The sequence below is a fragment of the Aegilops tauschii genome, chromosome 7, assembly GCF_002575655.3.
Source record: "Aegilops tauschii subsp. strangulata cultivar AL8/78 chromosome 7, Aet v6.0, whole genome shotgun sequence".
In the NCBI taxonomy this organism is placed as follows: domain Eukaryota; kingdom Viridiplantae; phylum Streptophyta; class Magnoliopsida; order Poales; family Poaceae; genus Aegilops; species Aegilops tauschii.
Genome location: NC_053041.3, coordinates 649,780,093 through 649,852,181, shown reverse-complemented (window position 1 = coordinate 649,852,181; position 72,089 = coordinate 649,780,093). Strand labels below are relative to the sequence as shown.

Below are 72,089 nucleotides of genomic sequence, written 5' to 3'. Positions count from 1 at the left end.
GCTTCTGAACATCGTGCACACGCACTGGGCGCTTCATTCGGAGGATTGTGCCAATATTCTCTCGATTCGTGTCGATCCCTCATTCGGAAACGAGAAAACCGAGTAACTTTCCACCGGGGACTCCGAATGTGCATTTTGATGGATTGAGCTTGATATCATATCTTCTTAAATTGGCAAAGGTTTCAACGAGGTCAGTCAGCAGGTCAGAACCTTTGTGTGACTTAACCACTATGTCATCCATGTATGCTTCCACATTTCGACTGATTTGAGTGAGCAGGCACTTCTGAATCATACGCATGAATGTGGCACCAGCATTCTTGAAGCCAAAGGGCAAAGAAACATAGTAAAAACACCCGAACGGGGTGATGAAAGCTGTCTTTATCTCAACGGGTCCATACAGTCGGATCTGATGGTACCCGGAATAAGCGTCCAGAAAGGACAGTCGCTCACATCCCGCAGTTGAGTCGACTATCTGGTCGATGCAGGGCAGAGGAAAATGATCTTTCGGGCAGGCCCGATTGATGTGCTTGAAGTCAATACACATTCGAAGTGACTTATCTTTCTTGGGGACCATAACGACATTGGCGAGCCACTCGGAGTGGTATATCTCGCGGATGAACTCGGCAGCCAGAAGCCGAGCCACCTCCTCGCCAATTGACTTTCTTTTCTCCGCGGTGGACCGACGGAGATGCTCCTTAACAAGTTTTGCCTTTGGGTCGACTCGCAAACGGTGCTTAGCCAGTCCCCTGGGTACACCTAGCATGTCAGATGGCTTCCATGCAGAGATGTCCCAGTTCTCACGGAGGAACTGGATGAGCGCTTCTTCCTATTTGCTGTCGAGCGTCGTTGAGATATGGGTCGGAGCAGCATTGGGGTCGGTCGGGTGAATGTGGACTGGCTTGGTCTCACCGACCGACTGAAATGCGGACTCCGAGGCAGGCCTCTTGGCACGCAGCAAATCACTCGGATCTGCTGTCTTTTGGTACTCTTGAAACTCCACTGCTGCCATCTGCCCGTCCTGAAGACAATCTTCTGCTCTCTGCCGGTTACCGGTGACCGTGATCACGCCTTTGGGGCCAGGCATCTTCATCTTCAGGTACACATAACGCGGTCTAGCCATGAAGCTAGCATAGGCAGGTCTGCCTAGAATGGCATGATAGGCACTTTCGAAATCCACTACCTCAAACGTCAACTTTTCCTTGCGATAATTCTTCTCATCGCCGAAAACCAAGTCAAGAGTGATCTGACCGAGTGAGTCGGCTTTCTTTCTCGGATGACTCCATGGAATCGCATGTTGCTCTCGCTGAGCTTGGACATCGGGATGCCCATCCCTTTGAGGGCCTCAGAGTACAGGATATTCAGACCACTGCCACCATCCATCAAAACCTTGGTCAGTCAGGTGCCCCCAACGACTGGGTCCACCACCAACGCTTGCCGCCCAGGGGTAGCAACGCGTGGCGGATGTTCGGACTGGTTGAATGTAATAGGGGTTTTTGACCACTTCAAATACTTTGGTGTCGCCAGAGCAACCATGTTCATCTCTGTGTTAATGACTTTCAGTCGACTTTTGCTCTCGAGATCAGCAAAAATCACCAAGGTGGCATTTACATTGGGGTAACCACCATCATCGTCTTTGTCTTCCTCCTTATCGGACTCTTTGTCCTTTTCACTGGGTTGGCTTTCTCGGAAGCTCTGGATTAGGAATCGACATTGTCGAGTCGTATGCTTGGGGAGAAGCAGGTTCCCCTCCTCATCCTTTTTGGTGTGTATATGACACTGCAAATCCATCACATCATTTCCTGCTTGATCCTTCACTTTCTTAGGGATCCAAGGCCCTTTGGGCTTCCCCTTCAAACTTTCCTTGGTTCAACACTGCTGCCTTGGCAGGGCCTGCTGCCTCAGCCTTTCGCTTCTGCTTCCAACTGGAATTTCCTCCTCCGGTGTCCTGGGTGACTGGTCTGTTCTTGCCACTCCGGAGTCGGTCTTCTTCTTCGCCGTTAGCGTACTTGGTGGCAATCTCCATCATCCGAGCCAGAGACATATTTCGTGTTCGACCGAACTTCAGATTGAGCTCTCTGTAGCGAATGCCTTCTTTAAAGGCACAGACTGCTTGGTGATCTGATACATTCTCCACTGTGTGGTGCAAAGTGATCCATCTTTGGATATAGTATCTCAAGGTCTCATTCGGTTTCTGCACGCAATGCTGCAATTCGGGCAAACCAGCAGGTCTCTTGCAGGTGCCCTCAAATGTTCTGGTAAACACTTGGGCCAACTCATCCTAACTCAAAATGCTCCCAGGGGCCAGCTGATTCAGCCAGGCCCTGGCAGAACCTTCAAGCATCAGAGGGAGGTGCTTCATGGCCACCTCATCGCTGCCGGCACCAATGTGCACAGCCACTCGGTAGTCTTCAAGCCAAGTGTCGGGCTTTTATTCTCCTGTGAACTTACTGACGCCAGTCGCCTATCTGAAGTTGTGAGGGAGCTCAGCGGCTCTGATGGCTCTTCCGAAACACTCAGGGCCAGAAACGTGGACCCTGCTTCCGCTGGGCCTATCTCTATCCAGCCCCTCTCTGTATGCTCTATTCCGGTCGACCAAACCCTGAACAAGGACCAACCTTGCATCGAAACCAGGCTCTCTTGGGTCGACTGGAACACTACGGTCATTACCATACGGACGCCTGTCATCATACCACCGGGGCGCGAATGACCCATCCCTCGAAAGGGGCGAAGGCGCTCGACGGTGGTTGTCGCGAGCGTACTGACGATCATACTCTCCATGAGCTCTTCCCAGGTGCCGATCTCGGCGGTGATCACGATCTTCACGTCGCAAAGGCGACCCAGGACTGTGTGCCGACTGAACAGTATCTGCCCTTACCGATTTGATGTGGATCCTGTTCCGCGACTGAGAAATGGCGGAGTTCAGGTCTCCTGCTGCTCGGAGCAGCGCTCTGATCTGTTCCAAACCCCTTCCAGCTTCTGAACGGGACAGCTGAATAGACTCTGCGATACGAGTAGTAGTTGCAAGATTCTAGATCGGAGTGCGGAATACCTGAGTTTCCGGTGGAAACAATTGTCGTGGACGTCGACTGGATTCAGGGATCGGTCGACGGGCACGCTCGTCGACAGAATGTTGGAGATTCTCCAAACGAGTGCGCTCTGCCAGCGTGGCCAGGTGCACTGCCTCCAAGGCCCAAGCCTCGGCGGTCTCCCCTAAGATGGGGGTCTGGAGGGCCTCCATGTTGCGGCGGTGCAGCTCTTCCCTCTGCTGCGAGTTGAGAGGTTGGGGCTGATACTCCTCATGGCAGAATGACGGGCCATCGCCGCCACCATTGCCGCCGCCGCGACGGAAACCAGGTGGGCTGCGATGTGAGTCGACCATAAGGACTTCTGCCACGGGGTTACAGCTCCCGCTCTTGGAAAATGTGTCTGCAAAGTCAGTCGACAGGTCGACTGGACCGTAGTGAAATACGTCGGGCTCGATTGCCGCGACTTGGGGGGTGTCCGTCTGACGTGCCACCGCGTGCTTCACCCACCGTTGGAGCCGCGACCAACCAGATCGCTTGCGGCGGCGTCCAACGAAGTGAGAAGGCACTACGAGGACCGACCGATATGGGGTCGACGGCTGCCGAAGGAGGACGCCGCAGGCACTCGCGCGGAAGTGCGATGAACCACGGATCGGGAGAGCGTCGACGTCGAGGGGGGCTTCCTGGAGCCAGGCAGAGTCATCGACGACGAAAGTGAGCGTGCCGAGTCGGAACTCGCGGGCCATGATCAAACCGCCGCCGGAAAGCATGTTGATGAAGATCGGAGAAAATGCAACCTCGCCGGAAGTCGCTAAGACGCTTTGCCCCAAGGTGGGCGCCAACTGTCATGGTAACAGTAAGAATAGGGGGTACGTATGAGGAGGCGAGGCCCTAGCTACGGCAAGGTTGTACACACGAGTTTACGAGTTCAGGCCCCTCTCGGAGGAGGTAAAAGCCCTACGTCTCGGTGCCCTGAGGCGGTCGACTGGAATATGGGTGTGTGTGTGTGTTACAGGGGGTGCGAACCCTTATCCCAGAGGAGGGTGGTGGCTTATATAGAGTGCACCAGGACCCCAGCTCACCTCCGTTACAGGGGTTCAATGTACATTAAGATAGGGCGTTACTAATAACGCCAGCTATAAAGTGTATTTAATAACCTTTAAGACTACAGAGTGAACGCCAAACCGTTGCCATCCTGAGTGACTCCTGGTCTTCTGTACTTCGAGTGGTTTCTTGTATGGTCGAATGGCTTCGTCTTGGTCGAGTGAAAACTAAGAGGGGGGAGGTATCCAAGTGAGATGACTGGTCGAGTGGATTGCACTTGATGACTTCAATTGATACTCTCTTATGTACTTTGAATGTCTTTGCTTCTAGGGTAGTGACCTTGGGTAGGGCGTATAGGTCAGGCCTATGACCCTACCCTAGGTCTATGGCATCGTCAATCTTCACCTCGACTGGAAACACCACTAATTTCCCCTCAACCTACTGCACCTACTGAAAATGTTGAATATGAAATTCCTTCGGGTATGATAAAACAACTGCTAGCTAATCCGCATGCAGGAGATGGAACTAAACATCCTGATATGCACTCAATATATGTGGATGAAATTTGTGGATTATTTAAGCTTGCAGGTTTACCTGGAGATGAAGTAAAGAAGAATGTTTTCCCTTTATCTTTGAAGGGAAGAGCATTGCCATGGTATAGGCTATGCGATGATATTGGATCTTGGAATCGGAATCGCTTGAAGCTGGAGTTCCATCAAAAAAATTATCCTATGCATCTAGTTCATCGTGATCGGAATTTTATATATATATATATATATATAGGGAAAATCCATCCTACCACCTAGTGGTAGTTACCCCACATATCTCATATACTACCATGTGGTACTATATATACTATATTATTATTTTAAATATGTTCATATACTATATCTAAGATATTTCAAAGCAAGTTACATGAAAAATTGCATATGAGTCCATAGTTTTTGTTATATTTGTGAAATACGTACATATTTGTACATAAAAAAAGCATACTCAAAATATGGTACATACTACCCAAAAATTAGTATATATACTACATAATCACTGATATATACTACATACTACACGTACATACTCTTGGTTTCGACAGATACTACATACAACATACAAAACGCAAGTGGTGATAACTACCACTGCTTGTAGGAAACATTTGTCACATAATTTTTGGCCTCGTGAAGGAGAAAGTATCGCTCTAGCTTGGCGAGGCTTAAGTCAATGTTATATTCATGCCCCAATCATGAGCTCTCAAGAAAAATTATTATTCAGAACTTCTATGCCCGGCGTTCTCGTAATGATCAATCCATGCTCGATACTTCTTGTACTGGTTCTTTTATGAAGAAGACTATTGAATTCAGGTAGGATCTTTTAGAAAGAATTAAACACAACTGTGAATATTGGGAACTCGACGAAGGTAAAGAGTCAGGTACTAAGCTTAATTTTGACTATATTAAATCTTTTATGAATACCGATACTTTTCAAAAGTTCAGCACTAAATATGGACATGACTCCGAGATAGTAGCCTCTTTTTGTGAATCATTTGCTACTCATGTTGATCTCCCTAAAGAGAAGTGGTTTAAATATCATCCCCCTGTTACAGAAGAAACTAAAGAACCAGTAGTAGTTAAAGAAGAAACTATCTTTTACAATGTTGATCCAGTTGTGCCTACTGGTTATATTGAAAAAAAAGCTTACCCTGTTAGGATAAAGGAACATGTTAAGGCTTCAACTGTGCTTTGCAAAAGTAATATCAAAGCACCTAAACCCTCTAAGAAAATCAAAGTAGAACCTAGTGTTGTTATGGTTAAAGATCTCTTGGTCGATAATGTTGATGGTCATGTTATTTCCCTTATCGGTGAAGCCGCAAGAATTGCTAAACCAGATACAAAAGACAAACATAGACCTGTTATAGGCATGCCTGTTGTCTCAGTCAAAATAGGAGATCATTGTTATCATGGTTTATGTGATATAGGTGCTAGCGTAAGTGCTACCCCTTTTACTCTCTATCAAGAAATTATTAATGACATAGCACCCGCTGAAATAGAAGACATTGATGTTACTATTAAACTGGCTAATAGAGACACCATCACTCCACTTGGGATTGTTAGAGATGTTGAGGTCTTGTGCGGAAAATCAAAATATCCTACTGATTTCTTAGTCCTTGGTTCCCCACAAGATGACTTGTGTCCCATAATATTTGGTAGACCTTTCTTGAACACCGTCAATGCTACTATAGACTGTAGTAAACAAACGGTCGGTGTTGGTTTTGGTGGTGAGTCTCATGAGTTTAATTTTTCCAAGTTTAGTAGAAAACCTCATAAAAAAGAATTGCCTAGCGAAGATGAAATAATTGGTCTTGCTTCTATTGCTATACCTCCTACTAATCCTTTAGAAAAATATTTGCTAGACCATGAAAATGATATGCATATGCACGAAAGAAATGGAATAGATAAAATCTTCTTTGAACAACAACCTCTGCTTAAGCACAACTTGCCTATTGAAACTCTAGGAGGCCCTCCTCCACCTAAAGGTGATCCTGTGTTTGAACTAAAACAATTGCCTAATACTTTGAAATATGCTTATCTTGATGAGAAAAAGATATATCCTGTTATTATTGGTGCTAACCTTTTAGAACATGAAGAAGAAAGATTATTGAAAATTCAGAGGAAGCACCGAGCTGCTATTGGATATACTCTTGATGATCTTAAGGGCAGTCCCACTCTATGTTAGCACAAGATTAATATGGAACCTGATGCTAAGCCTGTTGTTAATCCCGAACGACGGTTAAATCCTAAGATGAAAGAAGTGGTAAGAACTGAAATATTAAAGCTTCTGGAAGCAGATATGATCTATCCCATAGCTAATAGTAGATGGGTAAGTCCTGTTCATTTTGTCCCTAAGAAAGAAGGTATTACTGTTGTTCCCAATGATAAAAATGAACTTATCCCGCAAAGAATTGTTACAGGCTATAGAATGGTAATTGATTTTAGAAAATTAAACAAAGCAACTAGAAAAGATCATTACCCTCTGCCTTTTATTGATCAAATGTTAGAGAGATTGTCTAAGCACACACACTTTTGCTTTCTCGATGGATATTCTGGTTTCTCTCAAATACCTGTCTCACAACCCGATCAAGAAAAAACCACTTTTACTTTTCCTTTTGGAACTTATGCCTATAGACATATGCCTTTTGGTTTATGCAATGCACCTGCTACCTTTCAGAGAAGTATGACTGCTATCTTCTCTGATTTTTTTGAAAAGATTGTTGAGGTTTTCATGGATGACTTTTCTGTTTATGGGAAGTCTCTTGATGATTGTTTAAGCAATCTTGATCAAGTTTTGCAGAGATGTGAGCAAACTAATCCTGTCTTGGATTGGGAGAAGTTCCACTTCATGGTTAACGAAGGTATTGTTTTGGGCCATAAAATTTCTGAAAGAGGTATTGAGGTGGATCAAGCTAAGTTTGATGCAATTGAGAAAATGCCATGTCCTAAAGATATTAAAGGTATCTGTAGTTTCCTTGGTCTTGCTGGTTTATTAAAGATTTCTCTAAAATTTCTAGGCCTCTTACAAATCTTTTACAAAAGGATGTTCCTTTTGTTTTTGATGATGATTGTGTAGAAGCTTTTGATACACTAAAGAAAGCCTTGATTACTTCACCTATCGTTCAACCACCTGAATGGAACTTGCCTTTTAAATTATGTGTGATGCTAGTGATTATGTTGTTGGTGTTGTTTCAGGACAAAGGGTTGATAAGAAAATAAATTTTATCCATTATCCAAGTAAAACTCTAGACAATGCCCAAAGAAATTATGCTACTACTGAAAAAGAATTTTTAGCAATTGTGTTTGCTTGTGATAAATTTAGATCTTACATTGTTGATTCCGAAGTAATTGTTCACACTGATCATGCTGCTATAAAATATCTTATGGAAAAGAAAGATGCTAAACCTAAACTCATTAGATGGGTTCTTTTGCTGCAAGAATTTGATTTACATATTAGAAAGGAGCTGAGAACCCCGTAGCGGATAACTTTTCTAGGATGGAAGATATTCTTAATGACCCGCTACCTATTGATGATAGTTTTCCTGATGAGCAACTAGCTGCAATAAATGTTTCTAATAGTACACCTTGGTATGCTGACTATGCTAATTATATTGTTGCTAAATACATACCCCTAGCTTCACATACCAACAAAAGAAAAAACTCTTCTGTGATTTAAGACATTACTTTTGGGATGAAACACATATTTATAAAGGAGTAGATGGTATTATTAGACATTGTGTACCTCAGCATGAACAGGAACAAATCCTACGGAAATGTCACTCTGAAGCTTATGGAGGGCATCGTGCGGGAGACCGAACTGCTCACAAGGTATTACAATCTGGTTTTTATTGGCCTACTCTTTTCAAGGATGCTCGTAAGTTTGTCCTATCTTGTGATGTATGTCAAAGAATAGGTAATATTGGTAAGCGTCAAGAAATGCATATGAATTATTCACTTGATTTTGAACCTTTTGATGTTTGGGGATTTGATTACATGGGACCTTTTCTTTCCTCTAATGGGTATACTCATATTTTGGTTGTTGTTGATTATATGTTACTAAGCGGGTAGAAGATATTCCAACTAGTAGTGCTAGTCAAATCACCTCTATTCAAATGCTTAAGGAAGTTATTTTCCCAAGATTTGGAGTCCCTAGGTACTTAATGACTGATGGTGGTTCACACTTTATTCATGGTGCTTTCCGTAAACTGCTTGCCAAGTATGATGTTAACCATAGAATTGCATCCCCTTATCATCCTCAATCTAGTGGTCAACTTGAACTTAGCAATAGAGAAATAAAATTAATATTGCAAAAGACTGTGAATAGATCCCGAATGAATTGGTACAAGAAATTGGATGATGCACTTTGGGCCTACAGAACAGCTTATAAAAATCACATGGGTATGTCTCCTTATAAAATGGTTTATGGAAAGGCTTGTCATTTACCTCTTGAGTTAGAACATAAAGCATATTGGGCTATTAAAAACTCAACTATGATTTCAAACTTGCCGGTGAAAAGAGGTTATTTGATATTAGCTCTTTAGATGAATGGAGAATCCAGGCTTATGAAAATGCCAAGATTTTCAAACAGAAAGTAAAAAGGTAGCATGATAAAAGAATCCAAAAGCGGGAATTCAAAGAGGGTGAATATGTTTGATACGTCTCCAACGTATTTACTTTTCCTAACGCTTTTGCTCTTGTTTTGGACTCTGATTTGCATGAGTTGAATGAAACTAACCCCGGACTGATGTTGTTTTCAGTAGAACTACCATGGTGCTGTTTTTGTGCAAAAATATAAGTTCTCGGAATGGAACGAAACTTTGCGAGGATTTTTTTTATCAATAAAAAGACTTTCTGGAGCCAAGAGCCACCTGAGGGGGGCACCTGGGTGGGCACAACCCACCAGGGTGCACCTGCCCCCCCCCCCCAGGTGCGCCCTGGTGGGTTGTCCCCACCTGGTGGCCCCGCTGACCCTGAAACCGACGCTATAAAATCACATTATTCTAGAAAAAAAAAGCATGGAGAAATATTTATCATGTTTCACGAGACGGAGCCGCCGCTGTCTCCTATTCTTCATCGGGAGGCCAGATCTGGAGTCTGTTTGGGGCTCCGGAGAGGGGGATCTTTGATCTTCGTCATCACCAACACATCTCCATTGCCAATTCCATGATGCTCCCCACCGGGAGTTAGTAATTCCTTCTTGGGCTCGCTGGTCGGTGAGGAGTTGGATGAGTCATGTAATCGAGTTAGTTTTGTTCGGGCCTGATCCCTAGTATCCACTATGTTTTGAGATTGATGTTGCTATGACTTTTGCCATGCTTAATGCTTGTCAATTTGGGCCCGGGTGCCATGATTTCAGATCTGAACCGTTTATGTTATCACCATTATATCCATGTTCTAGATCCGATCTTGCAAGTTATAGTTACCTACTACGTGTTATGATCCGGCAACCCCGGAGTGATAATAATCTGGACCACTCCCGGTGATAACTGTAGTTTGAGGAGTTCATGTATTCACCATGTGTTAATGCTTTGTTCTAGTTCTCTATTAAAAGGAGGCCTTAATATCCCTTAGTTTCCAATAGGACCCCCCTCCCACGAGAGGGTAGGACAAAAGATGTCATGCAAGTTCTTTCCATAAGCGCGTATGACTATTTACGGAATACATGCCTACAATATATTTATGCTGGAGCTAGTGTCGTATCGCCCTAGGTTATGACTGTCTCATGATAAATATCATCCAACGAGTCACCGATCCAATGCCTACGAATTTATCTTATATTGTTCTTGCTAAGTTACTACTGTTTCTACTGCTATCGTTACTGCTACAAAATCACTGCTATCATTGTTACCATTACCATTGCTACTGATGCTATCATCAAAATTATCATATTACTGTGCTACTAATCACCTTGCTGCAGATAATTAATCTCCAGGTGTGGTTGAATTGACAACTCACCTTACTAGAGCTGGTAAAATGACCCAGGAACCTTTGTATCCTAAGGGCCATCCCAAGAGAGTTGAGCAAGATTTTCAGAGAATTAATATTGATGCACCTAGTCCTTCTAACAAAAAGAAAAAGAGAATTGATAGGACTTTCCATGCTTCTAGTGAACCTGTTATTGACACAACTGAGAATCCCAATGATATTTCTATTTCTGATGCTGAGACACAATCTGGTGATGAACATGAACCTAGTGATAATGTTAATGATGATGTTCATGTTGATGCTGAACCTAGTAATGATAATGATGTAGAGATTGAACCTGCTGTTGATCTTGATAACCCACAATCAAAGAATCAACGTTATGATAAGAGAGATTTCGTTGCTGGAAGCACGGTAAAGAAAGAGAACCATGGGTTCAGAAACCCATGCCTTTTCCTCCTAAGCCATCGAAGAAAAAGGATGATGAGGATTTTGAGCGCTTTTTTGAAATGATTAGACCTATCTTTTTGCGTATGTGTTTGACTGATATGCTTAAAATGCCTCCTTATGCTAAGTATATGAAAGATATTGTTACAAATAAAAGAAAGATACCAGAAGTTGAAATTTCCACCATGCTTGCTAATTACACTTTTAAGGGTGGAATACCAAATAAACTAGGAGATCCAGGGATACCAACTATACCATGCTCCATTAAAAGAAACTATGTTAAAACTGCTTTATGTGATCTTGGAGCCAGTGTTAGTGTTATGCCTTTCTCTTTATATCGTAGACTTGAATTGAATAAGTTGACACCTAATAAAATCTCTTTGCAAATGGCTGACAAATCAACTGCTATACCCATCGGTATTGTGAGGATGTCCCTGTTGTGGTTGCAAACGTTACTATCTTAACGGACTTTGTTATTCCTGATATTCCCGAGGACGATAGTATGTCGATCATCCTAGGTAGACCCTTTTTGAATACTGCAGGGGCTGTTATTGATTGCAACAAAGGCAATGTCACTTTTCATGTTTAAGGTAATGAGCATACGGTACACTTTCCGAAGAAACAAACTCAAGTTCATAGTATCAATTCTATTGGAAAATTTTCAACTATTACTATTGGAGGTTTTGAATTCCCTCTTCCTACTGTCAAAAAGAAATATGATATTCTTATTGTTGGGGACATGCATATCCCCATTGAGGTAACCTAGTGTTATTCAAAAAATTCTCCGGATTCATGTTATTCGGAAGAAGTTTGTTAATAAGACTTGATTAACCTTGTTAACGGATTCCTTTTGATGAGCATGAGATTGATGAATTTAGAAAGCACAACTTTCTGTACCCACCTTTTACTTTCTGTTATTTAGATTAAATAAAGCAAGAATAGTATTATCTGTCTGTTTTCTGAATTATCCATGCAATAAAAACAAATATCCCGAAAATAAAAGTTCTCCAAATGCCCTGCAAATTTGGTATGATTTTTTATAAAATATTTGAGAATTTCTTGCACTGAGAACACACCAGGGGGCTGCACCAGTGGGCCACAAGGACGGAGGGCGCGCCCTACCCCCCTTGGGCATGCCACCCCGTCTTGCAGGCCCCACGTGGGTCCCCTCCACTTATTCCAGCACCCATCCACTTCGTCTTCCTCCAGAAAAAATCATCCCATAGCTCAAACCCATGTTCTTGCTCATTTTGCTGCCATTTTTTATCTCCTTTTGCAAAGCTTCATTTGCAAAACTGCTTTGGGCGATTGTTCTTCGGTACGTGACTCCTCCAATGGTCCAATTAGTTTTTGTTCTAGTGCTTTATTTATTGCAAATTTTTACTGCTGTGGTGACCCTGTTCTTGAGCTTGCATGTCAAATTTGTATGGTCCAAAGTAATTTTGATGCATGATATAGCCTCTAGGCACTTGTAGGAGTAGTTGCTATCAATATTGTTGAGTTTGGTTCACTTTTATTTTGAGTTACTAAAAATTTCAGAAAATTTTAGAGGAAGAAAATGATGAGGAGAATGTTGAGAGGCTCCTCGAGCTGGGGTGCGAAGGAAAAAGAAAATGAAGAGAAGGAAAAACCCAAGTACAACCTTCCTCGCACCGTGGAGGTTCGTCCGTGTGAATGGCCAAGTGATGCATTCTTGGAGGATGCCGGAATTTATGGGGATTTTTATTCTTTGGCTAAGAATGTAGGCATCGCCGACTTTCTCCACGATAAGTGTGATCAGTACCTCCTACTCACTAATACTTTTGTGCAAAATTTTCACTTTCATGCTAGGAGATCAACACCCACGGTAGAATTTTATTTATATGATGAGCATAAGGAAATGATGCTTTATGATTTTTGTGACGTTTGAAAATTACCTTTTGAGGGAAGCGTCGAGGAACCACGTCCTAGTGCTGTGGAAGATTTTATTAATGAAGTTACCGTAGGGGAAAGGAGAAAGGTGTCGGAAGCAAGAGTGTCTAGTTTACATTTTCCTGTTCTGCGCTACTACTCATTATTTGCTGGTAGATGCTTAATTGGTCGTGGAGACCGTGGAGGCCTTAGTGCTCCTGACCATGCCATATTGCACCATGCTTTACTTTATGATAGAACTTTCAGTTTAGGCATTGTGGTTGCTAAATGGTTAAGTTTAAACCGTACGAAGGGTCCTATTTTTGGAGGTATCTTCGCCTCCCGCCTTGCTAGACGCTTCGAGATACCCATTAGGAACTATGAAAAAAGAGAGAAATTGTTACCCACTATATACTTAGATTATGAGAGCATGGTAGCACATAAGTCTATTGTTATGATAAGGAAAAGAGACTCATATACAACCTGGTATTCAGCGAGGATACTTTTCAGATTATTACCTTGCCTGCACCTACCTTGTTCGATATTCATTCAGGCAGGTACTTCATTTTGCCAGCGGACATTCACGCATACTGGGAGGGGACACGATCCCCAGATCCTGAGCTAGAGCCATCACCTGATCCTTATCAGGAGTCTATTTATCAATGGGAGCCGCAGGAGCTCGCTAACCAGTGGAACCCCCAGGATCAGGTGACAAAAGCTAAACTTAGGCCAAAAAGATTTTAGTTACCCATGCCATGCTTAATTAGCTAGGATTTTATAATGGTTTACCTCTCCTATGTAATGACAATTAGAGATTATAGTTACCCATGCCATGCTTAATTAGCTAGGATTTTATAATGGTTTACCTTGCGTGCCAACATGCTATTAAAATGGTTGTGATGTAGTATGATAGGATGATATCCTCCTTTGAATGATTCTAGTGGCTTGACTTGGCACATGTTCACGCATGTAGTTGAAACAAAATCAACATAGTCCCCATGATATTTATGTTCATGGTGATTTATATCCTACTCATGCTTGCACTCAGTGTTGGTTAATCTTAATGCATGTTTATGACTGTTGTCGCTCTCTAGTTGGTCGCTCCTTAGTCTTTTTCTAGCCTCCACTTGTACTAAGCAGGAATACTACTTGTGCATCCACTTCCACAAACCCAAAGTTGTTCCATATGAGTCCACCATACCTACCTATATGCGGTATTTACCTGCCGTTCCAAGTAAATTTGCATGTGCAAAACTCTAAACCTTCAAATGAAATTCTGTTTTGTATGCTCGAATCGCTCATGTAGCAACTAGGGCTGTCTATATCTTTCATGTTAGGTGGGTTATTCTCACGATGAGTGGACTCCGCTCATCATTCACGAGAAAATGGCTGGTAACCGGGATGCCCAGTCCCATGCTCAAATCAAATCAAAATAATTGCAAACAAAACTCCGCTGGGATTGTTGTTAGTTGGACGGTACCTTTGTTTCGGACCAGCCGTGGAGTGTGCTTGTTGGTGGTGGGGAGTATAAACTTTACCATTCTGTTTGGGAACAACCTATAATGTATGTAGCATGGAAGATACCGAGATCTCTTAGTTGTTATGTTGACAATGAAAGCATACCGCTCAAAATATTATTTATCTCTGTTTTAAAAACCCGAGCTCTGGCACCTCTGCAAATCCCTGCTTCCCTCCGCGAAGGGAACATCTATTTACTTTTATGTTGAGTCATCATCCTCTTATTATAAAAAGCACCAGTTAGAGAGCACCACTGTCATTTGTATGCATTGCTATTAATTGATATTGAGTATGACTGTGACTGGATCTCTTTTACCCTGAATTACAACGTCTAGTCAGTCCTTGATCTTCAGGGGTGCTCTGCATTTATGTTTTGCGGTCTCAGAAAGGGCTAGCGAGATACTAGCTTGTTATATCATATCATGATTGTTTTGAAAAAGTGTTGTCATCCGAGATTTATTATTATTACTCGCTAGTTGATTATCACACTGATATGAGTAAATGTGAGACCTGGATGTTATTGTGAATATGGTTAGTTCATGATCTTTGCTGAAAACTTGAATGCTGGCTTTACATATTTGCAACAACAAGATCAAATAGAGTTTGTAAAAGTTTTTCTTTATCACTTTCAGTTTATCAACTGAATTGTGTGGGGACAAGCAATGGGTTAAGCTTGGGGGAGTAGATACGTCTCCATCGTATCCACTTTTCCAAACTCTTTTGCCCTTGGTTTGGACTCTAATTTGCATGATTTGAATGGAACTAACCGGGACTGACGTTGTTTTCAGCAGAATTGCCATGATGTTATTTTTGTGTAGAAATAAAAGTTCTCTGAATGACCTGAAACTTCACGGAGATCATTTTTGGAATAAATAAAAAATATTGGCGAAAGAATCAACCGACGGGGGCCCACACCCTGTCCACAAGGGTGGAGGGCGCTCCCACCCCCTGGGGCGCGCCCTCTGTCCTTGTGGTCCCCTTGGACCTCCACCGACCTCAACTCCAACTCCATATATTCATGTTCGGGAGGAAAAAAATCAGAGAGAAGGATTCATCGCGTTTTACGATACAGAGTCGCCGCCGCCGCCTGTTCTTCCTCAGGAGGGCAGATCTGGAGTCCGTTCGGGGCTCTGGAGAGGGGAAATCATCGCCCTCGTCATCATCAACCATACGTCATCACCAATTTCATGATGCTCACCGTCGTGCGTGAGTAATCCCATCGTAGGCTTGCTGTACGGTGATGGGTTGGAAGAGATCTATCATGTAATCGAGTTAGTTTTGTTAGGGTTTAATCCCTAGTATCCATTATGTTCTAAGATTGATGTTGCTATGACTTTACTATGCCTAATGCTTGTCACTAGGGCCCGAGTGCCATGAATTCAGATCTGAACCCTTTATGTTTCCTTGAATATATGTGTGTTCTTGATCCGATTTTGCAAGTTATAGTCAGCTACTACGTGTTATGATCCGGCAACCCGGAGTGACAATAGTCGGGACACTTCCCGGTGATGACCGTAGTTTGAGGAGTTCATGTATTCACTAAGTGTTAATGCTTTGGTCGGATACTCTATTAAAAGGAGGCCTTAATATCCCTTAGTTTTCAATAGGACCCCGCTGCCACGGGAGGGTAGGACAAAAGATGTCATGCAAGTTCTTTTCCATAAGCATGCATGACTATATTTGGAATACATGCCTACATTATATTGATCAACTGGAGCTAGTTCTGTGTCACTCTATGTTATAACTGTTGCATGATGAATGCCATCCGACATAATTATCCATCATTGATCCATTGCCTACGAGCTCGTTTCATATTGATCTTTGCTTAGTTACTTTTCCGTTGCCATTGTTATGATTGCTACAAAACTATTACTGTTACTTTTGCCACTGTTACCGTTACTTCCATACTACTTTGCTATTAAATACTGTGCTGCATATGTTAAGTCTTTCAGGTGTAGTTGAATTGACAACTCAACTGCTAATACTCAAGATATTCTTTGGCTCCCCTTGTGTCGAATCAATAAACTTGGGTTGAATACTCTACCCTCGAAAACTGTTGTGATCACCTATACTTGTGGGTTATCAGTTGGTTATACAAACTGGGACTAGAGGTCTACCTATAGTCCCGGTTTGTATCACAAACCGGGATTGAAGGTGCTCGTGGGGGATAGAGGGGGTATGAGCGTTAGTTTGTGACCACCTCCCCTTAACGTAATTTTTTTCTGTTTTCCTTTTTTTATTGACTCATTGGGCCTTTAACATAAAACAGCCACAATCCCATTAAAGGCGCCCCTGGTCATTCATTTTCTCCTTTGTTGAGGTTCATGCCCCCCCCCCCCCCCCCCCCCTCCCGCGTCTTTGGACACACACAACTGTTTCTGCCTACACGAACCAATTACGAGAAAAGAGAGGGAGAAATAGTAAAATAAGCAGCCAAAGGGAGGCTTCAAAAGCTGGGCCTCCTTTTAAATTATCTACTACTAGCTGTGCTAATAACGTTCACTTACATAGCGCGCGAATACTTAGGCTTTGTTTTGTCTCACCCAGTTCCATGCTGCAGGATGCTGTTTGTGCCTTCAAGGCTGCGACTCCACTGGCCGGCCACCAGCACGAGATCTAAAGCCAAGTACTGTTTTTATAGTGTTTCTCCATAGGATGCTATACCATAGCATCTCGTCATATATAATCTAAACTTTAACGTGAGCAGAAAATAACATTGGAAGGAGCTAATAATGTAAGTACAGAACATAATATAAACACTAGCAGACAGCTTCAATGGATGGAGTTAATTAGCTAGCTTCCAGGTTGAATTATTTAATTCAGTTTCCACGCCTATTTGTAGTGGATGCATCCACATCAAAGTTTTAAATAGCGCGCTAAGCCACTTAATTAGCGGTAGACCTCTTCTAAATACTATAGCGGTGCTATAGCGCGCTATTTAAAATGATTGTTCATGTGTTTGGTCAAAAGACCCTTAGCGCATGACCTTTTCTAAACGCTATAGCGTGCTATAGCTTAGCACGCTATTTAAAATCATGATCCACATGGATGCCTAGGGCACATGCAATTTTGAACAAATGACACAAGAGCTAATTGATCACTATTGAGTCTACTAGCTATGCAAATACTAAGAGGCGGTGATCTAACGATTGCTCCACTAAGTAGCTCTCTCTGTTTCATGGCCTCTACCTTCTAACAGAGATGACGATGGAGTTTTGACACTTGTCAAAATTAAGCTCCTATATTATTACCTACAAACAAGTTATCTTGCTATGCATGTGTTGAGCGCCTAGCTAGTTAGGATCAGCATGCGTGATTGATGTTCTCAGACGTACTAGGGATGCCAGTGTGTGTTTCAGACTTTAAGACCTTGTTGAACTTCTTTATTTATCTATGAATGTGGTTGTATGCATCGTTCTGATGCAGAGGCCGGGGAGTCTCCTTTTCGAAAAAAAAGAAAAAAAAAGGATGCCAGTGTGTAATAATCTATGTACATTGCCAAACCTGCAGTACTGATGCTGCCTGTCTCGCAGCGGCAGATCGGGACAGTTGTCGCCTGGCAACGCTGAGCCTTGAGCATTGGGCAGCCACTGGCCAGCGCGAGATCTGAAGCCAAGTTGCAAGTATTTTTATGGTGTTGTTTCATGGGGCAGCAATTAGTTTAGATTAGCAGAGAGATGGCGCATTGTTTTGTTTTGCCGACGTCTGAGATCGAAGGCTTTGTTTTGTTTCGCCGCCCAACGGGACGCTTTAGCGATGTCACGTGCTGTCTGTCATGCAGAGGTTGATGCGCACGCGGCTTGACGACCACGGCGTTAGATCTAAAGCCTTGTTGCTATAGTTTTGTTCCATGGGGCATGGATGCTTTACACTAGCAGGCATCTGCATTGGATGGAGCCAATTAACGAAGTTCGTCTGCACATATCGATAGTTGATCCATCCACATAAGTGCCCAGCCCATTCTATTTAACAAAGTACTCATGGGATGCTATGCATGGAGTGATTAGCTCAGCTATATATATGCATATATCGTTTGTTTGTTTAACTAATACTTCCTCCGTCTGGATATTTAATGGTGGGTCTCTCCTCTTTATCATGGCCTCTACTAATATTTCGAATGATTAATTAATTCCTAGTAGCAAGACATGAGGGCAGCGCGCATCCTTTTTTTTTGCGGGAAACTGTCCATATATTCATCTCCAATTATGGCAGTATAACGAACACGAGAAATAATGAAAATTACATCCAGATCCATAGACCATCTAACGACGACTACAAGCACTGAAGCTCCTTGACCTCGTGTTTGTCATAAGATATTAGGGCTGGGCGGCAGTGCACATGCATTTTGTAGTGATCTGTTCCATGATGGATTAGTTCATGGTCTCGATTAATGGTGCCCAAGATTAATTATTGAGGTCTACAACTATACCCTAAATGAGAAACTCCAATAACTCATAATCTTGCATGTTTAAAAACTGTTGTCTTTTTTTCAGAATTTAAAATTTGTTGGAATTAACAATTTTGATATTTCACTCATATGGAGCTAGCTCCGCTTCTAGGAATGTCATGTGTAGCACAGCATCAACGGTGATTAATTAGCAAAGGGTTGATACTGATTCGAGCCAAGACTTTGCCCCCGCGTCTTACGGATCTGGCCGGCCGGTAGGCCACTTGTTTGTGTCTAATTAATTAGCTTTTTCAACAGCGTAGCTCATGGGTGGATTTTTCCTTTAAGACTGCCATCTCTCTCCTGGTGCTTACCAGCTCCTGATCTCTAGCTACACCTACGACCACACAAGAAAGAAGAAACACCTACTACCCAAAGGAGAAGAAAGAGAGAGGTTTCCAAGCACCATGGCGGACCGACTGGCGGTTGGGTTGGCGAAATCGGTAGTGGTGGGGGCGATCACCAAGGTCCAGTCGGTGATCGAGGAGGACGCCAAGCTCCGGGAGAAGGTGAAGCGTGACCTCGTATCCATCACTTTGGAATTCGAGATGATGCAGTCCTTCCTGGACGACGCCAACGAGGAGATGAAGAGCAAAGTGGTGAGGACCTGGGTGAAGCATATTCGCCAGCTCGCCTACGATGTAGAAGACTGCGTCGAAAATGTTGTTCAGCTGGACGACAAGCCGGTCTTTTGGCGCAGATTGCTGCCATCTTGCATGGTAGAGCCATTGCAGCTTGACCAGGCGGTCGAGGAGATAGAGCAGCTCAAGGGCAGGGTGGAGGAGGTCAACAACTGCTACAGGCGCTACAACCTCATCAACGAGTCTGTAGGGTCGTCCAAGCCGGCGGTCGTCATACATCAGCCACAGCCGCCAGTGCCTGGAGCATCAGACATGCTCTGCAAGGCAAGAGACGCCACCCAGAGGCGGCAGGGCACCTTTGGTGATCTCACTCGGTTGATCAGCAAGGAAGACAACAAGCTTCAAGTGATCTCCCTGTGGGGGTCAGCCAGCGATCATGGGACAACATCCATCATCAGGGAGACCTTCACTCACTCTGAAATCTGTCAAGACTTCACTTACCGCGCCTGGGTGAAGTTGATGCATCCTTTCAGTCCCTACGGATTCATCCGGAGCTTGATGGCCCAGTTCTACGCAAACTCTTGCAAAGAAGAAAATGCTGCAACTGCAGGTATGCATGTCCTGATGAAGATGGAGGCTGCCCAGGCACATCTGTTCAATGAGTTTAAGCAGCTAATCTTGGAGAAGAAGTACTTAATCGTCCTGGAAGGCCTTTCTACCATGGTAGATTGGGATACTATCAGGACTTTCCTTCCTGACAAAAAGAATGGCAGTTGTATCATCTTGTCCACACAAGAACCCGAAATAGCAAGCTTGTGCGTCGGCCACTTTTATGATATATTGGAGTTCAAAAAATTCTCAGATGATCATTCTGTTTGTGTTCTCTTCAAGGTAAGCCTAAAACACCAATAAGTAATGCTCTTTTCCCTTTGTAAGTTTGTTTTACTTGTATTTTTAACTATCAATTACATGAATAATATATATGTTAATGGTTAATTATATGTGTAGTTGCAAACATTTTTTGTTGTGCTTTAATGGTACTGTTCTTTCACCTGCAAAAAAAAAATGGTACTGTTCTTTTGGCCATAGCTTAATAATGTGAAAAATGGTCTAAGCTAGTGGTCAATGTTGAACTACAAAATACATAGATACCTTCATACAGGGTGGAGTAAGACGAATATGGTGCATGCATGTTTATGTCAATTGTCTAGGATCCTACCAAGTATTTTTTTTTATTGTATGTCTTTCTCATATTTATTAGAAGCTCCTATTTCACTTTGAAAATGTGGAATTGATGTTATAATGTTCACATAACCTTAGCGCCCGCTCAGCCCGACTCCCCACTTCACTTGCTCGCTTAACATTTTTTCCGCTTCCTCTCCACAGCTATCTTATAAAAAAGCCGAGTGCCATTTTTTATTTAGAAAAATTATTTAAATCAAAATATGTTCATGGATTTAAAAATCTTGGATTGTAAAATGTTGCAAAGTAAAAAACTAGAAATTTTAAAAAATGTTCAAAAATTTAAAAACTTTCACAAATCTGAAATAATGTTCGCAAATTATGTTCACAAACATAAAAAATGTTCCTGAACTTTAACAATGTTAAGGAATTTAAACAATGTTCATGAATTTTAGAAAATATTCATAGATTTTAATAAAAGAGCAACAATTTTTAATAAATGTTCGTTTTTGAGAAAAGACTCAGCCGAGCCCGAGAAAAGCTCAAGCCTTGCCCGACTTTGAATTAACAAAGCCATAAACCGAAATTGATGTTCATGAATTAAAATGGGTAAAAGAAAAAAGAATAGAGAGGAAAAACCAAAAAAAAAGGGAAAAAACAAACATGAACATCAACCAACGTCAAACACCCTTACAGGCGAGGCCAGTAACCCCACAAAGATAATCGGCGACGTGGTAATTTTGTGCTGGAAGACACGTCCATGCCTCTCATTCCAAATAGTCCAATCAATGACCATGGTCAAAGATGGCCTCACTTTCCTGTTGGAAATGTTGTCGCCTCCGACATGTGGTCCCGGCCCCATATATCTTTAGCAATGTTTAGCTTCTGCTTGAACCAAAACCTCTAGCCTGAAGCATGTCCACAATGTGCCCTTTTGATGTTTCACAATGGGCTCTACTATCCCATGAGAAGGAATTTGAACTGTATCTACCTGTTGCATTCTTAAGCACAGGGGATGGGAGTATGTCGAGGAATGCACTGGAGAACCAAAAAGTGACATCTGACCACGGGAGCATTGGTGCCCTTTTTTTATGTTCAAAAAACAGGTTTTTACAGCTTGAAAATTTCTAAATTTCTGTGTACATGCATATATAGCAGTGCAGTATAATGGGTCAAAAATTCATCAATATATGTGCTTGTATGTGAGATAAAAAAAGGGAGAAATTTCATGTAAATTGGGGGTTTTTTTTGTTGATTTTGGGCCGAAATTTTATCTTTTTTTGCGCACCATTCAATACACCGTATTTTTTAGCGAAATTTCACAGGTGCTTAGACCACATGCATGCATACTCATGCGAGGAAAAACAATTCTTTTCAAACTTTTGAGCACTTGTTTTGGGGTGGTAAAAAAAGAGCTCAAATATCCCCGTGGTCCAAAAGTCTACTTTGACCATCAATTTGACCAAAATGTGGGTTATGTATCAGACATATTATACCATTCAACTCACGTTAAAATGTACTCCCTCCGTTCGGAAAAGCTTGTTCCAAGCTTGTTCCTCAAATGGATGTATCTAGCATTTAACTTGATGGTAGATACATCCATTTGAGGGACAAGTTTTTTCGGATGAAGGGAGTAGTTTCTAACAATAGAATTTTTATGACATATACTTCTTCACCGGCGATGGGCGCCATCTCCTTCTCCTCCCCCTCCTCCATCGTCTTATCCTCCTTGTCCTAGCTTGACTAAGGAGAGCTCGGAAGTTGTCCCGCCGAAATGCAGGCCACGCGCGGGGACTCCCATCTGTGCACCTTGGCCGTGAATTCGTGGCGTTACCGCGGCTCTAGGCTCTTTTCACCACGCACAGTTGGCCCCGGCTGTTTAAACGGTGGTCAACGGAGGAGGAAGGGATAGTGCGCCGGCGGCTTGGGCGGAGGGAGATGGGGCCCGGAGGGGTAGTGTCTTGTGTCTTCGCAGTTCGGATTTAAATAAAGGGCGCTCGGGCAGGAAAAGAGGTGGATTGAATGTGGGCGCCCATAGTTGGCTTCTCGCTCACATCGTCAATGTGAGTGCCAGGCAGGCGTACTACTGGTCAGCCAAATTGAATGTGGTAGGAAGCTTTCTCATACGGTCACGCCCACTCTGAAACAGGATGAACGCGGTACAGAGAGAGAGAGAGAGAGAGAGAGAGAGAGAGAGAGAGAGAGAGGACAAGGCGGGAGAGGCGGCTTGAATGCGGGTGCACGGAGTTGGCTTCTGATACGCCGTGCTAGCGTGAATGCCGGCTAGGCGGACTGTCGGTCAGCCAGGTTGAGTGTGGTAGGAATCCCTCCCGCCGTCCTATCCTGCCACGTCTGCTATGAATCGCCATGAATGCGGCACGGATGGCGAGCGGATGCGGAGAGAGGGGTGTTCGGGTGGGTCCATGCTGTCAGATGTGTGTGTAGCCGCCGTCCATACTCCTCCAAACCCCCAAAAAACCCCACACACAAAGAAACAAGTTTGGTTCTGGTTTGTGGGATTTCAGATGCCCAAACCAGAGTAGACAATTTTGATGTTTGCCGTAAGATAGCAAAAATGCTTGGATTGTCTGGTCCAGACATTTAGGGATGATTTGATAATATGCATTGGAGTTGCCCTTAATATCATAAACTAGCATCATATGCATATACTGATTTATCGGTGCTACCCACTATGAGAGATCCTGGTGCTTAACTGCCTAATGCCTTGTTTGGGCTACGGCTGCGGCAGAAACGGTTGCAGGTCGGATGTAGTGCAAAAGTTGATGTGTGGAGGAAGTGGTTGTTATGAAGGTTAGTTGCTTAGCAATGTGGCTGCAAATAAAAGCGATTGCGAGCCGGTGCAAAGTTTGAAATGTCCCTAACATGTAGAGATCATTGTAACTTGTCTATTCTTAGTTAATAGCATGTTTTAATAATATTATTACTTGGAGGAACGTTCTCATATATGATGCTTCTCTTCTCGCCACGTGCATACAGGAACCACCGGTGGATGAAGCCAGACAAAGTTCTCCATCTGGAAAGAAAATGAAAGATGCAGAACAGTGGATGGAGGATAATCTCCTTGTTGGACGCGAATCTCAAATAAATGAACTTCGTAGGTGTCTTGCTGGAGCACGTTTCCCAAACTCCCAAGTGGTGTCTGTCTGGGGAATGGCTGGCATTGGGAAATCACATCTGATCAGATACTTGTACTTCAATAGGATGTTCCACACCAAGCAATTTCAAAAGTACAGTTGGGTGGATGTACCACATCCATTCAATTTAAGGGGTTTCTCTCGAAGCTTACTTTTGGATTTATTTTCAGAAGAAGACCCCATTAAACAATGTCGCGAGCTCCTTGAACAATATCAATGTCTTGTTGTTATCGATAATCTCAGATCTAAAGAAGAATGGGACTTGATACAAGCTGCCTTGTTATCTAGACGTTCATCAAGCGTTATCATTGTGATTACAACTGAAGCAAGTATAGCTAGCTACTGCACAAATATTGAAGCAAACGTGAATGTTCGTTGTCTAGACGATGATGCAGCCTTTGATCTATTCAGGCAAGAGGTATGTTTACAAGTATCATTTGTTTAAGGGAGTTTCTCACTAATTTTCTGGACAAGCCTTTAGACCATGTTTCAAAATTTTGACTACCACTGTTAAAATAAAATATTTTCTATCTGTGAGTATGTACTCCCACATTCAAATATACCTCTTAAACAAGCATATTATACCCATTTATCATTCACAATATACCACAGTTAATATGGGATGGAGGGAGTATTATTTTAATATACCACAACACATATTTCATGGAATAATACGTCTTGAGATTGACGAAGTCACGCAGGTGTCTCATAGTCGATGAAAACATCTCAAAATGCAAGCACTAGCGCCAAGTTTAGGACTTAACCCTGGTGGGTTGGTTCCACTACAAGAAACCGAACCATCTAAACTAGGCTTGCCAGGTTCCAAAAGTTTACAAACTGTTTAGCACGTGTCCTAAGCACGCATGCTCCGACGGGGCTTGCCTGCTCCTCTCGTTTATTCCCATATGTGCTTCCTTTCCATCCAAGGATACTGCCCTTTCCTATCTCCACCTCTCTTTACCGAAAAGGCTTTCACCCTGTTTTATATATAAAGCAACAACCAACATACGGATCGATACAAAACCACAACACAACACATGAACGCCCACACTCACCAAAGGCCAGATACATAGGTGCAAAAGACTTACAACAACCGGATTACTCGAAGTAGACTACAGAATGACAGTAAGCAACGACACTAAGGAACCGTCGGAGCCCTTCTCAGAGATACCGCGAAGAGGTGATGTTGAAAGTCGACAACCGCCAAAGCCCTTCCCGGAGATACCGCGAAGAGGTGAAGTTGAAAGTCGGTGAACCGAGAGCTCCAAGACGGTGCCTTCAGGAAGGACATGGCACCGAAGCGCCGTTGCCGCCCGATCTAATGATCTAGATTTTCATACAGAGCGCGACGAAGGGAGAGGAGTAACCGCAACGGAGACTTCAGGAAGATGACGAATTCCACGGGTGCCGCCTCCTTCGGCCTGGCCAAAGCCAAACAGGGTTTTCACCCCGGCAAGGATACTCCGCATTCACCGCCACAGATCGTCAAAATGCCAACACTATGGTGCCCACGCGGCGATGGTCGCTAGCCACCCGCACCTAAGCCGTGATCTCAGCCCACGAGCACTGGAGCTCCCACCACCCGGGCCGCCGCCCAGGGAACAAGACACCACATAGGCCCTCCATGGTTGTGAGCGATGAACCTACTGGCATGCTCCGACCGCCGACAAGGCCGCCAGTGATCGGAACAACCAGATCGATTAGGGAGCCATGAGCTTGGAGAAGAGGTGAAGCGGGACCAGACCAGATCGACGATCGGCACCCCTGCCGATGATGGGTGGCCCGGTCGCATCGGCGCCACCCATCACTCCCACTACCTCTCCCAAATGTCACCCCATGCGACGCCCAAACTCGGCTCTCGCTCTGCATCTGCATTGGGCATGGACCGGACCGGCTACCATGTGCCACCATGAGAGGACCCAGGAACATCCACAAAGAGCCGCTTGCCAACAGCCAAAGGTCGGAGCCTATCCTACCGCCGCCGCGAACCGCCCCAAACCACCACCGTGGACGGCCCCCACGCCATCGCAGCCGACGCAGCGCAATAACCTAGTTGGCCGCTGCCACCAACCCGAGCCGCCAGTTGGCGACCAGGGGCTAGATCCCGGCAGATCTGACCGGAGCAAACGAGCACCCTCCCCCACCTTCCCTGTCCGAGAATGGCACAACAGTAGGGAGAGCAACCCATCACCAGCCTCCTAGACTCGCCTATGGCCGAGTGGTCACACCCAGATGGCCACAACACTTACTCTCACACCGACCACAACTCATACCACCTGATGTGCAGCGTCGCCGCGCCCAAGCCAGATCGGCAGCCTAACCACCACCACAGGCACATTCCATCGCCATGTAGCCATAGCCGAGGGCGCATGCCACCATCGCAATTCTCCAGCACACCGCTGCCACGCCCTACATGTCGCACTGCGCCTCCGACCTGCGACGCCACCTCGCGTTGGATACCACCAAGCAGAGAGGGAGGAGAGCCCCGACACCGCCCATGATGCCCGGGCTTTTCCCGGTAACGCCCTCCGGCAGCAGCGAGGGAGACAGGATCGCCCCCGGTCCCTCGCTGGAGCGGCGTGGTAGGAAGGTCTCCACCTCTCCTTCACAAAATAAAACAAGAGAAGAAAATACAGAAGTACATGGAGATGGATCAGTGGGTATCAGAGATGTCGGGGAGGCCGGCCAAGGCGTCGGTGGCGCGGTAGACAGAATCTCGAATTGAGATATGGACGACACATGACTCTTACACAACATGCACGTCCACCGTGACTGACCCGCACAACAATAATGCCTCATAGAATGTGGCGGCAACGCGGCCACACACCTGCAGGAGTTGGCATTGGTAGCGTCGCCACATGGAGTGCATGGCCATAAACGGTATCCACGTCTGGGCCGCTAGCTACACCGACGGAGCTGTTACAAAGGCACAAACCCTTTCAACCCTAGTGTCGAACCCCACCCGCATCGACTTCTCTCCCGCATTGCAATACCACAACTGCAACAGGCTTCACCGATGTTGCCTCCATGTCTAGGTAGAGCATGCTGTCATGGGCCCCCGCTGATTCCTTAACTCTCCTCTCTCATGTAGTTCACCAGAACACACTGGTCACAGAAGGATGCCACACCCCAAAGCGTGTCAGAGCAGAGAGAGCGCAGAGAGCCGAGAGCTTGTTAGACAAGAGCAAGCCATCTTGTTCCATCTTCTCCTCCATTCACCTCTTCTCTCCCCATCGGTCAACAATTCCTCCTCACATCCTGATGGAGATGGCAAGTCAAGAGCAACAAGATATCGCCCACCATGAGGTGACCACCATAAGAGAAACAAGTGGATGGCGAACTTCTCCGGATGTGATGTACTATACTTCCAAGTCCAACAATAGCTGGTAGGGATGAACAGAATGGTTTCGACATCCAGCCTCAACCATAGGACCGAACACCTCATCATGGAAGGATATGAAGCTTCTTTATTCAACGCCACCATCACCGTCGCCAAAGCCAAGACGATGAACAACCCAAAAAGCTAAGCTACCAGGGCCTAAAACCTAAAGCTACACGATCCACAGCATGGATCCAGCGGCGCCCCTCACCACCAACGACCGCTGTCGGCGACGGAAGGACTTGGCGGAGAAAGAAAGAAAAGCGATTAGGCTGGCCGAGGTTGGGACAGTCCTCCTTTCGGGGGCTGCTTCTAATGCCCGTTTTGTACTAGTGTTTGGGTATCTAGTAATTAATAGTGCAGTATATGAGAGATTATAAAGAGGGTACAATCGAGGCATGTGTGGTATATGGGTGAGAGTACATACACCTAGGAGTATGGAATCATTTTCTATACTCTGGGAGTAGTGTCTATATATATATATATATATATATATATATATATATATATATTTTATGATGGATCTATTTACACACAGTAACATGCTTATATAATCTGGCTAATTAAATTGTTGTGCAATTCATATAGGTACTCAAGATGAATCCAACGTCCCCTTTAGCGCATTATCGTAACATGGAGTTAGATGATCTAATTTTAAAGTGTGGAGGCATACCCACAGTAATAGCTGCTATAGCCGGGCTACTGGCCCCATTGACGGTTACGGGGATGGACACTGTATACTCTTTGCACAGCAGATTCATGCATCATCTGGAGAACAACCCGGAGTTGGATGGTCTACAAGATCTATTACGTTGGATGCATTCCATCATACTTAATCCTCCAGATTTCCTCAAGCCATGTATTTTCTACCTGTCAATTTTCCCTCGAGGCTGCTACATTCGACGGAGGCGACTATTGAGGCGGTGGATTGCAGAGGGCTACTCCAAGGAAAGTGTGGACAGAAACGCGGAGGAGAATGCAGAGAGTTTCTTCTCCGAGTTGGTTCAGTTGAGCATATTCAAGCAGCTAGGCACCAGCGCTTCTACAAGGGTGGGATTTTACCAGGTCAACAGTTTCATTCGTGCGTATATAATCTCACGAAGCACAGAAGAGAACCTTGTCTTTGAGCTGGCGGCAGGTCGTGCCTTAAACACCCCAAGTAGAGGGCGTCACCTTGTTATACTGGAAAACTGGGACAGAGACAGGATTCTGTATGAGCGCATGCACTTCTCGCGGCTATGGTCACTCACAGTGTTTGGGAAGTGGGAGTCATTCTTCATCTCAAAAACTATGAAGCTGCTCCGGGTGCTTGATTTAGAGGACGCACAGGGTGTAACAGACAATGATCTTCACATGATGGTCAAGCTACTGCGTCACCTCAAGTTCCTCTCTTTACGAGGATGTCATGAGATCTGCCATCTGCCAAGATCATTGGGTGAGCTGAGGCAGCTCCAGACACTGGATGTCAGGCAGACCTCCATAGTCACCATTCCAGTGAGCATCACTGAGTTACAAAAGCTGCAGTACATTCGTGCTGGCCTCACCATACACGTTGCGTCTGCAGTTCCATCCAATAGCTGGTTCTGCAGACGCCCTCATCTTGTTGGTGTTAAGGTGCCTAGCGGGATTGGAAAACTCACGGCATTGCACACGCTTGGCGTTATCGATGTCGCAGCTTCAGGGCGGGTGGCCATTATTAAGGAGCTCAGGAAGCTCACACAGTTGCGCAAGCTCGGAGCATCTGGCATCAATAAGTACAACGGCAAGGGGTTCATCACGGCAATCTCAGCTCATGTCCATTTGGAATCATTATCAGTGCATCTCGACCAGGACAATAAGGGTTGCTTGGATGACATCTCCCTGCCTTGGGAGAACCTACAGAGCCTTAAGCTGTATGGGCTTGGAGATAAGTTGCCACAACCGAGGAGCCAGTTTACCAGGCTGAGGAAGTTGGCTCTGGAGATGGACACTTTAATGCAAAATGATATTGATTTCCTTGCCAACCTACCAGAACTATGTATTCTACGCCTTCGAGTGAAACAGCAGCTTCAGGGTGGTAGGCTCCATTTTTATGCCGAGATGTCTGGAGAGCAGTTGGACACCTTCGAAAAGGTGAAGATCCTCGAGATTGCTTGCTGCACCAGCGAGTTACATGTGACATTTGGATCAAAATCAATGCAAAATCTTGAGCTGCTCACGCTTGACTACACCAGTGCATCATATCAGCTTGCCGGCCTGAAAAATCTATTTGAACTGAAGCATGTCTTACTCAAGGGTACCAATGATGAAGCATTCAGGGCAGAGTTTGCGAGCCATCTTGCCAGTCATCCAAGGCAACCTGTCGTGAAGCTGGAGGCACTACCACGCTCGTCCTGAAGGGTCGACATTGTCTCTGTTTATTTTCCTTCATTTTTCTTTTACCTACCGCTAGCTTGCTTTGCGTAAAGACTTTGTACTCGGGGTCTTTTCTTCTTGCTGGTTACATGCACATGCATGTATGTTCCTTCGTAGAAATACACCATACTCTACCGGCAGTTTTGTATTTCTGCTTACCTTCATTGTGAGGTTGATGCTCATTTGTTCACAGAGGGAGTATCTTGTAATGGCATGATGATTATTGATACATACTCCCTCTGTAAAGAAATCTAAGAGCGTTAAGATCACTAAAAGTAGTAATCTAAACGCTCTTATATTTCTTTACGGAGGGAGTATCAATTATGGAAGCCTGTCATACATAACTTTTAGTTTGTCAATAAAGGGGGGACTGGTTGATTATAAGTACTGTAATTACTGTTCGTGGTCTAACCTCAAATGCTTTGTTGGTCCTTTGGTATGTACCCAGCATTTAGATGTGTTAGAACTGACGGACACCCAGCAACATTCATCATCTGTACAGTGAGACAAATCATGACTAGCTAGCTCCAAATACGTAAGACGGAACATGTTTAATTCGATCACTAACAATCAGCAGAAACTCAAAATTCTGGATACTGATTGAAAAAGGATATGTGAGCACGCCCACACTTTCGCTACATGACAAACACATCAAGGTTTGAATTCAGTTGCTTGCTTTGTCCTAGGCAAATCTTTGGAACACCTCCAGTACGGCTTCACTCTTGAGCTGCGTCGCTTCCCTCCTCCAGAGCCTCTTTCTCCTTTTGCTGATCCACTGCGCAGGAACAGAGTGGTTCAACATGAGTAATAAGTGAATGCACAACAGGAAACTGAGCTCAAAACTAACTGAACCAATCATCTACTGGTTACTCACATGCAATCTCCGCCAGAGCTTTCTGAGTGCGCTTCTCCAGCTTGTCGATCCTCTTCTGCACATCTCGTTTCAGGTCCCAGTTCGGGTTCTTTGGAGCGATGTTCCCGAAGGGGTTCTGCAGATAAATATTGTAGGTAAGTTTGCCTCATGAAAGATGAAAATATGTCACAGAATCATGGAGGTGAGATTTGATGGATCTGGAAATGTTACCTCGAGCTGCTTTGGCTCAGCGGCATCAGCAGCAATCGGATCTTCAAACTTGGGAAGAGACAGAGGAGCCACCTTACCACCTCGAAGTCGCTCATCATGAGGAAGGTAGTTTCTGAACTTCAGTGGAACCTCCCTGCATCAGAAAGATTACATACTTGTGAACAATGATACGCCGACCATTAATAAAGAGTCAAGTATGCTACATGTCATCAATTAATCCCATAAACATTTCACACCACGGACGAAGGGTTTGGGTATACTTGAAAAAAATCAGGACATCTGGCACTAACAATTTATGATTTTATAATCGACAACCCATTGACTGCTTAACAGATGTCAGGAAATGCTATCTCAACAATCTGAGATTATACATGGCAAGGGATTGCTGTGTAAATCAAATTCAGCTTTTATATTTAAATAAAGAATAACAAAGCATTGACGTGTGACTAAAATTCAGCTTTTACAAGAATGGCAAGCATATAACTGTGCAACAACAGGAACAAATTCAGATTTTCAGTCAGGTGCAGATGGAGATTTCCCTAAAAACAACATAAAGGGACTCGGCCAATTATTATACACAGAACATATATGTAAAATACAGAAGGCACTAAAGAAAGCTAGTACGTAAAAAGTTGTCTGTTCAATTACTTACCCATTGTCTTCAACCTCATCAGATTCCTTAGTGGGGCTAACGTTCTCCTTGGAAGCATCCTCGGGTGCATCCACAGGACCTGGCAATTCTGGTTGGACCACCTGTTCTTCTGTCATCCCATGTTCACCATTCCTAATGCAGCCAACGAACAAGAAATTTACCATAGGTTTACTGATAGGGACAATACACATTTACTTTTCCTAAATTCATACATTGTTCTCATGGCTCAGTCCTCTAGCTAGTAGTAGTAGGTCCTGAGGAGCAGCACAATAACATTCTAGTTCAATTCAGACCCAGATAGTGTTAGGAGTACAACATCAGGTTAACTTGCAAGAGCCCACAATGAGATATATTGTCATACAAATATATGGCGATTAGTTTGCACTCACTATCCTGCATTTATATATAATTTAATATCTAACGCATGAATATGTATTCAACGAACAAAGACCTTACAAACTGGCAACACAGAACTGAGACGTCAGCAGTACATTTAAAATTTGGATAACCTGAATTACTTTCAGACAAATGTTTGAGCATTCAGGTCCTTGTCCTATCTATGCCTGCAGTGAGTGGACACATATGGCACAAAGCCATCAAATCCTAATGCTAATTAACTTAAACATTGTGGATTTTGGTATGAACTAGTACGCTAATAATAACGATGACATTTGTCTCAATTTGATAGCTAAAGAGCAACGAACCAAAACCAATGCAACCAAAATCCAGAAGGGGCCATCGGAGCAAATGTTTAACAGGACACGGAGTTGTCTGCAAAGCTTATGAGAGGGGATCCCCCAAATGCATCTATGGTCATACGCTCTCATCCATCTTCGTTCGGCTTTCCTGCTAGTGGGTAATCGCAGACCCTGTAGCGCAGGTGAGCGACTAGGGGTTCTGGAGACGGTCCTGGGTTCGAATCTGATGGCCCACACACTGACTCAATTTGCTGTAAACAAAAACTCTAAGCGGCCAGCTAGAACCGGCACAAATTCTCCAAATTAAATGCTCCCAGAGCATTCTCAGCCTTTTTTTTCAAGGGGCGCGAGCATTCCCAGCTGTGCTACGATGGGCTTCTCCCTGCTCAGCGCATACCAGCCAACATACAAACGAACTCCCTGCTTCAGTTCACTCCCACTCGAGCAAAATATTACACTAGAAAGCCGAGAGGCGGAGCCGTGGCAGCTACTTACGGCACAAGAGCGGGTGGAGGAGAAGGGAGGGGGAGAACGTACTGCTGGTCCGCGTCGGGGGCGGCGGCGGCGCCGTCGGGCGTGGAGAGGAGCTCCTTGGCGGCGCGGAGGGCCTTGAGGCGCTCGCGGCGGGCGGCGGCGTCCTCCTCGGCGCCCATCCCGACCTGGCTCCGGCTCCGGTCGACTCGCCGGGGAAGCGGGCTGGGCTAGCTAGGGTTTCGTCTCGAGATTTTTCCCCTCTCTTCTCCTCTCTGCTCGACCCGCCGCGTGGTTCGATTCGCTTCCGGGAGGAAGAAGAGGAGGACGCGAGCCTGCGCGCTGGTTGGGCCTCAGAGCCTCGGACATTCATTCTTGCTGTGCGGGCTGGGCCGTCTTCTTTACCCGCCCCGGGCTCCCGGCCCAGCGGCAGTGGAAAACAAATGGAAATTTAAAATCCTCCTTACAAAAAAAAATATATATATATCAAATTTGTTTCAAACAACTCAACTCCCTCCGTTTCTTTTTAGTATGCATATAAAAATTTGTAGCCAAAATTTGTGAAGCTTGACCAACTTTATATGAAAAAATGTATCAGCATCCACAATTTGAAATAAATACCATCATATGCGCCTTGAAGTTAATAGTCATATCGTATAACCTCAGTGTTGTAGACATTGATATTTTGTAATAATATAAAATTGGTCTGACCTTGCGCGGTTTGACTTCACACAGATCTTATACGCCAAATAAAAAAGAAATGGAGGGGATACCGCAGACATCGATTTGAATGTTGTTCGGTACAAATGTGGTGATGATCAATTCCTACTATACAGCAGGCGCGATTGATTGTACGTACCCTGTCCTCTCATTGCCTAATGGGCTATTTTGCGCGTGGGTGCGTGCGTGCCTGCCTGCTGTGGGCAGTGCACAAATGCATTCCTGATTCACGAGTTGAATGTACGTTTCCATTTCGGGACTAGAGAAGGCATAGTGATGTAGGCTGCGCCGTGTGGGTGGCGTGTGTATGGTGTGTGCGCGTACCCTATATAAATCGCGCGTAAGGTCTACCACAAGTACTCACCTTATGCCCTTGTTTTTATCTTTTTTTTGCAGTTTGCCTTCTTTTTTATCCTACTTCCATGTTTCTCCAGTCTAAAGACCTGGTAATCGTTACTGAGTAAAACGAATTCGTTGGGGCGAGGGAGGGGGCGACCCCCCTACCCCTCCAAGCACGTCCTGCACATTAATTGTGTGCGTCGATCCGTTTGCACTATTCATAAATGGGCTTGCTCCAAAGCTTTTCGCCACCACAACACCTCGTCGATGGTGCGCGTGTTCGTCTGCGTGGTGGTGGCGTCAATGGATGTTCTTCTCGTCTCCGTGGAGGGGGTGATGGCAGCTCTCACGGAGCTCCAGCGCGTGGAGCGGGCGACAATGCTTTGCTTGATTGATTATTATGATCAATCAGCCTCCTCATCCTTAGTCATGCTATACAGTTCTTCGGAATAACTCCGGTCTAAAGGCCCTAACTTGGACCGGAAAACTCGGAAGAATTTCTCCGAATTATTGGCCATGGTTTGTTCCAATTCGAACCGTGCAATTTGAAAACCCCCGTATACTCTACCATATACCCATATCCAATCCAAGCCACCCAAACACCCAAATCGTGCGGCGGAGGGAAGCCCGCCACCACCATCGTCATCATCGCCATCGGCGACGGATAATAAATACGTAAATAATAAACGATGCTCCTCCGCATCGGCCTCGCCGTCGGCTCCACGCTCCCCCGCCTCCCCCTCCCCCCGATCCCGCCGCCGCTCCGGCCCCACTCCTGCCGCCTCCTCTCTCGCCGCCGCGCCCTCCTCCTCCTCCCCCTCTCCTCCCTGCGCCCCTCCGCCTCGGCCGTCTCCTCCTCCGCCGCGATGGCCGCGCCGCCGGTGGCCAGGAAGGTGCCGCGGAAGCTGGCGGAGCACGGGGACGTGCGCGTCGACGACTACTACTGGCTCCGCGACGACGCGCGCGCCGACCCGGACGTCCTCGCCCACCTCCGCGCCGAGAACGACTACACCGCCGCCCTCATGTCCGGTCAGTGAGATCAGCAGCCCGCCCGCTCGCTCGCCCGCCCTCCCCCCCCCCCCCCCCCCCCCCCCCCCTAGGTTAGAAAGACGCCACGCCTGCCGCTCGGTGGCCTGGCTTCGATCCGCGAGCGTAACTGTCGTTGCTTCATTAGTGCTACCAGGGGATCTGAGTGGACCAGATTGCTCTAGTGTGGCTAGCTTCGCCTAGTAGATCACCTAGCAGTGTGCCATGACACTGTAATTGCAGTCATTGCTAGATCAAGCAGCGTTGTTAGTGGAGGATCAGCGGAATTTACCTGATTATCGGTCCGTTCAGCTTGATTGCCAGTGGAATTCCTCCGCTTATGCCTCGCCGCTGGTTGTAATGTTATAGGGCTACAATGTATAGTATGTGCCTGGTAGTGGGGGTCGACGGCGAACGTATGCACGTGCAGAATGTGAACTGTATTTCAGACCAGACCGCATCTGCTGAAGTATTTTTTCAGTCTTAACATTGTGTGCTGCATTTTGGTTTATCTCTGCTATTTTATGTCCTCCAGATACCAAACAGCTTGAGGACGAAATATTCGCTGAGATCCGAGGGAGGATCAAGGAAGACGATATAGACGCCCCTCTTCGCAAGGGGCAGTATTACTACTACAAAAGAACATTGACCGGCAAGGAGTATGCGCAACGCTGCAGGCGTCTTGTGCCGACCGATGGCCCTGTTACAGTCCATGATGAGATGCCCGCAGGCCCTGATGCGCCTGCCGAGCATGTTATTCTGGACGAGAATTTAAAGGCTGAGGGCCATGATTACTACAGCATTGGGGCTTTCAAGGTATGGTTGTGGACCCACGTCCTCTTTTCTCCATTTCTGTATGTTTGATTGTTAATGTCCCACTTGAATGCCTCATATTTCAGGTCAGTCCCAGCGGCAAGCTAGTTGCCTATGCAGAAGACACCAAGGGTGATGAAATCTACACTGTTTTTGTCATTGACGCGGAGAGTGGACAGTATGTTGGGCAACCACTGAAAGCAATTACTTCTGACATTGAGTGGGCCGGTGATGACAACCTTGTTTACATAACAATGGACAACATTCTTCGACCAGATAAAGTATGTTAGCTCTTCTTCTTTCTCCTACATGAAATTTATCCTGATCTCTGCTAGTAAGCTGCATACACACTAGACAAAAGAACAAAATAATGATGTTGTGATTTACGTAGTGCGATTGCTGTATTGGTCATTGCTTGCAATGTTGTGCATGCTGTTGTTCCCTGCATACCAATTCTTTTAAGTCATTTTCCTGGAAAGGGGAAACGTTACTTGAATTCCTGATGTGCACTTCAAGAAAAAGATTATTCAGTTATTCCTTCGCCCATATATGTTTTATAATTGGATATTACAGTACCAAGTTTGGTTATTATCACCAATGTGTGTGTGTCTGTGTGCATTTGGGTTTACAAGTGTTTGTAATAGTTTATTGAGTCCCTACTTTTTATGGGATTTTGCAGGTATGGTTACACAAGTTAGGATCTGATCAATCGGATGACACATGCATGTATCATGAAAAGGATGACACATTTTCACTTGGTCTTCATGCTTCCGAAAGCAAACAGTATTTATTTGTTGGATCTGGAAGCAAAAATACAAGCTTTATATTTTACCTAGACATACCCAATCAGAGCAAGGAGCTCGCAGTTTTGACACCTCGTGTAGATGGCATCGATACAACAGCAAGTCACCGTGGAAACCATTTCTATATTACAAGGAGAAGTGAAGAATTCTACAACTCCGAATTGGTTGCTTGCCCATTGAATAATGTAGCTGAGACCACTGTCTTGCTACCGCATAGAGAAAGGTAATAAACTTCATTGTACTAATTTATGTTTGGAAGGCCGGTCAGTCTTGTGGTTGAAGGATCGTATGCTGGTAGACAGTACACAATTGTTTTTTTGAAACACCTCAATGTAATATTATACTATGTATCATTATATTTATTTGTGATATACCTACTTGAAGGATATGGGAACGGTAATAGAAAAAGCATGATATTTCTGAGCTTGGACATTATTCGAAAATAAGACATTGTTTCCATAACTCATCAATCTTATTTCTAGAAACCTTCACGTTAACATTCTGTAGCTCCAGGCTCGAGCATGAAACTTTGCTGTAGAGTTAGTTCTGGCTTACAGATCTGGAGAAGATTGTACTTTGTTTTTCAGATCTTGCTTGTACATAATTGACACCACGATTGGATAGCTAATGAACTTGTTCTCACTGGTATCTTCAAACTTGTGGGCACAAGCCTGTTAACTCTTTACTTGTTCTAGTAATCTTGGGCATATGGATCATTGGTATGATGGCAATAGTAAGTTCTAGATTTATCAGTTAAAGTTGTTTGTTGCAAATTTAATTGATGGTGACTTGCTCTTCTTATCAATGGATGTACTATGTGTTAGGGCTCTGCTGTAATGCCCATTAACAACATGAAGTAGCATTATTGTTTAAATACTTGAAACTCCTTGCAGTGTGAAAATTCAGGATGTCCAACTCTTTGAGAATCACATTGCTGTATATGAGCGTGAGAATGGTCTACCGAAAGCAACTGTCTATCGCCTACCAGGCACTGGAGAGGCAGTTGGGCAACTTCAGGGAGGACGGGCAATTGATTTTATTGATCCAGCATATGCAGTGGAACCTGAGCCATCGCAGTTCCATTCAAATGTTGTTCGCTTTTATTATAGCTCAATGAGGACGCCACCCTCTATCTTTGACTATGACATGGATACAGGGGTGTCGGTATTGAAGAAAATTGACACTGTAAGTTATCACCTGCACCATTTAGCTTTGATGTATCTATGTTTAACATTACCAGTGCTATGGGAACAAACCATGTACCTGGTTTAGGATCCCCCTTCTTACATGGCAACCAAGCACAATGGATATCAGAATTTCCAGTGGGAAATCATTTGATTACTTCTTGTTTGATTCTTACTCTCCTTAATTTGCTAGATTATTCTCACAGTATGGTTCAGTATTAGAACAGAAGAACTTTGCACTTGCTTTTGTTTTATACAAGCCTAATACTCTGTCTGATTTCACATGTCTCATTTTTACTGTACATAAACAACAATGACATCTATGTTTAGAAGGAAGGTGGAATAATCATAAGAGACACCAAATAATCAGTGATATGATTTTTTTAATTAATGATGCAAGCATTGTCCTCTTGTGCAGTAAATGCTCTAGGTTTATCTACATTTTGGTGTCTGCTCCGTTCTAACAAATGTGTTAATTTATTCACCAATTTCAATAGAAAGAACTCGTATGAACCCATGTTGATTTGAGCTTTTGATTTTCTCAGGTTTTAGGTGGATTTGATGTGTCAAACTATGTAACAGAGAGAAAATGGGCTGCTGCTTCTGATGGAACTCAGATCCCCATGTCCATTCTTTACAGAAAAGATATGCTGAAGCTTGATGGCTCAGACCCCATGCTGCTATATGGATATGGCTCGTATGAGGTATGGACTCTATAATTTATTATCTTCTGTAAATAGCAAGTTTCTACAATCTTGTAGAGTGTCATATAGATCATGCAAACATATTTGGTTTGTCTTGAAAATTAAGGGGCACATGCAAAAAAATTGAAATGCAAATTTGCTTATTGAAAAATAGGGTGACACATCCTTCGAAAGAGAGCCTAAACAGGGATTTTTTTGCCTCTCTGATAGTACTGGTTTCGGTCATTGTATGTTTGGTAAAGTCTGCTGAACAGTTGTAAAAACATGTTTCCTTTTAACTCATGTAAAAATTGCCATTATAACTGAACCATGCTCACTGCTTACACATTCCTTGTGGCAACAGATATGCATAGATCCGACTTTCAGGGGATCAAGATTCTCTCTGGTGGACAGGGGTTTTGTATACGTGATAGCTCATATCCGTGGAGGTGGTGAAATGGGACGGAATTGGTATGAAGATGGGAAGCTGCTGAAGAAGAAAAACACTTTCACTGATTTCATTGCCTGTGCTGAGCACTTGATAGAAAACAAGTACTGTACGAAGGAAAAGCTTTGCATCAACGGGAGAAGTGCAGGTGGCCTGTTGATGGGTGCTGTCCTAAATATGAGACCCGACTTATTCAAGGCAGCTGTTGCTGGGGTCCCTTTCGTCGATGTTCTCACAACTATGCTTGACCCAACTATCCCGTTGACCACAGCTGAATGGGAGGTATTAATCCCCTATGTTGCATTTAATTTTGTTTTCATGATTCACTGTCATATTCTCACTTTGCACACTTGCTTCAGTTAGACATAGGTTAGCTTGGCCTTTGATCCAAACCAGCATTAGGCCAATGATGGGCATGTCTGAGACATATATCCTTATGAAAAAAAATAGGAAGCAAATAATTTGTCCTGCAGTTTTGTTTCTGCTCTCACCAACACATCCGTTTTGTCCTTGTTTCAGGAGTGGGGTGACCCAAGGAAAGAAGAATACTACTATTACATGAAATCTTATTCTCCTGTTGACAACGTAAGTGCTCATCTTTATTTTGTGATACATGTGTTTTCTTGCCCCGCATGCTATCGAGGCTGGCTGCAGAAATGTATTTACCTGAGATGTCTGCAGGTAAAAGCACAAGACTATCCCCACATTCTCGTCACTGCTGGCTTGAATGGTATGGCCCTTGGATTCTGAGTTTCTGCTGGCTACCGTTAGCTGTTAACACCAGATTATACTCACAGCTAACTACTCCGTGACAAACAGATCCTCGCGTGATGTACTCGGAGCCTGCTAAGTTCGTGGCCAAGCTGAGGGAGCTGAAGACAGACGACAACCTCCTGCTGTTCAAGTGCGAGCTCGGCGCCGGGCACTTCTCCAAGTCGGGGAGGTAAATAAATAGCAAAGGAGACATTACTTCTTTGCGCTTGATTTCTTCTTTTTTGCCGTGGCATGCTGTTATTAGTGCCAAAAGGGAACAAATAAAATTTTACTTTTTCCAGCCTAACTGTTGTTGTTTAACTTGCAGGTTTGAGAAGTTGCGAGAAGACGCCTTCACCTACGCATTCATCCTCAAGGCGCTGGGCATGACTCCTCCAACAACGGCTTCTTCGCTGTGACGTGCACACTTATTCATTGTCGCCGTCAGTAACTGCATGGATTTAATTTTTTAGACACTTCTGATTTGCCCAAAAAGGTGGGTAAGGAAGAAAGCCATTTGAATTAGTTGCGGCCGTTTAGGGAGTGGACTAGCAGCTGAATCTGTGACACTGTCATTTGGCAAGAATGGGAGGATCGATCCTTTGTTTCGGCGTCGTGGTTTGGTCTGATGATAAGGAAGTGCGATCGATCTCTTTTTAACTTGTGCGTTTGACGTGTGGGGGAGCACTAGATTGGAAGTGCAATCCTTGTTTTGCAACCATGGTTTGGTTTGGTGATGGGAAATCGAACTCGTGATTCATTAATCCAGCAGCTAATGTGCAGCTGATAGAAAATTCGTCATGCCATGAATTGCAGCCTCGAACTGAAGACACAACAATTAACTTCATATTCAGTAACACATTGTCAGCCACAACTGTTGTGCTTTGAGACATCCTGATTCCTTAGGCAAGTTCTCCTCAAAACGTTGCAAACTATGAGCTCCAGGAATGAATGACTGAAAATTAGATGAGCAATGCAAAATTAAAACGGACTTGGCGCAAAGAAAATGGATGAAACATGATGCAGGTTAAGAATAGTGATTTCTTTCACTAGAGGCCAGTATCATTGCAACAACCCTTATTACAAGTATAGAATTGTCAGCCAAAACTGTTATACTTTGGACAAATTCGTCCCAAAGCCAGAGCATGGGTGTAATCATCACTTTATCTGGCAAAGCAATGAGCTCCCGGGAATAAATGCAAAAATTAAAAGTGAGCAACAGACACCCAGAACAGCCAACAATTAAGGTGGCTTGGTGCAAATAAGGAGGCTATGCAGGATGACAATTATAATCCCTTTCATCAGTGAGCCTGGTTACATCCATTCAGCGAAAAATAAAACTTTGACCAACAAAAGGGGCATCTATATATCTGCTAGTCGAGTTCTTCACCTCTTGTTACTCCAGACGAAGAAAAGTCGGAAAGGTAGAGTACAACAGGTAGAGCAAAATTTACAAGAGCAGCAGCTCCAAGCCTCCATCTTGCTCAACGACATCCGGTGGTATCGCAATCGATTTATGGTCACCGCTATCTCCTCGGGCTCGTTTTTCTTCTTTTCTTGTTCCTTTGGTCAGCCTCTCCATGACGCCTGCTTCATACACAAACACGCCATAACTGCATCGTAAGGAACCTCGAAAAGAGAAGCAAAGTTCCGAAAACATAGAGCAAGTTTCATTCAGCAGAAGATGTAACCGTGTATAATCAATCAGTATATGAGCTAAATTTAACTAAACTTGTTCAGCCAAACTGATGGGATACTCAAATGACTTACCCATCTTGCATCTGCTTTCGCTTCCTCTTGACACCGCTTGGCTTTATTGGCTGATCTTGGCTGCGCCGCCTCAACACCTCGGAATTACTGCTACTACTACCGACACTAGCATCTGTAACAGGATCCCTTGATAGTGCAAGTCTATCAAGACCAGTTACATCGAGTGAGGTTTCTTCTCTTAGCCGTTGTTTGAAATCTTGCAGCAAAACAACACCTGGGAAAGCAGAAGCGCAAGCATGAGCATGTTGTTGGTCAGCAAAGAGATTGGTTGCACGTCACACCATACATGCAAGTGAAGGAAGACATTGAGCGAGCAAATAGCTGCTAGTATTCGCAGATGAAGTACGAACTAAAACCGTAGTAATTTTATGAGCAGCCAGCCTAAAGACCGAGTAGCTGTCAATCAAATTGGTTATGAGGCAGGAGGACACCCGGGTGCACAAACATTTGATTAATTAAGCTGCATTGTCTGAAGACTATCATATACTGCAGCTCTGAATCAGGAAAAATGTCCTATGCTAAAAATCTGTCCCTCTGGCACACAAATTCAGACTATCATATGACTCTACTTCGGGATGATGAAGGCAAGTTTCTTGGTGCGTCAGTTCTGGTCTTTAACAGAGTGCTGGATCCGTCCTTTGTTCAGGCCATTACGTGTGGGAGATCCAACGAGGAATGACGATCATTGCCTCGGATTTCGACGGCCACGGGAGGCGCCATGAGGAAGAGGGGTCTTCTGCCCTGGGTGTGCGTTGGGCTTTTTGGTTGGCCAGACCACCAGGCCCGTGGATGGGAGACGCCGGCTTCACAAACAAACTATAGCTCGCCAATGGGCGGGCCTGTGCTTCGTGGGCCCGCGCGGGAGATCGGCCCGCATCGGACCTGGCCTGGCACTGTGCTAAATTGGCCTTGCCTGGCCCGCGGCGCGAGAGCTATGTCTCGCATTCAGCTTTTTGTTTTTAGAAAAGAAGGTGGCCACCTCGGGCATGTCTATAAGGAGCACGGCGATGGAGTTCACCCCCCGTCTGCTCTATATTTCAAGGATCTTCGTGCAAGCCGACAGATGCGGACAGGGGCGGGCCCAGGAGGAGGGCATGGACGCGGCAGAAGAGGTGGCCGTCGTGGCGGTGGCACGGCTGGCAGAACACAGGTGCCAACAAGAAACGCGTCTGGGGAAGACATTGACCCTGACGCAGTGATGGACGAAGCTGACGATAACAGAAAGAGGCCGTCGGACCAGCAACTTCCTTTGGCTGGCTCGGCCCTGCCAACGGTTCAGAAACCATTGCTGGCACTCCCGCCCAGTACATCAATTCCAGAGAGCCCATCCTCTAAGCAAGAGCAGAAGCGGCTGCGTACCAACACAAACAAGAACATAGAGAAAAAGGGATCTGCTCCCGTTAAACCCAATGATGCAAAATCGGCGACCTCCCGCGGGGAGGATCGCCGGGCACAATGAATCTACTATGTTGGAATTGTCGCGGTGCGGGCAAAGCTGCGACAATTCGAGAGCTTCGCGACTTAGCGAAGCAATTTGCCCCGACAGTGCTATGCATAGTGGAAACACAAATCTCTAAAGCATGTGTCGAAAGTCTTGCTGGTACATTAGGTTTTAATTATGCTTATGCAGTTAGTAGTGTGGGCCGCAGTGGCGGCATTGGTTTGTTTTGGAATGATGGAATAAAACATGATGTGTTTGGTTATTCTGAGTACCATGTTGATGCAAATGTGTCTGCCCCGAATCAGGAAGAATGGCGCCTCACATGCGTATATGGCGAAGCACAAGTGGCAGATAGATATAAGACCTGGGACCTCCTACAGTCTTTGGTGTCTGCGAGCTCTTTGCCATGGCTGTGCATAGGAGACTTCAACGAAGTTCTACATCCTCATGAGCATGTGGGAGTGGGACAAAGGAGACGCTCACAAATCCAAGGGTTTCAGGATGCCGTCGATCCGTGTGCACTGACTGATCTCGGATACCACGGAAAACAATGGACGTTCGAGAAGAAGAAGACAGGGGGCGGTTGCTGTCGGGTATGACTGGATCGAGCCTTGGCCAATACGGATTGGACCACGATGTTCCCACATGCGATATTAAGCCATGAAACTGGGGCGGCGTCGGATCACTGCCCGACCAGACTGCAGCTGGAGCCTACGACCCCGACGCAAGCATCATCGAGACTGTTCCGTTATGAGGTCTACTGGGAGAGGCATGAGGACTTCGGCTCTGCTCTCCAGGCTTTGTGGAGCGGCGCTCCCGAAGGCCAGACAGTTGAGCAGATGAGCAGAAAACTCAGTGACTTGTCGGCATCTTTAAAACAGTGGAGCGGGGCTACCATTGGCTGTGTCGCAAAGGAGATAAAGAACTGAAAAAGGAGCTAGCAGTTTTACAGAATGACCCCCAAAGAAGTGCGTCATCACATGCGGAGATAAAAACTACAGACCGTCTCGTCGAGCTCTATCATATGGAGGAGATGATGCATCGGCAAAGATCCAGGGTGGACTGGCTCAAGGATGGTGACAAGAACACTAATTTTTTCCAGAGACGAGCTAGCATGCGTCGGCGCAAGAATACCATCAAGTCACTCGAGCGCCCGGACGGCTCAGTAACAAATGACCAAGCTGAGATGGCTGCACTAACTAACGATTTTTACAAAAATTTGTTCAGATCAGAGGGCACAACGGGCATGGACACAGTACTTAATTCTGTCCCGGTAAAGGTTACACATGCAATGAACGAAGGTTTCACAGCTCCTTATACGGGGGATGAGGTGAAATCAGCTCTCTTCCAGATGTACCCCACCAAGGCCCCGGGTCCTGACGGATACCCGACGCATTTTTTCCAAAGGCACTGGGAGCTGTGTGGTACTGAAGTAACCAATGTTGTTCTTCGTATTCTTCGAGGAGAAAAGAGTCCTGAAACGATAAATGAGACTATCCTAGTCCTAATTCCAAAGGTGAAGGACCCCACTAACCTAGCTCAATTCAGACCTATTAGCTTGTGCAATGTACTTTACAAAATTGCTTCCAAGGTTTTATCTAATAGGCTGAAACAAATCCTTCCTGATATTATCTCCGAAGAGCAGTCCGCTTTTGTTCTGGGGCGTCTGATCATCGACAACATCATTAATGCTTATGAATGCTTGCATTTTATGAAGAGAAACAAAGCTCAGAGGAACAGATTTTGTGCTGTCAAACTCGACATGATGAAGGCGTATGGTCCTGTTGAGTGGAATTATTTGGAGGCTATTATGACCAAGATGGGGTTTGCTCCATCCTGGATTGCTTCGGTCATGAGAATGATAACATCGGTTAAGTTTCTGTTATGTTCAACGGTGGTAAGCTTGAACAATTCTCCCCCACAAGAGGAATCCGGCAAGGAGACCCAATTTCTCCATATCTGTTTTTTATTACAGCGGAGGGCCTTTCGTGCCTTTTGAAAACCCAAGATGAATCATCGCACTGTTGGGAACGTAGTAATTTCAAAAAATTTGCTACGCACACGCAAGATCATGGTGATGCATAACAACGAGAGGGGAGAGTGTTGTCCACGTACCCTCGTAGACCGAAAGCGGAAGCGTTAGCACAACGCGGTTGATGTAGTTGTACGTCTTCACGATCCGACCGATCCAAGTACCGAACGTACGGCACCTCCGAGTTCAGCACACGTTCAGCTCGATGACGTCCCTCGAACTCCGATCCAGCCGAGCTTTGAGGGAGAGTTCCGTCAGCACGACGGCGTGGTGACGATGATGATGTTCTACCGACGCAGGGCTTTGCCTAAGCACCGCTACGATATTATCGAGGTGGATTATGATGGAGGGGGGCACCGCACCCGGCTAAGAGATCAAGAGATCAATTGTTGTGTCTTTGGGGTGCCCCCTGCCCCTGTATATAAAGGAGCAAGGGGGAGGCGGCGGGCCTAGGAGGAGGGCACGCCAAGGGGGGAGTCCTACTCCCACCGGGAGTAGGACTCCTCCTTTCCTTGTTGGAGTAGGAGAGAAGGAAAGAGGGGGAGAGGGAGAAGGAAAAGGGGGCTGCACCCCTTGTCCAATTCGGACCAGAGGGGGGGTGCGCGCCTCCTTCCTTTTGGCCTCTCTCCTCTATTCCCGTATGGCCCAATAAGGCCCAATACTTCTCCCCGGCGAATTCCCGTAACTCTCCGGTACTCCGATAAATACACGAATCATTCGGAACCTTTCCGAAGTCCGAATATAGTCGTCCAATATATCGATCTTTACGTCTCGGCCATTTCGAGACTCCTCGTCATGTCCCTGATCTCATCCGGGACTCCGAACTCCTTCGGTACATCAAAACACATAAACTCATAATATAACCGTCATATAACTTTAAGCGTGCGGACCCTACGGGTTCGAGAACTATGTAGACATGACTGAGACACGTCTTCGGTCAATAACCAATAGCGGAACCTGGATGCTCATATTGGCTCCCACATATTCTACGAAGATCTTTATCGGTCAAACCGCATAACAACATACGTTGTTCCCTTTGTCATCGGTATGTTACTTGCCCGAGATTCGATCGTCGGTATCTCAATACCTAGTTCAATCTCGTTACCGGCAAGTCTCTTTACTCGTTCCGTAATACATCATCCTGCAACTAGCTCATTAGTTGCAATGCTTGCAAGGCTTATAGTGATGTGCATTACCGAGTGGGCCCAGAGATACCTCTCCGACAATCGGAGTGACAAATCCTAATCTCGAAATACGCCAACCCAACAAGTACCTTCGGAGACACCTGTACAGCACCTTTATAATCACCCAGTTACGTTGTAACGTTTGGTAGCACACAAAGTGTTCCTCCGGTAAACGGGAGTTGCATAATCTCATAGTCATAGGAACATGTATAAGTCATGAAGAAAGCAATAGCAACATACTAAACGATCGAGTGCTAAGCTAACGGAATGGGTCAAGTCAATCACCTCATTCTCCTAATGATGTGATCCCGTTAATCAAATGACAACTCATGTCTATGGCTAGGAAACATAACCATCTTTGATCAACGAGCTAGTCAAGTAGAGGCATACTAGTGACACTCTGTTTGTCTATGTATTCACACATGTATCAAGTTTCTGGTTAATACAATTTTAGCATGAATAATAAACATTTATCATGATATAAGGAGATAAATAATAACTTTAATATTTCCTTCAGTCTCCCACTTGCACTAGAGTCAATAATCTAGTTCACATCGCCATGTGATTTAACATCAATAGTTCACATCACCATGTGATTAACACCCATAGTTCACATCGTCATGTGACCAACACCCAAAGGGTTTACTAGAGTCAGTAATCTAGTTCACATCGCTATGTGATTAACACCCAAAGAGTACTAAGGTGTGATCATGTTTTGCTTATGAGATAATTTTAGTCAACGGGTCTGTCACATTCAGATCCGTAAGTATTTTGCAAATTTCTATGTCTACAATGCTCTGCACGGAGCTACTCTAGCTAATTGCTCCCACTTTCAATATGTATCTAGACCGAGACTTAGAGTCATCTAGATTAGTGTCAAAACTTGCATCGACGTAACCCTTTACGACGAACCTTTTGTCACTTCCATAATCGAGAAACATATCCTTATTCCACTAAGGATAATTTTGACCGCTGTCCAGTGATCTACTCCTAGATCACTATTGTACTCCCTTGCCAAAATCAGTGTAGGGTATACAATAGATCTGGTACATAGCATGGCATACGTTATAAAACCTATGGCCGAGGCATAGGGAATGACTTTCATTCTTTTTCTATCTTCTGCCGTGGTCGGGCTTTGAATCTTACTCAATTTCACACCTTGTAACACAGGCAAGAAACTCTTTCTTTGACTGTTCCATTTTGAACCACTTTAAAATCTTGTTAAGGTATGTACTCATTGAAAAAACTTATCAAGCGTCTTGATCTATCTCTATAGATTTGATGCTCAATATGTAAGCAGCTTCACCGAGGTCTTTCTTTGAAAAACTCCTTTCAAACACTCCTTTATGCTTTGCAGAATAATTCTACATTATTTCTGATCAACAATATGTCATTGACATATACTTATCAGAAATGTTGTAGTGCTCCCACTCACTTTCTTGTAAATACAGGCTTCACCGCAAGTCTGTATAAAACTATATCCTTTGATCAACTTATCAAAGCGTATATTCCAACTCCGAGATGCTTGCACCAGTCCATAGATGGATCGCTGGAGCTTGCATATTTTGTTAGCACCTTTAGGATTGACAAAACCTTCTGGTTGCATCATATACAACTCTTCTTTAATAAATCCATTAAGGGATGCAGTTTTGTTTATCCATTTGCCAGATTTCATAAAATGCGGCAATTGCTAACATGATTCGGACAGACTTAAGCATAGATACGAGTGAGAAACTCTCATCTTAGTCAACACCTTAAACTTGTCGAAAACCTTTTGCGACAATTCTAGCTTTGTAGATAGTAACACTACTATCGGCGTTCGTCTTCCTCTTGAAGATCCATTTAATCTCAATGGCTCGCCGATCATTGGGCAAGTCAATCAAAGTCCATACTTTGTTCTCATAGATCGATCTCATCTCAGATTTCATGGCCTCAAGCCATTTTGCGGAATCTGGGCTCACCATCGCTTCTTCATAGTTCGTAGGTTCGTCATGGTCTAGTAACATAACCTCCAGAACAGGATTACCGTACCACTCTGGTGCGGATCTTACTCTGGTTGACCTACGAGGTTCAGTAATAACTTGATCTGAAGTTCCATGATCATCATCATTAACTTCCTCACTAATTGGTATAGGCATCACAGAAACTGGTTTCTGCGATGAACTACTTTCCAATAAGGGAGCAGGTACAATTACCTCATCAAGTTCTACTTTCCTCCCACTCACTTCTTTCGAGAGAAACTCCTTCTCTAAAAAGGATCCATTCTTAGCAACGAATGTCTTGCCTTCGGATCTGTGATAGAAGGTGTACCCAACTGTCTCCTTTGGGTATCATATGAAGACACATTTCTCCTATTTGGGTTTGAGCTTATCAGGGTGAAACTTTTTCACATAAGCATCGCAACCCCAAACTTTAAGAAACGACAACTTTGGTTTCTTGCCAAACCACAGTTCATAAGATGTCGTCTCAACGGATTTAGATGGTACCCTATTTAACGTGAATGCAGCTGTCTCTAATGCATAACCCCAAAACGATAGTGGTAGATCGGTAAGAGACATCATATATCGCACCATATCTAATAAAGTACGGTTACGATGTTCGGACACACCATTACACTATGGTGTTTCAGGTGGCGTGAGTAGTGAAACTATTTCACATTGTTTTAACTGAAGGCCAAACTCGTAACTCAAATACTCTTCTCCACGATCAGATCGTAGAAACTTTATTTTCTTGTTACGATGATTTTCCACTTCACTCTGAAATTATATGAACTTTTGAAATGTTTCATACTTCTGTTTCATTAAGTAGATATACCCATATCTGCTCAAATCATCTGTGAAGGTCAGAAAATAATGATACCCGCTACGAGCCTCAATATTCATCGGACCACATACATTTGCATGTATGATTTCCAACAAATCTGTTGCTCTCTCCATAGTTCCGGAGAACGGCGTTTTAGTCATCTTGCCCATTAGGCACGGTTCGCAACCTTCAAGTGATTCATAATCAAGTGATTCCAAAATCCCATCAGTATGGAGTTTCTTCATGTGCTTTACACCAATATGACCTAAACGCCAGTGCCACAAATAAGTTGCACTATCATTATTAACTTTGCATCTTTTGGCTTCATTATTATGAATATGTGTATCACTACGATCGAGATCCAACAAACCATTTTATTGAGTGTATGACCATAGAAGGTTTTATTCATTTAAACAGAACAACAATTATTCTCTAATTTAAATGAATAAACGTATTGCAACAAATATGATCAAATTATATTCATGCTCAACGCAAACACCAAATAACACTTATTTACTTTCAACACTAATCCCGAAAGTATAGGGAGTGTGCGATGATGATCATATCAATCTTGGAACTACTTCCAACACACATCGTCACCTCGCCTTTTACTAGTCTCTGTTTATTCTGCAACTCCCGTTTCGAGTTATTACTCTTAGCAACTGAACCAGTATCAAATGCCGAGGGGTTGCTATAAACACTAGTAAAGTACACATCAATAACATGTATATCCAATATACCTTTGTTCACTTTGCCATCCTTCTTATCCACCAAATACTTGGGGTAGTTCCGCTTCTAGTGACCAGTCCCTTTGCAGTAGAAGCACTTAGTCTCAGGCTTAGGACCAGACTTTGGCTTCTTCACTTGAGCAACAACTTGCTTGCCGTTCTTCTTGAAGTTCCCCTTCTTCCCTTTGCCCTTTTCTTGAAACTAGTGGTCTCGTCAACCATCAACACTTGATGTTTTTCTTGATTTCTACCTTCGTCGATTTCAGCATCACGAAGAGCTCGGGAATTACTTTCGTCATCCCTTGCATACTATAGTTCATCACGAAGTTCTACTAACTTGGTGATGGTGACTAGAGAATTCTGTCAATCACTATTTTATCTGGAAGATTAACTCCCACTTGATTCAAGCGATTGTAGTACCCAGACAATCTGAGCACATGCTCACTGCTTGAGATATTCTCCTCCATCTTTTAGCTATAGAACTTGTTGGAGACTTCATATCTCTCAACTCAGGTATTTGCTTGAAATATTAACTTCAACTCCTGGACCATCTCATATGGTCCATGACATTCAAAACGTCTTTGAAGTCCCGATTCTAAGTCGTTAAGCATGGTGCACTAAACTATCAAGTAGTCATCATATTGAGCTAGTCAAACGTTCATAACGTCTGCATCTGCTCCTGCAATAGGTCTGTCACCTAGCGGTGCATCAAGGACATAATTCTTCTGTGCAGCAATGAGGATAATCCTCAGATCACGGATCCAATCCGCATCTTTGCTACTAACATCTTTCAACATAATTTTTCTCTAGGAACATATCAAAAATAAACACAGGGAAGCAACAACGCGAGCTATTGATCTACAACATAATTTGCAAAATACTATCAGGACTAAGTTCATGATAAATTTAAGTTCAATTAATCAAATTACTTAAGAACTCCCACTTATATAGACATCCCTCTAATCCTCTAAGTGATCACGTGATCCATATCAACTAAACCATGTCCGATCATCACGTGAGATGGAGTAGTTTCAACGGTGAACATCACTATGTTGATCATATCTACTATATGATCCATGCTCGACCTTTCGGTCTCCGTGTTCCGAGGCCATATCTGTTATATGCTAGGCTCGTCAAGCTTAACCTGAGTATTCCGCGTGTGCAACTGTTTTGCACCCGTTGTATTTGAACGTAGAGCCTATCACACCCGATCATCACGTGGTGTCTCAGCACGAAGAACTTTCGCAACGGTGCATACTCAGGAAGAACACTTATACTTTGATAATTTAGTGAGGGGTCATCTTATAATGCTACCGTCAATCAAAGCAAGATAAGGTGCATAAAAGATAAACATCACATGCAATCAATATAAGTGATATGATATGGCCATCATCATCTTGTGCTTGTGATCTCCATCTCCGAAGCACCGTCATGATCACCATCGTCACCGGCGCGACACCTTGATCTCCATCATAGCATCGTTGTCGTCTCGCCAATCTTATGCTTCTACGACTATCGCTACCGCTTAGTGATAAAGTAAAGCATTACAGGGCGATTGCATTGCATACAATAAAGCGACAACCATATGGCTCCTGTCAGTTGCCGATAACTCGGTTACAAAACATGATCATCTCATACAATAGATTTAGCATCATGCTTTGACCATATCACATCACAACATGCCCTGCAAAAACAAGTTAGACGTCCTCTACTTTGTTGTTGCAAGTTTTACATGGCTGCTACGGGCTTAGCAAGAACCGTTCTTACCTACGCATCAAAACCACAACGATAGTTTGTCAAGTTGGTGCTGTTTTAACCTTCGCAAGGACCGGGTGTAGCCACACTCGGTTCAACTAAAGTTGGAGAAACTGACACCCGCCAGCCACCTATGTGCAAAGCACGTCGGTAGAACCAGTCTCGCGTAAGCGTACGCGTAATGTCGGTCCGGGCCGCTTCATCCAACAATACCGCCGAACCAAAGTATGACATGCTGGTAAGCAGTATGACTTATATCGCCCACAACTCACTTGTGTTCTACTAGTGCATATGACATCTACGCATAAAACCAGGCTCGGATGCCACTGTTGGGAACGTAGTAATTTCAAAAAATTTGCTACACACACGCAAGATCATGGTGATGCATAGCAACGAGAGGGGAGAGTGTTATCCACGTACCCTCGTAGACCGAAAGCGGAAGCGTTAGCACAACGCGGTTGATGTAGTCGTACGTCTTCACGATCCGACCGATCCAAGTACCGAACGTACGGCACCTCCGAGTTCAGCACACGTTCAGCTCGATGACGTCCCTCGAACTCCAATCCAGCCGAACTTTGAGGGAGAGTTCCGTCAGCACGACGGCGTGGTGACGATGATGATGTTCTACCGACGCAGGGCTTCGCCTAAGCACCGCTACGATATTATCGAGGTGGATTATGGTGGAGGGGGCACCACACACGGCTAAGAGATCAAGGGATCAATTGTTGTGTCTTTGGGGTGCCCCCTGCCCCCGTATATAAAGGAGCAAGGGGGGAGGTGGCGGGCCTAGGAGGAGGGCGCGCCAAGGGGGGAGTCCTACTCCCACCGGGAGTAGGACTCCTCATTTCCTTGTTGGAGTAGGAGAGAAGGAAAGAGGGGGAGAGGGAGAAGGAAAAGGGGGCTGCACCCCTTGTCCAATTCGGACCAGAGGGGGGTTGCGCGCCTCCTTCCTTTTGGCCTCTCTCCTCTATTCCCGTATGGCCCAATAAGGCCCAATACTTCTCCCCGGCGAATTCCCGTAACTCTCCGGTACTCCGATAAATACATGAATCACTCGGAACCTTTCCGAAGTCCGAATATAGTCGTCCAATATATCGATCTTTACGTCTCAGCCATTTCGAAACTCCTCGTCATGTCCCTGATCTCATCCGGGACTCCGAACTCCTTCGGTACATCAAAACACATAAACTCATAATATAACCGTCATCTAACTTTAAGCGTACGGACCCTACGGGTTCGAGAACTATGTAGACATGACCGAGACACGTCTTCGGTCAATAACCAATAGCGGAACCTGGATGCTCATATTGGCTCCCACATATTCTACGAAGATCTTTATCGGTCAAACCGCATAACAACATACGTTGTTCCCTTTGTCATCGGTATGTTACTTGCCCGAGATTCGACCGTCGGTATCTCAATACCTAGTTCAATCTCGTTACCGGCAAGTCTCTTTACTCGTTCCGTAATACATCATCCCGCAACTAGCTCATTAGTTGCAATGCTTGCAAGGCTTATAGTGATGTGCATTACCGAGTGGGCCCAGAGATACCTCTCCGACAATCGGAGTGACAAATCCTAATCTCGAAATACGCCAACCCAACAAGTACCTTCGGAGACACCTGTAGAGCACCTTTATAATCACCCAGTTACGTTGTGATGTTTGGTAGCACACAAAGTGTTCCTCCGGTAAACGGGAGTTGCATAATCTCATAGTCATAGGAACATGTATAAGTCATGAAGAAAGCAATAGCAACATACTAAACGATCGAGTGCGAAGCTAACGGAATGGGTCAAGTCAATCACATCATTCTCCTAATGATGTGATCCCGTTAATCAAATGACAACTCATGTCTATGGCTAGGAAACATAACCATCTTTGATCAACGAGCTAGTCAAGTAGAGACATACTAGTGACACTCTGTTTGTCTATGTATTCACACATGTATCAAGTTTCCGGTTAATACAATTCTAGCATGAATAATAAACATTTATCATGATATAAGGAGATAAATAATAACTTTATTATTGCCTCTAGGGCATATTTCCTTCACGCACCTCACTTGGAATTCGAGTTGCACCGACGGCACCGCCGGTAAGCCACTTGTTATTTGCTGATGATAGCCTGTTGTTTGTCAAAGCCAGCTCTGTTGGAGCAAATGAGTTGTCTGCCTTAATGGAAAACTATTGCAATGCTTCGGGCCAAAGGATAAATTTTGCAAAATCCTTAGTTTTCTTTAGTAAGGGTTGCCCTTCTTCTTTAAAAAATGGGGATAATTGATTTTATGCCCCTAGTTGGGTCACACTCGACAGGTTTACCCCTAGTTTCCGAAAACACTTTTTCCTGCCCAAACCACTTTGCTCCTCTTATGCTTTTGCCCTTTGACCGTTTGACCATCACTTTGAACACTTAATAAAAAATTCATACTAACTTAGAAAAATTCAAATAAGATATCAAAATGTTCAGAAAAACATCACCTATATGTGCATGTCATTTGCATTCATGAAAAAGTGCCGGCCAGTCCCCATTTCAGTTTTAGCTCATATCATCTTAGCATGAACAGTAAAATTTTAAAAAAAATCTAAAAATTCTAAAAAAGTTTGGTGGCAAACTTTGACCAATGTTTTGAGTGCTTGCCAAGTTTCATAAGGGAATGACATTCGTGGAAGTCATGGCAAAAAAACAAAAATCAATGCTCCAATATTTCATTTTCTTACCACGACTTCCACGAATGCCATTCCCTTATGAAACTTGGCAAGTGAAGGAAATATGCCCTAGAGGCAATAATAAAGTATTATTTATTTCCTTGTATCATGATAAATGTTTATTATTCATGCTAGAATTGTATTAACCGGAAACATAATACATGTGTGAATATATAGACAAACAGAGTGTCACTAGTATGCCTCTACTTGACTAGCTCGTTAATCAAAGATGGTTATGTTTCCTAGCCATAGACATAAGTTGTCATTTGATTAACGAGATCACCTCATTAGGAGAATGACGTGATTGACTTGACCCATTCCGTTAGCTTAACACTCGATCGTTTAGTATGTTGCTATTGCTTTCTTCATGACTTATACATGTTCCTATGACTATGAGATTATGCAACTCCCGTTTACCGGAGGAACACTTTGTGTGCTACCAAATGTCACAACGTAAATGGGTGATTATAAAGGTGCTCTACAGGTGTCTCCAAAGGTACTTGTTGGGTTGGCGTATTTCGAGATTAGGATTTGTCACTCCAATTGTCGGAGAGGTATCTCTGGGCCCACTCGGTAATGCACATCACTATAAGCCTTGCAAGCATTGTGACTAATGAGTTAGTTACGGGATGTGTGTTACGGAACGAGTAAAGAGACTTGCCGGTAACGAGATTGAACTACGTATCGAGATACCGATGATCAAATCTTGGGCAAGTAACATACCGGTGACAAAGGGAACAACGTATGTTGTTATGCGGTCTGACCGATAAAGATCTTCGTAGAATATGTGGGAGCCAATATGGGCATCCAGGTCCCGCTATTGGTTATTGACCGGAGACGTGTCTCGGTCATGTCTACATAGTTCTCGAACCCGTAGGGTCCGCACGCTTAACGTTACGATGACAGTTTTATTGAGTTTTGATGTACCGAAGGAGTTCGGAGTCCCGGATGAGATCGGGGATATGACGAGGAGTCTCGAAATGGCCGAGACGTAAAGATCGATATATTGGACGACTATATTCGGACTTCGGAAAGGTTCCGAGTGATTCGGGTATTTTTAGGAGTACCGGAGAGTTACGGGGAATACGTATTGGGCCTTATTGGGCCATACGGGAAAGAAGGAAAAGGGCCTCAAGGGTGGCCGCACCCCTCCCCTTGGTCTGGTCCGAATTGGACTAGGGAAGGGGGGCGCCCCCTTCCTTCCTTCCCTTTTTCCCTTCCTCTTTTCCTATTCCATATGGGAGGTGGAATCCTACTAGGACTAGGGAGTCCTAGTAGGACTCCCCCCTTGCTCCTTTATATACGGGGGCAGGGGGCACCCCAAAGACACAACAATTGATCCCTTGATCTCTTAGCCGTGTGCGGTGCCCCCCTCCACCATATTACACCTCGATAATACCGTTGCGGAGCTTAGGCGAAGCCCTGCGTGGGTGGAACATCATCATCGTCACCACGCCGTCGTGCTGACGAAACTCTCCCTCAACACTCGGCTGGATCGGAGTTCGAGGGACGTCATCGAGCTGAACGTGTGTAGAACTCGGAGGTGCCGTACGTTCGGTACTTGATCGGTCGGATCGTGAAGACGTACGACTACATCAACCGTGTTGTGATAACGCTTCCGCTGTCGGTCTACGAGGGTACGTGGACAACACTTTCCCCTCTCGTTGCTATGCATCACCATGATCTTGCGTGTGCGTAGGAATTTTTTTGAAATTACTACGTTCCCCAACAGTGGCATCCGAGCCTGGTTTTATGCGTTGATGCTATGCACGAGTAGAACACAAGTGAGTTGTGGGCGAGATAAGTCATACTGCTTACCAGCATGTCATACTTTGGTTCAGCGGTATTGTGAGATGAAGCGGCCCGGACCGACATTACGCGTACGCTTACGCGAGACTGGTTTGACCGTTGCGAGCACTCGTTGCTTAAAGGTGACCGGTGGGTGTCTGTCTCTCTCACTTTAGTTGAACCGAGTGTGGCTACGCCCGGTCCTTGCGAAGGTTAAAACAGCACCAACTTGACAAACTATCATTGTGGTTTTGATGCGTAGGTAAGAACGGTTCTTGCTAAGCCCGTAGCAGCCACGTAAAATATGCAACAACAAAAGTAGAGGACGTCTAACTTGTTTTTGCAGGGCATGTTGTGATGTGATATGGTCAAGACATGATGTGATATAATGTGTTGTATGAGATGATCATGTTTTGTAACCGAGTTATCGGCAACTGGCAGGAGCCATATGGTTGTCGCTTTATTGTATGAGATGCAATCGCCATGTAATAGTTTTACTTTATCACTAAGCGGTAGCGATAGTCGTACAAGCAATAAGTTGGTGAGACGACAACGATGCTACGATGGAGATCAAGGTGTCGCGCCGGTGACGATGGTGATCATGACGGTGCTTCGGAGATGGAGATCACAAGCACGGTGCTTCGGAGATGGAGATCACAAGCACAAGATGATGATGGCCATATCATATCACTTATATTGATTGCATGTGATGTTTATCTTTTATGCACCTTATCTTGCTTTGATTGACGGTAGCATTATAAGATGACCCCTCACTAAATTATCAAAGTATAAGTGTTCTTCCTGAGTATGCACCGTTGCGAAAGTTCTTCGTGCTGAGACACCACGTGATGATCGGGTGTGATAGGCTCTACGTTCAAATACAACAGGTGCAAAACAGTTGCACACGCGGAATACTCAGGTTAAGCTTGACGAGCCTAGCATATAACAGATCTGGCCTCGGAACACGGAGACTGAAAGGTCGAGCGTGAATCATATAGTAGATATGATCAACATAGTGATGTTCACCGTTGAAACTACTTCATCTCACGTGATGATCGGACATGGTTTAGTTGATATGGATCACGTGATCACTTAGAGGATTAGAGGGATGTCTATCTAAGTGGGAGTTCTTAAGTAATTTGATTAATTGAACTTAAATTTATCATGAACTTAGTCCTGATAGTATTTTGCAAATTATGTTGTAGATCAATAGCTCGCGTTGTTGCTTCCCTATGTTTATTTTGATATGTTCCTAGAGAAAAATTATGTTGAAAGATGTTAGTAGCAATGATGTGGATTGGATCCATGATCTGAGGATTATCCTCATTGCTGCACAGAAGAATTATGTCCTTGATGCACCGCTAGGTGACAGACCTATTGCAGGAGCAGATGCAGACGTTATGAACGTTTGACTAGCTCAATATGATGACTACTTGATAGTTTAGTGCACCATGCTTAACGGCTTAGAATAGGGACTTCAAAGACGTTTTGAACGTCATGGACCATATGAGATGGTCCAGGAGTTGAAGTTAATATTTCAAGCAAATACCCGAGTTGAGAGATATGAAGTCTCCAACAAGTTCTATAGCTAAAAGATGGAGGAGAATAGCTCAAGCAGTGAGCATGTGCTCAGATTATCTGGGTACTACAATCGCTTGAATCAAGTGGGAGTTAATCTTCCAGATAAAATAGTGATTGACAGAATTCTCTAGTCACCATCACCAAGTTAGTAGAACTTCGTGATGAACTATAGTATGCAAGGGATGATGAAAGTAATTCCCGAGCTGTTCGTGATGCTGAAATCGACGAAGGTAGAAATCAAGAAAAACATCAAGTGTTGATGATTGACGAGACCACTTCAAGTGTTGATGGTTGACAATACCACTAGTTTCAAGAAAAGGGCAAAGGGAAGAAGGGGAACTTCAAAAGAACGGCAAGCAAGTTGCTACTCAAGTGAAGAAGCCCAAGTCTGTACCTAAGCCTGAGACTAAGTACTTCTACTGCAAAGGAACTGGTCACTGGAAGCGGAAATACCCCAAGTATTTGGTGGATAAGAAAGATGGCAAAGTGAACAAAGGTATATTGGATATACATGTTATTGATGTGTACTTACTAGTGTTTATAGCAACCCCTCAGTATTTGATACTGGTTCAGTTGCTAAAGAGTAGCAACTCGAAAACGGTAGTTGCAGAATAAACAGAGACTAGTAAAAGGCGAGGTGACGATGTGTGTTGGAAGTAGTTCCAAGATTGATATGATCATCATCGCACACTCCCTATACTTTCGGGATTAGTGTTGAAACTAAATAAGTGTTATTTGGTGTTTGCGTTGAGGATGAATATGATTTGATCATGTTTATTGCAATACGGTTATTCATTTAAGTTAGAGAACAATTGTTGTTCTGTTTACATGAATAAAAACCTTCTATGGTCATACACACCAACGAAAATGGTTTGTTGGATCTCGATCATAGTGATACACATATTCAAAATAATGAAGTCAAAAGATGCAAAGTTAATAATGATAGTGCAAGTTATTTGTGGCACTGCCGTTTAGGTCATATTGGTGTAAGGCGCATGAAGAAACTCCATACTGATGGGATTTTGGAATCACTTGATTATGAATCACTTGGTACTTGCGAACCGTGCCTCATGGGCAAGATGACTAAAACACCATTCTCCGGAACTATGGAGAGAGCAACAGATTTGTTGGAAATCATACATACAGATATATGTGGTCCGATGAATGTTGAGGCTCGTGGCGGATATCGTTATTTTCTCACCTTCACAGATGATTTAAGCAGATATGGGTATATCTACTTAATGAAACATAAGTCTGAAACATTTGAAAAGTTCAAAGAATTTCAGAGTGAAGTTGAAAATCATCGTAACAAGAAAATAAAGTTTCTACGATCAGATCGTGGAGGAGAATATTTGAGTTACGAGTTTGGTCTACATTTGAAACAATGCGGAATAGTTTCGCAACTCACGCCACCCGGAACACCACAGCGTAATGGTGTGTCCGACCGTCGTAATCGCACTTTAATAGATATGGTGCGATCTATGATGTCTCTTACTGATTTACCGCTATGATTTTGGGGTTATGCTTTAGAGACGGCTGCATTCACGTTAAATAGGGCACCATCAAAATCCGTTGAGACGACGCCTTATGAACTGTGGTTTGGCAAGAAACCAAAGTTGTCGTTTCTTAAAGTTTGGGGTTGCGATGCTTATGTGAAAAAGTTTCAACCTGATAAGCTCGAACCCAAATCGGAGAAATGTGTCTTCATAGGATACCCAAAGGAGACTGTTGGGTACACCTTCTATCACAGATCCGAAGGCAAGACATTCGTTGCTAAGAATGGATCCTTTCTAGAGAAGGAGTTTCTCTCGAAAGAAGTGAGTGGGAGGAAAGTAGAACTTGATGAGGTAACTGTACCTGCTCCCTTATTGGAAAGTAGTTCATCACAGAAATCTGTTCCTGTGACTTCTACACCAATTAGTGAGGAAGTTAATGATGATGATCATGTAACTTCAGATCAAGTTACTACCAAACCTCGTAGGTAAACCAGAGTAAGATCCGCACCAGAGTGGTACGGTAATCCTGTTCTGGAGGTTATGTTACTAGACCATGACGAACCTACGAACTATGAAGAAGCGATGGTGAGCCCAGATTCCGCAAAATGGCTTGAGGCCATGAAATCTGAGATGAGATCCATGTATAAGAACAAAGTGTGGACTTTGGTTGACTTGCCCGATGATCGGCAAGCAATTGAGAATAAATGGATCGCCAAGAGGAAGACGGACGCTGATAGTAGTGTTACTATCTACAAAGCTAGAATTGTCGCAAAAAGGTTTTTCGACAAGTTCAAGGTGTTGACTACGATGAGAGTTTCTCATTCGTATCTATGCTTAAGTCTGTCTGAATCATGTTAGCAATTGCCGCATTTTATGAAATATGGCAAATGGATAAACAAAACTACATTCCTTAATGGATTTATTAAAGAAGAGTTGTATATGATGCAACCAGAAGGTTTTGTCAATCCTAAAGGTGCTAACAAAATATGCAAGCTCTAGCGATCCATCTATGGACTGGTGCAAGCATCTCGGAGTTGGAATATACGCTTTGATAAGTTGATCAAAGGATATAGTTTTATACAGACTTGCGGTGAAGCCTGTATTTACAAGAAAGTGAGTGGGAGCACTACAGCATTTCTGATAAGTATATGCGAATGACATATTGTTAATCAGAAATAATGTAGAATTATTCTGCAAAGCATAAAGGAGTGTTTGAAAGGATTTTTTCAAAGATAGACCTCGGTGAAGCTACTTACATATTGAGCATCAAGATCTATAGAGATAGATGAAGACGCTTGATAAGTTTTTCAATGAGTACATACCTTAACAAGATTTTGAAGTAGTTCACAATAGAACAGTCAAAGAAAGAGTTCTTGCCTGTGTTACAAGGTGCGAAATTGAGTAAAGACTCAAAGCCCGACCACGGCAAAAGATAGAAAGAGAATGAAAGTCATTCCCTATGCCTTGGCCATAGGTTCTATAAAGTATGCCATGCTGTGTACCAGATCTATTGTATACTCTACACTGATTTTGGCAAGGGAGTACAATAGTGATCTAGAAGTAGATCACTGGACAGCGGTCAAAATTATCCTTAGTGGAATAAGGATATGTTTCTCGATTATGTAAGTGACAAAAGGTTCGTCGTAAAGGGTTACGTCGATGCAAGTTTTGACACTAATCTAGATGACTCTAAGTCTCGCTCTAGATACATATTGAAAGTGGGAGCAATTAGCTAAGAGTAGCTCCGTGCAGAGCATTGTAAACATAGAAATTTGCAAAATACTTACGGATCTGAATGTGACAGACCCGTTGACTAAAATTATCTCACAATCAAAACATGATCACACCTTAGTACTCTTTGGGTGTTAATCACATAGCGATGTGAACTAGATTATTGACTCTAGTAAACCCTTTGAGTGTTGGTCACATAGAGATGTGAACTATGGGTGTTAATCACATGGTGATGTGAATTATTGATGTTAAATCACATGGCGATGTGAACTAGATTATTGACTCTAGTGCAAGTGGGAGACTGAAGGAAATATGCCCTAGGGGCAATAATAAAGTATTATTTATTTCCTTGTATCATGATAAATGTTTATTATTCATGCTAGAATTGTATTAACCGGAAACATAATACATGTGTGAATATATAGACAAACAGAGTGTCACTAGTATGCCTCTACTTGACTAGCTCGTTAATCAAAGATGGTTATGTTTCCTAGCCATAGACATAAGTTGTCATTTGATTAACGAGATCACCTCATTAGGAGAATGACGTGATTGACTTGACCCATTCCGTTAGCTTAGCACTCGATCGTTTAGTATGTTGCTATTGCTTTCTTCATGACTTATACATGTTCCTATGACTATGAGATTATGCAACTCCCGTTTACCGGAGGAACACTTTGTGTGCTACCAAACGTCACAACGTAAATGGGTGATTATAAAGGTGCTCTACAGGTGTCTCCAAAGGTACTTGTTGGGTTGGCGTATTTCGAGATTAGGATTTGTCACTCCAATTGTCGGAGAGGTATCTCTGGGCCCACTCGGTAATGCACATCACTATAAGCCTTGCAAGCATTGTGACTAATGAGTTAGTTGCGGGATGATGTGTTACGGAACGAGTAAAGAGACTTGCCGGTAACGAGATTGAACTAGGTATCGAGATACCGACGATCAAATCTCGGGCAAGTAACATACCGGTGACAAAGGGAACAACGTATGTTGTTATGCGGTCTGACCGATAAAGATCTTCGTAGAATATGTGGGAGCCAATATGGGCATCCAGGTCCCGCTATTGGTTATTGATCGGAGACGTGTCTCGGTCATGTCTACATAGTTCTCGAACCCGTAGGGTCCGCACGCTTAATGTTACGATGACAGTTTTATTGAGTTTCGATGTACCGAAGGAGTTCGGAGTCCCGGATGAGATCGGGGATATGACGAGGAGTCTCGAAATGGCCGAGACGTAAAGATCGATATATTGGACGACTATATTCGGACTTCGGAAAGGTTCCGAGTGATTCGGGTATTTTTTGGTGTACCGGAGAGTTACGGGAATACGTATTGGGCCTTATTGGGCCATACGGGAAAGAAGGAAAAGAGCCTCAAGGGTGGCCGCACCCTTCCCCTTGGTCTGGTCCGAATTGGACTAGGGAAGGGGGGCGCCCCCTTCCTTCCTTCCCTTTTTCCCTTCCTCTTTTCCTATTCCATATGGGAGGTGGAATCCTACTAGGACTAGGGAGTCCTAGTAGGACTCCCCCCTTGCTCCTTTATATACGGGGGCAGGGGGCACCCCAAAGACACAACAATTGATCCCTTGATCTCTTAGCCGTGTGCGGTGCCCCCCTCCACCATATTACACCTCGATAATACCGTTGCGGAGCTTAGGCGAAGCCCTGCGTGGGTGGAACATCATCATCGTCACCACGCCGTCGTGCTGACGAAACTCTCCCTCAACACTCGGCTGGATCGGAGTTCGAGGGACGTCATCGAGCTGAACGTGTGTAGAACTCGGAGGTGCCGTACGTTCGGTACTTGATCGGTCGGATCGTGAAGACGTACGACTACATCAACCGCGTTGTGATAACGCTTCCGCTGTCGGTCTACGAGGGTACGTGGACAACACTTTCCCCTCTCGTTGCTATGCATCACCATGATCTTGCGTGTGCGTAGGAATTTTTTTGAAATTACTACGTTCCCCAACAGCAAGCACTCAAAACACTGGTGAAAGTTTGCCACCAAAAAATTGAAGAATTTTTAGAAATTTTTTAGATTTTACTATTCCTGCTAAGATGATATGAGCTAAAACTGAGATGGGGACTGGCCAACACTTTTTTCATGAATGCAACTGCACATATAGGTGATGCTTTTTTGAAAATTTTGATATCTTATTTGAATTTTTCTAAGTTAGTATGAATTTTTTATGAAGTTTTCAAAGTGATGGTCAAATGGTCAAAGGGCAAAAGCATAAGAGGAGCAAAGAGCTTTGGGCAGGAACAAGTGTTTTCGAAAACTAGGGGTAAACCTGCCGAGTAGGACACAACTAAGGGCACAAAATTAATTATCCCTAAAAAATGAGGTAAAGAATGCTTTGAATATTTCAAATGAGTCCCTCTCTGATAAATATTTGGGAATGCCATCTGATGTGGGTAATTGCAAGAACGGGGCCTTCAAGTTTCTAAAGGACCGTGTATGGAACAAGGTCAATGGTTGGTTGGAAAAGCTTTTGTCAGCGGGAGGAAAAGAAGTTCTCATAAAATCGGTGGGACAGGAAATTCCAGTCTTTTCCATGTCATGCTTCAGACTTCCGCGTGGTCTCTGTGAACATATCAACTCGTTGATTAGGAAGTTCTGGTGGGGCAGCAAAGAGGGAAAGCGGAAGCCTAGCTGGGTCTCTTGGAGCACAATGACACAACCGAAATATTGTGGAGGCCTGGGTGTCCGAGATATTGAACTTTTCAACCTCGCTCTCCTCGCTAGACAGGCATGGCGAATCCTGATGGACCCTGAATCACTTAGTGCTCGCACACTAAAGGCCAAGTACTACCCTACATGAGAGTTTCTACATGCTGAACTAGGCTCAGCCCCATCCCAGATAGCGTGCCATCATTGATGGACGCGAGGTACTCACGCATGGTCTGATCCGGAGAATAGGTAATGGTCACTCGACGAGCATCTGGCATCACAACTGGCTGCCGAGACCCTCAAACATGAGGCCAATTGTGAGCAGAGTGGCCAATCCTCCTCAGTTGATGAACGAGCTAATTTTGCCTAGTGCTGAATGGAACCGGACGCTGATCGACGAAGTTTTCCTGCCATCAGATGCCGCAACAATATATTCTATCCCGTTGTGTACACGGAATATCGAGGATTTCTGGTCTTGGGTGCATGAAAGAAGTGGTGTGTTCTCTGTTCGTTCCTCTTATCGCATGCTAGTTGAAACTAAGCTGACGAGAGAGGCTTGGCTGGAAGGGAGGGCTGATTCTTCGAATTTGGACAAAGAAAAATAGTCATGGGCGGCGTTGTGGAAGGTGAATGTCCCATCCAAGCTGAAAAATTTTCTTTGGAGGCTGGCTCAGCAATCAATTCCAACCGCGGACATGCTGCATCATCGTAATATGTCTACAACTACATGTTGTGGCCTATGTGGAGCCGAGGACTCCTGGCAACACTCGTTGCTCCATTGCACGGTCGGCAGATGCGTTTGGGCACTGCTCGACCAAGATCTCATGGAAGCTTTAAACACCACAACGGAACCGGATGCAAAACAATGGCTATTCTCGATCCAGGAGATGCTCTCTTGGCAAGAGTTCATCTTGGTAATCACAACCCTATGGGCACTTTGGTTTGCACGACGACAGGCGCTACATGAACCCATATTTCAGAGCCCTCTGTCTACATACCACTTCATCTTGAAGTTCATCCGGGAGCTGGAGGAATGCAAACCGAAGAAAGCTTCGACTGGATTACCAATGGTTGTTCCTGTGCAGCCAAGATGGATCCCTCCTCCTGAAGGAACTGCAAAAATCAGAGTCGATGGGGCCGTCTCCACGGATGGTAACTTTGGTTCGTTCAGTGCCGTGTGCAGAGATTCATCAGGAACTTTTTTGGGTTCTTCGGTTATCAAGATCCATGGAGTCACGGATCCAGCGACACTTGAAGCGCTGGCATGCCGCGAGGCACTTGCGCTCGCAGCGGACCTGGACCTTACTCGAATTCTCGTCGCGAGCGACAGCCAAGGGGTGGTGAAAGACATCAAGAACTGCACCGGGGGAGCCTACGCCAGCACCACCAGGGAGATTGTGGAAACATCAACTAGTTTTGATAGTTGCACCTTCATCTTTGAAGGTAGATACACCAATATTGAGGCAGCCTCGCTAAGCATGCTTTCAGTTTGGATTATGGGCGTCATGTGTGGTTGTTAAACCCTCCAAACATCTCTTGTATCCCCATGAACTTGTTTGAGTAATAATAAAGCGTGTTTAGACTAAAAAAAAAGAAGGAAGACCCCCGGCCTCTGCAGCTATATCTCGCATTCAGCTAGACGTAGCGATCTCCCGCGCTGGAGCGTTTCGTGTGATTGGGCCAGCCCACTAGCGATTTTCCCCGAAAAATAGAGTAAAAACTAAAAGTGGGAGCGGGAGAGCATTAAGCGAGAAAAGCTTAAAGGAAAAGAGAAAAGCATTAAGCGAGATCGAAGGTTCGCTCGCTGAAGGTGAAGGGTCTATAGTATTTGGGCCGGCCCATTCCTGCAGTCTTGAAAGGTAAAAAGAAAAGTGAAGAGGAAGCGCGGTGAGGTTTCCAGGAAAATTGCAAGGGATGCACTACAATAGGCTAGCCTTGGATTCATGACAGACTAGTAGGACGACGCTACTTACGTGGGTTTCCACACTTTTTTTCTCCCTTTTTAAATGTTTTCACTAGTTTTTCGACCTTTTTTTCTCTGTTTTCATTCGTTTATTCTTTTCTTTTATTTTCTTTTTTCGTTGTTTTCCTTTTGGTTTTCTTAATTTTGTTCTCGGTTTTTTCTTTTCTTATTTTTTCCTCGGTTTTATTTATTCTTTGTCGTTTCTCATCGTTTTTTTGTTTTTTGTTTAGTTTTCTTGCTTTTTTTCTTATGTTTCTTTTGGTTTTGATTATACATTTTTCGTATATGCGAACAATATTTTTGTAATACATGTTTAACATTCTCGAAATTTAACATTATTAATACATGGTCAATATTTTCTACTACACAATTTTAAACATTTTCTCAAATACTTGATTAGCACTTTTTCTAAAACAAATTACATTTTCTGAATAATTTTCCTGTATACACCTTTAAATTTTTTTTAAATACATGATTAAAAAAGTTGTGAACTAAAAAGACTAAACTTTTTTGAATGCATGTCAACATTATTTCTATACACATTTAACATTTTCCAAACGCTTGATTAACATTTGAAAATTCTATACACATTTTTTATAAAACAAGATTAACATTTAACATTCTTCAAATGTCTGATCAACATTTTTAAAAAACTTTTTAAACATTTCTTTGAAATGCTTGATTAAGATTTTTATGTACATGGCAAAAAAAAATTCAGCACTCTCTTAATACATAGTGAACATTTTTTCTATACACATTTAACATTTTTGCAAATGCTTGATCAACATTCATCAAATAATTGTTCAACATTTTTTCCATATACATTTAACAAATTTCAGATGCTTGATCAACAATGTTCAAATAGTTGTAGAAAAAATGTTAAAATGCTTGATTAGCATTTTTAAATATATGATCAATTTTTCATACACATTTTCTCTATACACATCTAACATGCTTGGTCAAGATTAATCAAATGTTTTTATAGAGTTTTGGTGTAACATATACATTTAGAATATTTTACAGTATAAACAAAAGCGAAAAACGAAACAGAAAACGTAAAAAATATAGTAAAAAGAGACTGTGGCCTGCCGCGATCCTGGGCCAGGCCATTTCGGTTTCCGCTTCAGCGAGGGTTCCTACTGTATTAGCTTAAGGAGAGATATAGGAGCGCCGGAACGAGAGGGGGATCGAACCTAGAACCTCCAGGCTGTTTCGTCACACTGATAGCCACCGAGGCAACATGAGTTCATGTTAAATTACTTGGGCGCAACCTATTAGCATAAAAAGAGTTAGTTTTACACAACTTTTCTGGTTTTATTTATTTTTTTCTCCACTTTCTTCTGTGTTATTCGGTTTTCTTTCATTTTTTTCTGTACCTTTCCCTTTTCTCTTCACAATTTTTGTTTTTTCATTATTTTTTAATTTGTTTTGTTTTTTCAATGTACTTTCCGTTTTCTTTTGTTATTTTCTTTTTTCTTCTCCCGTTTTTGTTTAGTCTCCATTTTTATTCTTTCTAAATTTTTTGTGTCGGTTTTATTTTTCATTTTTATTCATTTTTTCTTAATTTGTTTCTTTCTCAGTTTTCATATTTTGGTTATCTTTGTTTCTTTTGTTTTTTCATTCTACATTTTTTGTATATGTCAACAAACTTTGTCTAATACACGTTTAACATTTTTTCAGTACAAGTTTAACATTTTTTTAATACATGGTCAACATTTTTTCTACACACTTTTTTAACATTTTTCAAATGATTGATCAATATTTTTGAAATAGAAGGTTAACATTTTTCTATGCACGTGTAACCATTTTTCAAATGCTTGACTAATATTTTCTAAATGCAATATTAACATTTCTGACCACATGGTCAACATTTTTTGTATACACATTTAACATTTACTAAATGCTTGATTAACATTTTTAAATATGTTTTGACATTTTCAAATGCTTGATTAACATTTACTAGACATGCTAGAATCAACCCGGGGCGCTGGTCCATCAGCCGAGGACCAAGGGCATGAACACGGCATCGAGATTTGTTAACGAGGTTCATCGATGTAGCCCATCCCCGGGGCCAGACTATGGATGCTCCTCCCCATGACACCGCTATAGTACCGCACCCAGCCGCCCGGGCGTCGACACACGCTGCCGGCTCCCCTGCATGTCTGTGCTATTATGTTGGCATATATTACATCGTATGTGTACCTCACATTGTATAAGAGGCCTAGGATACGAGTGCCATACTAGGACATGACTCCATGCCGTGTACAGACAATACAACTCAGACTCCAACTGTAACCTATCTTGTATACAATATTCGACACAGTTAAGACAAACTCCACCTTGGCGAATATTCTCCATCACCTTGGATTTGTCCATGCGTCAAACTTTCATGTACATTGGACTTGAGTTGATTCATGAGCACCAGTGCTACTCCAATGACTCCATGTGACTTCACCTGCAACTCGAATTTGGTACTCACCAACACTGCTTCAGCACCCCTGCACAATTTGTATCACCATATGTCTGACCACCAATGCCTTGGTTTGTTGCTATGTCCTTTGCTTAACATATGCATCGCAGATATCACCGCGTCGAGACTCTACTGTCCCGGTCGAGTCTCCTAGATAGGAGGTCCACACCATCTCAACCCCTACTACAGAGCACCACCGATCATTACCAACCGATGCCGAGTATCACATCTTCATCAGACCACCGGGCCCCAGCCCGATCCGCCCCTTTCTCGGTTTCCCGCTGGAATAGGCTTCGATTCTCCGACGTCTTACACCCTAGCCCCTCCATCAGCACAGAGTGAAGTCCTCCACAAGACTCCACCTCCACATCTAAGATGACTCCATGTAGCTGGCCAAGACGTCTTACACATCATGTGTCCTCCTTATGCACCTCCATGTACTTCAACTAGTAAAAAATGACCAAGTACACAACGTCTCCTGAATCCTGCCCAAGGCTTGCCTTTGATTGCCCTTTTTCTTTAACAAATCTGCACCCTGCTACACCTACGAACAGACGAATCCAACCCCATATGGTATTCCGCAGCACAACCCCATAGCCTGGCTTCCGCCTGGTTGTCAACACTGCCTTGGACAGGCTCGCCATACTACCGCTCATCCAGTCTACACGTGGACTCTTACAGCCTGCGTTGATCACTCCTGGGCAGGAGTGCCTAGCATGTTTGGACTGTGATGTTGCTCCTGCAGTGTCATTCTTGGCATTGCGTGACGAGATACACCCGCTAGGCTATGCCGAAGTCAACACCGGCCGTACATCGAAACCGCACAGCCACATGCAACCCGATCCCATCTCATCCACGTCGCCTCATGCACCTCCTGTGCACCCACGTTGTGCTGCCTTGTAGCCCATCTGTCGAACCCCATTACTTTCTCATCCTCAAATCAACAACCACAACCTCTTTGAACCTTGCTCATGACACCAACTGTTACAATTAATCCAAGGCGCTAGTCGTTCATTTGAGGATCAAGTAATCACACGAGTATAACACTGAGATTTGTTAATGAGGTTCGCCGACATGGCTACATCACCGGGGCCTAACTATATATGGTCGCTCCTCCTGATGACACCGGTAAACTAACGCACCTCGGCTGCGCAAGCACCAGAACACACCTCCGTCTCCCCCTATGCGCATGTGCTATTATATTGGCATAGGTTACATCGTGTGTCTACCTCACATTATATAACATGCCTAGGATACAAGTGTCCAACTAGGACACGACTCCATACCCTGTAAACACAATACAACTCATAGTCAAACTATTACCTATTTTGTACACAATATTCTACACAAGTCCAACCAGACACATAGCCATTTATATTTAGCCTCCAAGAAACACGAAGGCTCCATGTTCAATACCAAAGTATGTAAGTATCAAGACATCTAGACCTTTTCTCGTTTAAAAGCTCTACCAAGTGGCAAATATTTTATAAATTTAATACGAGGCAGACAGCGACAAAAAGAGACACAAATTATGACGCCTGGTCGTAAGGTTATAGGGTTAGATGAGACATTACTAAATCCTATCTAGATGTGATTTGACAAATTCGTCAAAATAAACATGCAACTTGGTCAAAGGAGACATTTTTCGAGGGTGAAAGTGCAATCGGATCCAACAAGTGTGCTTGTTAAAGAGAGAAAAAACTGCAAAAAAAAACCATAAAACTCTTGTTACGGGAGACGGTTACATCGCGCATGACAAATTTTGCATTGGAAAAACAAAAGCAGGCGAAATGGCAAAATGGACAAATATCGATAACCAAGGCCTTCTAACTAACTCCCCTATTTCATCCCCTCACTAAAAATAAAAGAGAGGACATATGTCCCGTACAGAAGGTGAACAACTCAGCCAAACAGAAAAGAAAATCCAGCCCACAAAGCGCATTGCAACAGAGACAAACAACGACCAGCATGCGCTCCTAGTAGTGCTGCTCCGTTGATATTTAGGTATTAGTGTACCATTGCGCAGCTACGTTGAAATTTTCAAAACACTTGAATATTATTCGAGCCATGTTTGTTAACCAGTCCTTGTATGAGACCGATTACATAATACATACCTACATACACATCTAAAGGAAGCATTTGATTCTTTGATTTAGTCTATATTAGCCGGCCCCAATTATATTGACGGAGGGCTAGCTAGCTAGGTAGTTGGTTGATTCTCAGTGGAAAGTCACACCGATGCAGAGCACCTATCCATCCATGACCTCGTATTAGTCATAAGATATCAAAGCTGGCCCATAGGTGCACACACAACTTCATTAATTTTTTCTTATATTGCACATTTGTTTTGGTCAAACGATATAGGAGTATGAAATTGACCGGGGAGCATGCATCCAAGAACTTGTGTTCTTCGTAAGATATAGAACATAATTGTGGCAGGCCCATGCACATCACGATCCATTATAGCTTTTGATTAAGTATGTGAGGCCTACCTACAGCGAGCGTAAATGATTTCCCTACGACTCGAACAACTTGCCATCCTGGAGGCCAACCATGTTTAAAAAATGTTCAAACTATCAAAGAACACACATGCGACCACATAAGTAGAGAGCTCTTCTGCCATGTGAAACTAGAGAACACACATGCGACCACATAAGTGATGTGGTTAGTTGTGTGTACGGTAATCTTTAATTCATTTAAAAAATAGCACAGAGGGCGTTAAGCTATCAATTTCTCATATGGCTATTTAAAAATGACGATTAGCAAAGATGGGGAAGACTTGCTCATGTGCGGCCAAAGTCTTGGTTTTAAAATGTCCATCTTGTACTTTTATAGGTCATCAGACTTGAGCAATTTCCTTCAAGGCTGCCATCCCTCGTTATTACTGAACTGGTTATACACCAGGTTCAAATCGGCCCTTCTAAAGTCATTTCCAGTAGACGACCATGCCAAGACAACTGATAATCAATTGTCTGTTTGAATAGGGAATCGCCGTGGTATACTTGTTGGATGTCGGCTAATTGTTTACCTTTTTTGCTGGTTGTCATTTTGTCTTTGGCAATCTTGTTAAATGTTGTTTCTTAGGAAACTTGTTGCCAGCTCATGCCTCTCTTGACCATCTTCCTTTTGCTTTGTTGTTGGGAGACAAACTGTTACGTTTTTGTTGAGCAGTTAATGGAAAGCGGGTTTAAGAAAGAAGGATTTTTTTGCGAATAAGTTTAAGAAAGCAATTGAGAGTCGATATTATGCGAAGCAGCATCTCCAAACCAACTAGGAAACGTTACCCCATAGCCAGTTCAAGAAAGGAACCATATGTATACTAATACTGTATGTCCTAGCCGGCCAATTATTAGGAAGAATCTACTTGAAGTACTATATCCTCATCTAGTCAGTTTATGTTCCCAACCAAATGGCACAACATATTATTCCAACATGCATGTGCCTTGAACCCGAGCAGAGCCAGAAGAGATCTTATTGGGCTGGGTAAATTTCAGGTGAAAAGGCCAACTCTCATAATTTTGCATTGGGTGTTCGGCACTGCGCATTCATGTGCACAACGCACATCTATTGACTGAGGAAGTCTAGTTAATTAATCATATATTAGTTAGATTTTTCCTGGTGCAAATTAATTCATTATAACCCACACCAATCATTCAATTTATATGATGTAATCTTAATTCGTTAACTGGAATACACTCACTTAAATTTATGTCTGCAATTAAATTGGCTGAAATATTATGTTCGAATAGCAAAAAAAATCAGTTTGTACAGAATGTAAGATCACCATCACAATATTTTTGAGGAACCTTCCTTGATGGTCATGGCGCTCTTGTGATCCTCATAGATAGAATGCAATCACCATCACAATCTAACTTTTGGCTCGAGTCAAACGGTGCAAAGTTTTACCAAGTTTATAGGAAAAACTACCAACAACTATAATATGAAATTAATATAGTTAAATCTATAATAAAATATACTTTTATATTATATCTATCTAGTATTGCAGTTTTTTTTGACCAGAAACAGTAGGAAAGGCTCCTACTGTGTAAATGTATTTGAAATAGAGAACCTGTACAAGGTGAGTATTTACATCATGGGGGTGGGTGGGGGGGGGGGGGGGAGGGTGGGAAGGTTAGACCACTTTGGGTCCCACCCAGAGAAAATAAAAAGAGAGGTCTAGTGTAAAGAGTTTACAAAATCCAGCACAAGAGGCTTATGTGCCTCTTTGACCCTATGTTGCAGAAGTTCAAAGTCCTTCTTGAATCTATCCAGCCACGATCGGAAGGAGGGATTGACTGATCTGAAATGCTTGTTGTCTCTTTCCTTCCAAATGCTCCAGGCCGCCACATATCTAGTATTGCAGTTATCGGTATGTTTTCATGTCAGCTTGGCAAATATGGCACCGTTTGACTTGAGCCAAAAGTTATATGCCTTCCTTTTGAAAATGGAGGGAGTAGCTAGCTAGCTTTGCGAACATATTCTTTTGTGCCAGGTACATCCAAAAGGTTCAAAAATCATAAGAGAAACATTAGTTCAAATAGTGTTGCACTGGATCAGCTCGTTGCTATGGGAGAAAAGAGGAACAATGACTTGTAAGATTAGTCGTGGAAAAAAAATGTTACTTCCATTCTAGCCAAGCATTGGCTGAACCTCTTATACATATTTTCTAGTTTGTCCTATATATCCTCGCTGTCAATCCATCATCGTGAGATGAGCACTAAAAGCCAATCGGTGGATATATATAGATCGAGTGTGGAATATAAGA

At 43.8% G+C, this 72,089-nt stretch overlaps 3 protein-coding genes and 1 long non-coding RNA gene across 4 annotated transcripts; 2 read left to right on the top strand and 2 right to left on the bottom strand.

Annotated features, from left to right (window-relative positions):
* The first annotated feature begins 19,060 nt into the window (after positions 1-19,060).
* On the top strand, positions 19,061-29,855 carry LOC109747143 (disease resistance protein Pik-2-like). The gene is made up of 3 exons (XM_020306234.4): positions 19,061-20,305; positions 23,594-24,169; positions 27,719-29,855. Exons 1-3 carry the CDS (start codon positions 19,241-19,243, stop codon positions 29,504-29,506), a joined length of 3,429 nt encoding a protein of 1,142 aa, XP_020161823.1. The 5' UTR covers positions 19,061-19,240; the 3' UTR covers positions 29,507-29,855.
* A 166-nt stretch (positions 29,856-30,021) lies between these two features.
* LOC109747145 (uncharacterized) lies at positions 30,022-32,784 on the bottom strand. Its single transcript, XM_020306236.4, has 5 exons — positions 32,496-32,784; positions 31,261-31,392; positions 30,609-30,741; positions 30,399-30,513; positions 30,022-30,299 (listed from the first exon to the last, which is right to left on the bottom strand). The coding sequence occupies exons 1-5, from the start codon at positions 32,609-32,611 to the stop codon at positions 30,241-30,243; spliced, it is 555 nt and encodes a 184-aa protein (XP_020161825.1). The 5' UTR covers positions 32,612-32,784; the 3' UTR covers positions 30,022-30,240.
* Positions 32,785-34,098: 1,314 nt separating this feature from the next.
* On the top strand, positions 34,099-39,858 carry LOC109747144 (uncharacterized). Its single transcript, XM_045231186.2, has 11 exons — positions 34,099-34,517; positions 35,050-35,330; positions 35,414-35,608; positions 36,007-36,353; positions 37,024-37,315; positions 37,860-38,018; positions 38,362-38,727; positions 38,965-39,030; positions 39,127-39,175; positions 39,265-39,388; positions 39,527-39,858. The coding sequence occupies exons 1-11, from the start codon at positions 34,178-34,180 to the stop codon at positions 39,615-39,617; spliced, it is 2,310 nt and encodes a 769-aa protein (XP_045087121.1). The 5' UTR covers positions 34,099-34,177; the 3' UTR covers positions 39,618-39,858.
* Positions 39,859-40,475: 617 nt separating this feature from the next.
* On the bottom strand, positions 40,476-41,196 carry LOC141027941 (uncharacterized). Its single transcript, XR_012189977.1, has 2 exons — positions 40,969-41,196; positions 40,476-40,785 (listed from the first exon to the last, which is right to left on the bottom strand). It is a non-coding gene; the product is annotated as an uncharacterized lncRNA (long non-coding RNA).
* Between the last annotated feature and the right edge of the window lie 30,893 nt (positions 41,197-72,089).

Excerpts from the sequence above, each read along its gene's own strand:
- LOC109747143 (XM_020306234.4), top strand. The coding sequence starts at position 19,241 with ATGGCGGACCGACTGGCGGTTGGGTTGGCGAAATCGGTAGTGGTGGGG. Across the intron at positions 20,306-23,593 it reads CTGTTTGTGTTCTCTTCAAG|GAACCACCGGTGGATGAAGC; the intron begins GTAAGCCTAAAA and ends ACGTGCATACAG. Across the intron at positions 24,170-27,718 it reads TTGATCTATTCAGGCAAGAG|GTACTCAAGATGAATCCAAC; the intron begins GTATGTTTACAA and ends CAATTCATATAG.
- LOC109747145 (XM_020306236.4), bottom strand. The coding sequence starts at position 32,611 with ATGGGCGCCGAGGAGGACGCCGCCGCCCGCCGCGAGCGCCTCAAGGCC. Across the intron at positions 30,742-31,260 it reads GATGAGGTTGAAGACAATGG|GGAGGTTCCACTGAAGTTCA; the intron begins GTAAGTAATTGA and ends TTTCTGATGCAG. Across the intron at positions 30,514-30,608 it reads CTGAGCCAAAGCAGCTCGAG|AACCCCTTCGGGAACATCGC; the intron begins GTAACATTTCCA and ends ATTTATCTGCAG.
- LOC109747144 (XM_045231186.2), top strand. The coding sequence starts at position 34,178 with ATGCTCCTCCGCATCGGCCTCGCCGTCGGCTCCACGCTCCCCCGCCTC. Across the intron at positions 37,316-37,859 it reads TATTGAAGAAAATTGACACT|GTTTTAGGTGGATTTGATGT; the intron begins GTAAGTTATCAC and ends TGATTTTCTCAG. Across the intron at positions 39,389-39,526 it reads CACTTCTCCAAGTCGGGGAG|GTTTGAGAAGTTGCGAGAAG; the intron begins GTAAATAAATAG and ends TTTAACTTGCAG.